Source organism: Macaca thibetana, chromosome 10, assembly GCF_024542745.1.
Source record: "Macaca thibetana thibetana isolate TM-01 chromosome 10, ASM2454274v1, whole genome shotgun sequence".
NCBI classification, from domain to species: domain Eukaryota; kingdom Metazoa; phylum Chordata; class Mammalia; order Primates; family Cercopithecidae; genus Macaca; species Macaca thibetana.
In genome coordinates this window covers 79,505,607-79,577,695 of record NC_065587.1, presented here as the reverse complement: position 1 = coordinate 79,577,695, position 72,089 = coordinate 79,505,607, and the positions used below count along the sequence as shown (strand labels likewise).

General features: G+C 39.3%; 1 long non-coding RNA gene across 1 annotated transcript; it reads right to left on the bottom strand.

The window, feature by feature from the left end:
* Positions 1-16,363: 16,363 nt before the first annotated feature.
* LOC126929053 (uncharacterized) lies at positions 16,364-53,258 on the bottom strand. The gene is made up of 4 exons (XR_007717047.1): positions 53,119-53,258; positions 22,102-22,155; positions 17,809-17,961; positions 16,364-16,596 (listed from the first exon to the last, which is right to left on the bottom strand). It is a non-coding gene; the product is annotated as an uncharacterized LOC126929053 (long non-coding RNA).
* Between the last annotated feature and the right edge of the window lie 18,831 nt (positions 53,259-72,089).

Genomic DNA, 72,089 nt, shown 5'->3' with positions numbered 1-72,089 from the left:
CCTGGGCTTTTTTTTTTTTTTTCTTGGTTTGTAGGCTATTAATTACTGTCTCTATTTCAGAACTTGCTATTGGTCTATTCAGGAATTCATCTTCTTCCTGTTTTAGTCTTGGGAGGGTGTATGTATCCAGGAATTTATTCATTTCTTCTAGGTTTTCTAGTTTATTTGCATACAGGTGTTTATCCTATTCTTTTATGGTAGTTTGTATTTCTGTGGCATCAGTGGTGATATCCCCTTTATCACTTTTTATTGTGTTTATTTTATTCTTCTCTCTTTTCTTCTTTATTAGTCTGGCTAGCAGTCTATCTATTTTGTTAATCTTTTCAAAATACCAACTCCTGGATTTATTGATTTTTGAAGGGTTTTTCGTGTCTCTATCTCCTTCAGTTCTGCTCTGATCTTAGTTATTTCTTGCTTTCTGCTACCTTTTGAATGTGTTTGCTCTTGCTTCTTTAGTTCTTTTAATTGTGATGTTAGGGTGTAATTTTAGATCTTTCCCACTTTCTCGTGTGGGCACTTAGTGCCATAAATTTCCCTCTAAACCCTGCTTTACCTGTGTCCCAGAGATTCTGGTATGTTGTATATTTGTTCTCATGGGTTTCAAAGAACTTATTTATTTCTGCCTTAGTTTCGTTATTTAACCAGTAGTCATTCAGGAGCAGGTTGTTCAGTTTCCATGTAGTTGTGCAGTTTTGAGTGAGTTTCTTAATCTTGAATTCTAATTGGATTGCACTGTGGTCTGAGAGACTTATAATTTCTGCTCCTTTGCATTTGCTGAGGAGTGTTTTACTTCTGATTATGTGGTCAATTTTACAGTAAGTGCAATGTGGTAATGAGAAGAATGTATATTCTGTTGATTTGGGGTGGAGAGTTCTGTAGACGTCTACTAGGTCCACTTGGTCCAGAGTTGAGTTCAAGTCCTGAATATCCTCGCTAATTATCTGTCTTATTGATCTGTCTAATATTGACAGTGTTGTCTTAAAGTGTACCACTCTTATTGTGTGAGAGTCTAAGTCTCTTTGTAGGTCTCTAAGAACTTGCTTTATGAATCTGGGTGCTCCCGTATTGGGTGCATATACATTTAGGATAGTTAGCTCTTCTTGTTGCATTGATCCCTTTACCATTATGTAATGACCTTCTTTGTCTTTTTTTGATCTTTGTTGGTTTAAAGTCTGTATTATCAGAGACTAGGTGGAAAGTCCTAAGATATACAATATTTGACTGTTTTCTCAGAGTTCTACCTCTTACACCCAGAATGTTTCCATGTGAAATATGGGATACCTTCCAGGACATTGCAGAGCCCTGAAAGCCAAAGATGACACTGAGCGTGTAATTAAGTCTCCAAGAAGAAGGAGTGAGAGTAGATACCCCAGAGCTGGAGGCCAACTTCTAGAACCCAGATGGCTCCCATGAAGAGTCCAGTTCATCTATACAAGACAATAACTTTGCTCCTCAAAAGACCATCGGGGAGGTATATAGTCTGCTGTCCCCTAGAATTAGGCCCTCAAGGGCTGGCTCAACTTTCAATACTACTTAGAATTACACAGTACTTTGCATCTTCAAAGAACTATGCAGACTTGAACCAATTATTCTGTTCTTGGCCCAATGCCGGGTTCCACTATCAAGATTTGACAAACTCTTTGTACTCTCTGTAGTTCTGTAGGAGCATAGGTTTGTCTATTTCAATCAAAATTGAAGCCTAGCTGGGACCTTCAGCCCAAGGAAGCCTTGACGATATAATATTTAATACAAACATCCTGTTCTCATAAACCAATGCTCTTTAACAGAAAAAAAAAAGTCATTAGAACACAGCTGAGCAAAAAGCAAAAAGGTTATAAACTTTGAAAAGAACAAAATAGTTAATGTTTGGAGATTTAAAGTGTTTTCAACAGATAGTTGTGCAGATGTGGTAACTTGGGAGGTTGTGGAGTAGATTTCACTTCATCTGCTTTCATCTGCCTATGGGTGCCTATTATTAAAGGTTTACATTTTGTTTATGCTGTCTGTGATATGCAGATATTTTCTTTCCCTTTTGAATTTCCTCTTTCTTTTCCTCTGTGACTTCCTTGCCTTTCAAGCACTGAGCTAATGAAGAGCAAGAGAGAAATTAGTCCTACAAAATAAGGCTGTCTGCTTAAAACAAGATACAGCACCATATAGGAAGCTGCAGCCCAAATCGCCCCACCCTGCCCTTTCCCTAGCCTAATCGCTGACCCAAGGGGACCTTTCTCTCATTCAAGCTTTTCCTTATGGCCTCCTCTGTGAGTCATGCTTCAAACGGAGCCCTTCATGATGGAAATCAAGGCAACTGGCTACAAATGCCAGAATTTCACTGTGGCAAAAATATCTCCACTTTTCTTCAGACTTCTGAGCATTAGACAACTGGAGAAGAATCAAGACCCACCAAATACTGTTTGCCATCTGGTTTTGATTTAAAAGCCACATGGCATTTGCACTTCTCTTTGAGTGACAAGTTCGATCACAACCCAGCCCTGGCTTTCCCATCCCACTTGTCCATAGGACTTTATATAATTTAGTAATTTTGGCATTGAATATGCTCATAAATATCCTACCAGGGAATGGAGCTATATGATCAGCCCTAAAATATAAGGGGTCAACCCTAATAAAATTATGCCACAATCAAAGATAGAAAAAAAATGAAAACAACTTGGGTTTCACATAGCATTAGCAGTCAACAAATCATTATTTCTTGGTGGGCACTTGGTAATTAAAGTTTCCACTAGATACTTCAGCACTGTTAATGGCTGACATTTAGTAAAGCATAAAAAAAACAGAGGTTTGTAGGAATCCTAGAAAAATTCCCTCCCACAGATTCCCATGCCCAGAATTCCATTTAACAATGTATTGAAATCATATTCTCACTTAAAGGCTTGACTCCAGCGACCCCAATGTTTTTAGCGTTTTCTTGTTTCTTAAATCCCTGTATTATCTGTTATATATGGTGTGTATACACATGTATCTGTCTTTCATGTCATACTGTCTCATAATGTTATATTACCATATTATTCATGATTTTATCTGTAAGTATATGTTCTGTCTTTTTTGTCTTAGCTGTGGGAAAGCAGAACCTGAAACAAGATGTGAACTTACTTGGCTTTTTGGGGAAAAGGCCTTGGAACTGGGAGTCAGAGAACAGAGAGAATGAGATAGGGAGGGAGGAAAAGCTAACACAAGAAACATTATCAAGGTTGCTGCTATAGACACCAAGGCTCAGTTCTATGAGGTACACTAAGAAGCAGGCAAATATCTCCCAGAATTGTCGGAGTAAAAGGTAGGCAGCTGGAGCATCTACTCACTGGATCTCATCCCTCACTGGTTGAGCATCACCTCTACGGGTATTGATTCCACAGGTCTTCTGAGTGGCACTTATAAGCCAAACGAGCTCAAGTTCCCATGGTTTGGCAGAAAGCCCTGGGACAGAAAAGAGAAAGCCACATAGCATACCCTTGAAATGAGAAGCTGACATTTGGAGTTGAGCCTTTAGTTCATGGAACTGTCCCCCTCATGTGGGCTGAAATCGGAGGTGAGCTGTGAGTCTGTGATGCCAATACTGAGTCATTTGCCCTGTGTCTTTTCACATCAACTTAGACAGCAAGTTTCTCAGGACAAAGGCTGGTTTCCACAACTCGTGCCAGTCAACAAACCTACCACAGAGCCAGACATTTGGAAAGAGCTGAGATAAATATTTCTTGATAGGAGCAAGTTTAGAATAAATTGATCACATGTCATGTATCCCCAATGCCTCTTTTCTCTTTTTTCTTCTTATTCCGAATTTCACTTGCCATACTTCTCTCTCTCTCTCTCTCTGTGTGTGTGTGTGTGTGTGTGTGTGTGTGTGTGTGTGCGCGCGTAACAATGAAAAAGGAGAGTTGAGCTAGTATGGAAAGAGCATTGGAACGTAAAATGTACAAGTCTGGGTTTGAGTCTTAGATCGACCTTAAACTGCCATTGGGCAGCTGAAAAACCTCTCTGAGATTTGATTTCCAAATCTATAAGACACTTTCCTCATGAGATTGATATAAAAATGGGCATATACCTGTGTGAAACACTTAGAAGCCATGGAAGTGAGTGCATACTTAAGGGACATTTCTTCCCCTCATCCCCATGGACAGCTGCTTTCTAAGTATCTACTCTTCCAGTCAAAAAGTCATGAGCAGTCCTACCTGCTGGGGAGTCACAAAGCACGGGGAAGTAATATAGTCTTGTAAGGATCCTCTGCTTGCAGATAAACCCTGAGTCATTTCACAACTTCTGGTCAAAATTCTTCTTCCCAGAAGAATAGATCTGATCAGTACCTTTTAGTAAGAAAACACCATTATGCAAAGAAGCCCAAATCAGCCACTTCATTCTTGGAATCTTCATTTATTTCCCAAAGTAAACTTTCTTTTATATTACATCCTTGGTGCTTGGTGTCAGTTACCTACTACCAAAAATAATTCTTGCATAACAAATCATCCCCAAATTTAGTAGCTTAAAACAATAATCACCATGAAAAAAGGAAATGGATTGATGGATGAATAGAAGGATGGGTGGTGGATGGATGGATATGTGATTTAAAAAAAAAAAACAGTAAAATATTAGGTATATGGTTGTTCACTCGACAATTCTTTTAATTTTTCTGTATGTTTGAAATTTCTCATTAAGAAATGTTGAAAGAAAAAGCAAGAATTTATTTCGTTCACAAATATATGGGTTTCTCTGTTCTTGGATGGCCTGAACTGATATTCACAGGGCTTGTTCACGTATCTGCCCCATTGCAGGATAGACCTACTGGGGCCTTGGTAGTCTATGAAGGACTTAACTGGGATGGCTATTCTCCATGATTCATCTTCCTGCAGGAAGTTTACATGATGGTCACGGGAGTCCCAGAGAACAAGTGGAAGTGTTCAAGGCTTCTTGTATCCTTGGCTCAGACGTGTCACACTGTCACTTTCACTAGACATCATTGGCCAAAGCACCTCGTAAGGTCAGCTCAGATTCAAGAGATAGGAGAACAAACAGGAAGGGTGAAAAATTTGGACCATTTTTGCAATCTTCCACATTCACTCTGCTGGTTGCTAATCATTGTTTCTATGAAGCCAGTGGGGCCTCTACAGTCAGATTTACCGACTTCCTACATTTTTATCACTCACCAGCAGTCATATGCTTAGGACCCACAGAGTCTAGAAGTACTCAGATGGTGCTTTAAGATCTATATATTGGTCAGGTAGGACTTCAGACCAGATAAAGTTAGTAATTGCCCTCCCAAAACAATAACCAGGAAGTGAAGATACTACTATTCATGCTCAGGTTTGGGGTCCTATTATCCCCAGCCATCTCTATTATTCAATCCTATGGCTTGCCCTGAACCTATATGTCTCCCTCTGCCATCCCTTGAAGAATACACCATCTCCCTATTTCCCTTCATCTACTGCTGTGGGCTACCTTTATAAACTAAGATGAGGTAACTGACTCATGTTTCCCAGGGCATGGGTCTTCTTTCTTCCCCACAGAGGTTTCAGGGTCCATCAAGCCAGCCATCTGCTCTCTCTCCTGGACCTCTTTATGTTCAAGGAAATTAGGCCAACATGAGCAGTGCAGTCTTAGGTTAGAGAATAAACTGTCTTCTTGTATAGAATCCTACACACATGCCTGGGGTGAAGTCTCCAATATCATTAGCATCATACTCATAGACAACTGGCTCTGACAGCTGACAGTGAGTTATAGCAAATACAAGACTGAAAACTGAGAAACTTAGTAAGCATGGCCCTGTTCAAAGCTGAGCCATGTGAAGGTTCTTTCAACAACTTTACAAGTCTCAGTAAAGAAAAGCAGACAGTGAGAGCTACTTCCTAATAAGGACCATTGAGTTCTTAGTAAGCAAGCTGTGGAATCCACCCTTTCTTGTTAGCCAAACTCAAAAGACTGTGAGATTTATGAGTTTTTAATTAGCCTTTTCATTGCATCATTAGTACCTTCTCCACTACTGCAAAGCAGAAAGGTATAATTTTATAGTGTTTACTGATCATGTTATTTGATTGAGGATGACAGCTAGCCTGCCTAGCATTCTTAAGAGCTGAGGAAAGGATCCTGAGAGCTCAGAGTCAAGAGGGGTGAGAAGGGAGACATCAGGGAAAAGCAAACACTTTTAGCTCAACATGCATGAAATCACTGACTCCTAGCCCATTCTGTTTGGAATAAAAGATATTAGCATGGCCTGTCATAGGACTGCCTTAGTTTATTTAAATAAATAAATAAATAAATAAATAAGGGGGTGGAGAAAGAGCAGGGAAGTGAAATATTTGCAACAATGATTAATTTTGTATCAAATCATAGATCAGATGTTGCCAGAGACTCAAGTCACACTCACCATAAATACAAACCAGACACCTCTGTCCACTGGACCGCTATTTAGACTCAAAGAGCAGGCACAGTTGTCAAGTCTTACTGAGCCCGTACACACACCTTGCTTTCTTTAGCTGTGAAATGAGGGGTTAAAACTAGGTCCTTCCTCAGATGTTTTCCATCACTAATCACTAACATTCTGGGATCCCAAAGTCAGTATCCAATACTTGTCTTCTCCATGCCAGTGCTTGTGCCAGGAGCTCTTACCAGTGCCGTGAGTCCCAATAATCCTGGAAGGTTGGTATCATTCTAAACCCTGTTTTATTAAAGAAGAAACTGAGACTTACATGGGTTAGGAGCCTTGCCAGATTCTCTGCTTCTCACAGCCAGTGCAGGATGAGCAGGGTGGGCAGCCTCAGGCCCCACCCACACCCACTGAATCAGAATCTGCATTTAACAAACCCCCCAGGTGATATGTACCCATGTTAATGTCTAAGAAGCGGTGCCCAGGTCACAAAGCCACTGAATGTCAAAAATGTCAAAGTCAGAAGGCACATTCGAATCCTCTGATGCTGCATTTTTACTTTTTCTACCCATACCACTTCCATGATTTCTCCTTCCAGAAGAAACTTACCCATTTAGCTCTTCTTATCAACCCCGGTCAGGATGTCATGCAAATCTCAGGATACCCTCTGTAGTCTTTCTCTTGGTATTATTTAAATCCATCAGGCACTACCAGAATAATTCCCTGAATGGCTTGCATTCTGCTACCACTCCCGCATAATTAAATTAAACTTTTAAAAAAATAGATTTAGGGGGCACAAATGCAATTTTGTTACATGGCTATATTACAGAGTGCTGAAATCTGGGCTTTCAATATAACCCTCACTTAATCATGGAATACTACTCAGCCATAAACTAATCATTAATCAAAAATAATAGCATTGCCAGTGGCCTTGGAAATAATAGACAACCCAAATTTTCAAAGACATCAAGAATAAGGCCTAAAGATACAACCTAAAAGAGAAGCAAAGATTGTTTTATATCTCTTTTGCTGATGATAAAGCAGCAAAGAACCACTATAAGTACCAGGAGGATCTTTAGTGAGACTTGTCTTTGGCTTCTCTCTTGATGTTTTGGCTTAAGAGACATCAGAGGGGACCTCCACTGTTAACAGTGATGGTCTCGAGATCCCCAGGCAGACCAGCCCCCCATTAGTTGGGTTACTCTGGAGTTGTAAACACGGTGCTCTCCCAATCTGTTTTCCAAGATGAACTGTATATAAAGCATGTGTGTGGCAGGAGATGATAGCACACTTGAGGCTTTCAGCAATCGATGTTTACAGACTATAATGGAAACCACAAGTTTCTTCTTTAACTCAAGTCAGTATACATTCCTTCAAGCCGCAGGCAAATTGGAGCAGGGAAGGGGGTTGGGAGGGGTTCACAGTGAGTCATCATTTCATATTTTTTAACAGCTTAATGAACATCTAGAAATGCCGCATTAGCCAGCAAAAATACAGTCCTTTTTTCTCCCACCAAATTCAGCGATGATCCTTGAGCATCTATCTACTTTAAGTGACTTCTCTTACAGAAGGTAAGTGACTAAATGTCTACTCTGCCACACAGTTACAAACAAAAGCATATAAAGAGCCCCAGAACTAAGTTAATAACCTGCCTTCAGGTTAATAACCTGCCCTTGTTTTGCCCCAAGTTTGGGAGCGGGGGAACATTATTTCTCCTAGGTTCCATTAATCCCCTGAAAAACCCAGCCCAGGGTGCTTGGAAAAGAAGACAGAGTTCTCAGATCTGCAGAGCAGCTCTCCCAGCCAAGATTCATGGTGCTAACAGACAGATGGTAAATAAAGCTGGGTTCTAAGGCTACAGCTGTGTGCCTCTGCATCTCTCAGATCTATGTGTGTGATCATTAAAAATTTTTAGATCATCTAAAATAGCAGTCTCTGTGTGATCTTGGCAACTTTGCTATTTCTGACCTTTTTTTATATATTTTACCTACAGAGGTCACATGCATAATATGGGTAAAATAATGAAAAAGTGTGTGTTTGTGCATAGATATTTTAATGCTATATTATATAAGTCATTAGTCTTTTAATATCTGTTTGAATTAAGAGGGTAGAAACTGAGTTTTTTCCAAGTTTTGTCCTGAGGCTCAAATAAATTGTCTTTTGTCTTTTCATGCTTTTTTCTCCATTTCTCCTTAATATTATAGGCCATATGCTAGCACTCGAGCCAACTACAAGACCTGAAGGATTCTACTTGTCCCATGAATCATAATTTGCATTTTTAGATCACCTGTGCGAATTTTGCATGAGCCTAAAAGAAGTTTTGAATCACTCAGTCTCATAAGAACTTTGTAAGATTTTCTTGAATTTATAAAAAATAAACTGCAAGCATACTATTTCTAGAATGATGGTGGGATATATAACCTTGAGATTTCATGGACACTTCCTCATATCCCTACAGAATGTCTTTTCAACTACCTGCTGTTTCAGAGTAGTAAGTCATTAAAAGATTGAATTGTAACTCCTGTAATATTTGTGACAATAGAGGAAAACATTCCTGTTACATAATTTTATATGAATTAAATTGAAGTCCTGCTGAAAAGAATCTGAAATTATTTTGATAGGTGCTGATAGAATTAGAGATTTTAAAAGTAAACACATTTTTAGTCTGCTTTTACTTTGTAAATTACTCTAAATAAAGCTGATTCAACCTTTGTTAATTCACCTAAAAAAAAGGTTGTCGTTGTATATTTATCACTCAGTCTTGTTAGAACACGTTATTAGTTAGCATAGTTTTCCGTGGACACCTTCAAAATAATTTCATAACTTTTAGCTCAGTTTTCACATTTTTTTTCTTTTTTACTTGAACAAGAAGAAAAGAATCAAGTCATAAGTCCTATGAATTATGAGGTCCAAAAGGGAGGTTTTAAATATACGCAAGTGATATGTAATAAAATATTAAATGTCTGTGTAGAAAATTGAAGATATATGGACTTTGTTTGGATTCTGATTGGAAAGCCAACTGTAAAAGACATTTTTGAGACAATCAAGGAAAACTGAACACCAACTGCATATTTGATGATGCTAAAGAGTTAATATTAATTGTGTTACATCATAGCGGTTTTGCGTTGATGCTAAAAAAGAACATATAAATAATGTTCGCCAGCTTCATCCATACTGTTGCAAATGGCAGGATATTCTTTCTTAAGATCTAATAATATTCCATTGCATATACATTCCAAAATTTCTTTGTCATTGAGGAATATAGTTAATAATATTGTATTATACACTGAAAACTTGCTAAGTGGGTAGATTTCATAGTAGATTTTATGTTGTTACTGCAAAAATTAAAAGGTAACTGTGAGGTAATGGATTTGTTAATTCGCTTCACTGATGCTCGAGCATCCTTCCTGCTTCCTGACACCTCTCCTTCCCTCTCCAGCATCCTATGCCTTTTAGGAAACAAACTGGACTCTTGGGTTAATAGTCACGCTGATGTTCTTTCCTGTCCACCCACCTTTCCAAACAGAATGAAATGAAATGAAATGAAACACACCATGACATAGAAAGACAGAAAGAACTGAAAACCAGCTGGCTCATTATTTCCCTCCACAAACTAGGGAAGGGCACAAATAAATAAACACAATATTGCTGATGAGAAGCCAGTGTAGGCTGGGCCTGGTTTTCTCCAAGAGGTGACCTCCTCTAGCAAATTAAATGCCCAGAGCCTCCCAATCTCATCTGGTCCTGATTTTCAATCAACGGTAAACTGATATCTTTTTTTTCACTTTCATTATAGCTTGTTTTCATCTAGTTTATATTTCCAAACGTACTGGTTTTCAAGCCTGAACTGTCATATTAAACACACACACGCGCGCACACACACTCAAGAAAAGTGAAGGCTGGGTGACCCAATGGCACCAGGGAGGGGGTCCAGCCCTTGGCTTGTGGGAACTCCTTGGAAGGAGCTAATCTCTGAGCTAATCTCACTGGGAGCCACCAAGTTGTTGAATAGGATGGAATAGGATGGAAACTGAACATTAAGGAGTCCGAACTCCCTTTCTCACCCCTGTGTGGGGTGGCATGCTGAGAAGAGAGAGAAGAGAATGGAAGAATCCCTAGAGATTTCTGCACACTGCGCACCCAGGCCCATTCTAGCAAGGGCACCAAGGAACTTTGAGGGAGTGGAAGGTTGGACAGAGGGGTGGCCAGTCTGACAGCAGAGATTCGTAAACTTTCCTGATGATGGAGAAAAGGGCTGACTCTCCCAACTAGTGAGAGCGGAGGCTCATGTTTTGTGCACAGAAGGGAACAGCCAAAACCCTTCCCTCTGACTAAGTCTCAAAATAATTAGTCAGCAAATGGAATGAACACAATCGGGAATGAGTTATGAACATTCTCAGCACCCACCCGAGGTGCTTGGACAACACACCCTTCAGCAGGACAAAAGCCCTTGATGGTGACCCTCATGGACCTCTGCCAGGCCTCCAGCTGCACCATTATCAGAGGATCTGAGCTCATTCCCTTGGGCAGGTGCCTCCCTCCTCTGAGCTCTCTGCAACTGGGTCAAGGCAGTCTTTCCTCCCCGCTGCAAGGGGTATGACATTAGACATGGGTTGTGGGGAGTGGTAGGCACAGGGGCCCAGGCAGCCCTCAAGTCTGGAAGAAGATGTGGTGAATTTGGATTCATCATCACGCAGCCTCCATTTGCTTTAGCTCCTATGTACAGTTCCAAGATGGCTTTTTCCTTTGCAGAAATGATTCAGAACATGCTTTTCTTCCAAGTTTAGCTTTTCATGTAGCAGCATAAAAACATAAATCTTTGAAGTGTTGGCCTTCACGGTGTTTCTCTGAATTTTCTTTCCTCCTGGTTGATTCCAAGGCTCATTCTTTCTTCTTCTCTCCATCTCTTTTGCCAAGGTTCTTTCCATCCCTGGATGGCAGCCCTCTCCCTTCTAAGGATGCTTCATATCTTTGCTTCCTGGTCTCTTCTTGAAGCTTCCATTTCCATCTGCTGTCAAGTTCAGAGGTCACAAAATTTTCTCCAGTTGCCATCTTGTAGTAAACACCTTTGGTAATCTGACCATTCTCTCTTGCTCTGTTTTCTGCATTTTCATACATGCACGCGCGCGCACACACACACACACACACACACTCTTCCCTTTACCAATCTCTCTGTCTACATCCTTCCCTCCCCCTTGATGTTCAGAAACACAGGGCAGTACATGCCATGCAGAGTAGACCTAAATATCATGTAAGAGAAATTTGTCTCATCATGAAATAGTGAAAAAAAAATACCAAACATCAAGAATATGAGTTCTTTATAATAAGTAGTAAAACTAAGTTTTCAGCCTCTGTTGGATATTGTGCTTTAGAGGAATTATCTCATCTGTTTCTCAAGTAATTCTGTGGGCAAGAAACCATATCATGTCCATTTGGGGATTCAGAGAGGTTAAGCAATTAGGCTGAAGTCACATGGATAGCAGGTGATGCACTCAGAATTCCAATCCCAGCAGCTAAACTCCAGGGTTCTTACTTTAAAGACACGTTATGTTAACACATGTTATGTTAACTCCTCCTCCCTCCCAAAAGTTTGGGAAAGGAGCTGGTAAACTTTCTTCTGGAACTGAGCATAAGTTGCCTACTACCACAGTTTGGCTTAGTGCTTGTGATCTGAGAAACATTTAGAGTTCTGCTGCACAGAGGTACCCTGTTCTGTCAGGAATCCAGACATCTGTCTCCTAATAGAGAAGCCATTCTTAGCTGCATTTGGGCATGGGGCTCTTGAGAATCCCAATGCCCAGTTCACGCCCCAGTTAGATTACACAAGAATGCCTGGGGTTGGGAGAGGCAGAACCTACGCATCAGTATTTTTAAAATATTCTCTGGTGATTCCAATGTGCTGCCAAGATTGAGAATCACTAACTTAGTAAAACATCAGGCAACATCAAGCAAATTAAGAAGCTTCTTTTTATGAGTGGCAGAGCTATCCCCCAATCTCTAAAGTCATAGTATTAAGTAATCAAATTCATGATCTTCCTCTATAACAAGTAAGCTAGGGAGAAACCTGCCTCACAGTATCCAAAATTGTACATGGCTGTAAAAAATATAATTTTGATCTTGAAATCCAGAAGACATGGGTTTGGGTTCTGTCTTGCTCTGTTTAGGCTACTGCGAGGAAATAACATAAACTGGGTAGCTTATAAACAACAGAGATGGATTTCTCACACTTCTGAAGACTGGGAAGCCCAAGATCAAGGCGCCAGCAGATTTCGAGCCTGATGAGGGCCCACTTTCTGACTCATAGATGGTGCTTTCTTGCTGTGTCCTCACACAGTGGAAGGGACAAAAAGGGCATTAATCCCATTTATGAGGGCTCTGTCCTCATGACCTAACCACTTCCAAAAAGCCCCACCTCCAAATACTATCACATTGGTGATTGGTTTCAACATTTAGTTTTGGAGGGACGCAAACAATCAGACCATAGCAGGTTCCATCACTCTGTCATGTGCTAGCTGTGTGACTTTTTAAAATTACAGCAAAATACACATAACCCAAAATTTACCATCTTAACTATTTTAAATGTACAGTCCAGTGGTATTAATTACATTCACATTTTTGTGCAACCATCACCACCTTCCATCTCTAGAACTCTTTTTATCTACAAAATTGAAACTCTATATCTATTAAACAACCCCCTATTTTCCTCTCTCCAGCCCCTTACAACCATTATTCTACTTTCTGTCTCCAGGAGTTTGACTACTATAGGTTTCTCATATAAGGAGAATCATGCAGTATTTGACCTTTTGTGACTGGCTTATTTCACTTAGCATGATGTCTTCAAGTTTTATCTATGTTGTAGCATATGTCATAATTTTCTTCCTTTTTAAGGCTGCATAATATTCCATTATTTTCATACACTGTATTTTGTTAATCTATTCATCTATTGATGGGCATTTAAGTTGCTTCCACATTTTGACTGTCGTGAATAATGCTGCTATGAACATGAGTGTACAAATACCTCCCTGAGACCCTATTCTTAATTATTTTATATATATATTCAGAAGTAGAATTATTGGGTCATGAGCTGTGTGATTTTAGGCTATTCATTTAAATCTCTCTGAGCATCTATTTCCTCATCTGTAAAATGTATGTTTATTAAACGTGGTTCTAGGTAATAGGAATACCACAATGAACAAGACAGGCAAGTTTCCTGTCTGGAAGAAACAATTTCTACTTCCAGGTACCATAACATGAATGAGATGATTGAGGTTTTCTGACTTTCACTGAAGATTTGACCCAGAAAGGTTTGATCTTCTCACTAGGGGTTAAGGACTTTTGTATCAAGAAACAAAAAGTAGTTCAACTGGGAGTTTAAGAGTAATGAGGCCAGGTGTGGTGGCTCATGCCTGTAATCCCAGCACTTTCAGAGGCTAAGGCAGGTGGATCACCTGAGTTGCCTGAATTCAGGGGTTTGAGACTAGCCTGGCCACCCCGGTCAACACGGTGAAACCCCATCTCTACTAAAAATATAAAAAAGTCCACCAGGCGTGGTGGTGGGCACCTGCAATCCCAGCTACTTAAGAGGCTGAGACAGGAGAATTGCTTGATCCTGGGAGGCAGAGGTTGCAGTGAGCCAAGATTGCACCATTGTACTCTCTAGCCTGTGCAACAAGAGTGAAACTCCATCTAAAAAAAAAAAAAAAAAAAAAAAAAAAAAAAAAAAAAAAAAACAAGTGATGAATGCAAAAGGAAGAAGAAGGGCCACTGTTTCATCTTTGAAGAAGGAAAACCTGGGTCCTGGAGTTGTAGCTGGATGAGGAAACTGCCTATCCCAACCATGTTTTCCCATGGGTTTGGCATTAGCAAGAATTCATTCCAGAACTTAATTAGACATTTCAAAAACTCTTTCTTAAGAAGAAAGAGAAAAAAAAAATATCCCAAGTGTCACACACACACAAATATCCTTCACTCTTAGATGCATTTTGGAAAACCTTCTGAGATAGCTTACAACAATATAAATCTATGAACTCTGCAAGCCAAAAATCACTATATAACCAAAAACGAGTGGGCTCCAAATGATTTTTTTAAGTCGCTCTTTCAAGCAATCTCATACATCCAAATTCAAGATGATTATTTTCTAAAGCAATAAAAAAGGAGGGTGGAATATGAGGGTAAGAGATAAACCTGTCAGTAAACTCCAGGCAGCACCTTTTAAGGGAAAAATTAATTCTTTTAAAAATACAGAAAAATACTAGGATAATACAACAAACATCCATGATCCAATCACTCTCATTGTTGGTTTTTCATTCACCTAATTGCAGTGCAAATTACATACAATAAAATGCACGTTTTAAATTTTTGATAAGTATGCACACCTGTGTAACAGCCTACCTCAATCAAGATACAAAATATTTCTATCATTCCAGAAAGTTATCTCATTTTCCTTTGTGGTCAGCCTACTCCTGGCTCCAGGAAAAAACAGATCTGACTTCAATCACTGTAGATTAATTTTGCATACACTGGAATTTCAATTAAATGGAGTCTACAGCACATACTGTTTTCTGTATGGTTTCCTTCACTCGTATAATGCCTGACTGATCCATCTGTGTTACTGCATGTATCAGAAGTTCCTCTTTTTATTTCTGAGTTGTATTCCCTCATCCAGAGGAAATTGCTATATCCATTAATTTAGTTTGTTTTCAGTGCTTGACTATTACAAATAAAGCCACCATAAATTTAAACAAAATTTTTTCATTTGTATACATTTATGGAGTACACGCGTAATTTTTTTTTTTTTTTTTAGATGGAGTCTCACTCTGTTTCCCAGGCTAGAGAGTGCAGTGGCGCAATCTCAGCTCACTGCAGCCTCTGCCTCCCGGGTTCAAGCAATTCTCCTGCCTCAGCCTCCCGAGTAGCTGGGGCTACAGGCATGCGTCACCATCCCCAACTAAATTTTTTTGTATTTTTAGTAGAGACGGGTTTTCACCATGTTAGCCAGGATGGTCTCCATCTCTTGACCTTGTGATCCACCCGCCTCAGCCTCCCAAAGTGCTGGGATTACAGGTGTAAGCCACCATGCCCAGCCCGGCAATTTTTAACATACACAGATTACATAGTAGTCAAGTCAGGGCATTTAGAGTATTCATCGCCCAGATAACATACATTACACCTACTAAGTAATTTCTCATTTTCCAATCCCCTACCACCTCCTCACCCTTCTAAGTCTCCACTGTCTATCATTCCACTCTCTGTGTCTGCCTTTACACATTGTTTAGCTCCCACTTATGAATGGATGGGATATTTATCTTTGTCTGACTTGTTTCACTTAAGGTAATGGTCTCCAGTTTCATCCATGTTGCTGCAAAAGACATGATTTCATTCGTTTTATGACTGAATAGTATTCCATTGTGGGTATACAAGTCTTTTCTGTGAACATAAGCTTTCATTTATCTTGGGGAATATCCAGGAGAAGAATTGCTAGATCATGGGTTAAATGGATAATTTAAATTTATAATAAACCGTTAAACTGTTTTCCTAAAGAGTTGCACAATTTTACACTCATACCAACAATATATGAGACATCCAGTTGCTCCAGATCCATGTTGAAGCTTGGTATTGTCAATTTTTTTTTTTTTTTTTTTTTTTTTTTTGAGACGGAGTCTCACTCTGTCGCCCAGGCTGGAGTGCAGTGGCCGGATCTCAGCTCACTGGAAGCTCCGCCTCCCGGGTTCACGCCAGCCTCCGGAGTAGCTGGGACTACAGGCGCCCGCCACCTCGCCCGGCTAATTTTTTGTATTTTTTTTTTTTAGTAGAGACGGGGTTTCACCGTGTTAGCCAGGATGGTCTCGATCTCCTGACCTCGTGATCTGCCCGTCTTGGCCTCCCAAAGTGCTGGGATTACAGGCTTGAGCCACCGCGCCCGACCGGTATTGTCAATTTTTTTTAATTTGCTCTTCTGATGTTTATATATTGATATCTCATTATGTTTTTAATTTGCGTTTCCTTCATGACTAAAAACACTGACCATCTTTTCATGGGCTTATTGGCTAAATTAATCAGCTTGGGCAGCCATAAGAGAATACCATAGGCTGGATGGCTCAAACAACAGAATTTTATTTTACGTTTTTACAGTTCTGAAGGCTGAATGTCTGGATCAGGGTACTAGCATGGTTGAGATCTGGTGAAGGTTTCTTCCTCGTGTGCAGTTAGCCACTCTCTTGCTGTGTCTTCACATACGAGAGAGAGAGAGAAAAAAGAGTGCTCTCTAATGCCTCCTGTTATAAGGGTTTGTCCCATCAAACCAAGGCCCTACTCTCATGACCTTGCCTAATCCTAATTACCTCCTAAGAGCTCCATCTCCAAATACAGTCACACTGAGGGTTAGGGCTTCGACATATACATTTTTGAAGGACATAGATATTTAGTCCATTACGTTAACCACTCCTATAACCTCTTTTTTGAAGTGTCTATTTTTGTATTGAGTTGTCTGTCATTTTATTATTGAATTTAAGGGTTATTTATATATTTCGATAGAAGTCCTTCATCAGACATGTTATTGCAAATATTTTCTCTTAAGATGTGTATACGATGCATTTTCTTAATAATATATTTTGAAAAGCAGAGGTTTTAGTTTTGATCACATACATGTAATCATTTTTTTCTTTTAAAATTAGTGCTTTTGAGTTACGTCTAAGAAATCTTTGCCCATCCCAATGTTGTGAAGACTTTCTCCCATAGCTCCTTGCAGAAGTTTTATATTTTTAGCTTATATGTTTAGTTTTACATTTTTAGCTTTTGTGTTTAGGTCTAGAATCCAATTTGAGTTAGTTGTTATATATGTCGTGAGATGAGATTTTTTCTTTGAAGATATTCAGTTGTTCCAGAAGACTTTGTTGTAAGATTTATTCTTTCTCCACTAAATTATGTAATCACTTTGTCAAAAATCAATTGACCGTATATGCATGGGCCCATTTCTAGACTCTCTATTCTGTTCAATTGATTGGCATGCCTGCCTTTGCAACAATACTACAATGTCACTTATTGTAACTTCAGCATAAATTTTGAAATCAATAGGGAAAGTTCTACAATTTTGTTCCTTGTCAAGATTCTTTTGGCTATTCTAGGTCTTTTGCTTTTCCATCCAAATCTTAGTTTTTAAATTTCTAGGAAAGAGCCTGGTGGTATTCTGATTAAAACAGAACAATTTGGGGAATGTATAATAGATATTTTACATTATTGAGTCTTCTAAAACCATAAATGTGGTAATATTACCATTTGTTCAGATCTTTCTTAATTTCTCTCAGCAATGTTTTGTAGATGTTACCTGGAAATACAGTCATCTAAAGATTTGGCTGGGAGCTGGAGAATTTACTTACAGGTAACTTGCTGCATTGTTGGCATGTTAGTGCTGGGCCTGGCAGGAGTCCTTAGATCCTTACCATACGGGCCTTTCCACAGGACTGCTTGAGCATCCTCTTGACATGGCAGCTGGCTTCTACAGCATGAACAAACCAAGAGGCTACAATGCTTCCTCAGAAGCCACATGTTGTTGCCTCTACAGTATTCTATTGATCACTCAGGCCAGCCTTGTACTGTAAGAAAGGATTGTACAATGATTGGAGTATCAGGAGATTAGGACCACTGAAGACCATCTTGGAGACTGGCTACCATATCAGTCATTATACCCACCCAAAAGCTCCTGTATCTAGCTGGAAGATATAGCTTATCCCAATTTGATGGTGGCAATGTAGAGTTTTCATAGTTAAATCTTGGACTTTGAATTGATATGAACCTGGGTTTAAATCCTGACCCTGTCCTTTGGGAAATGTAACCTTCCTGAGCCTGTTTTCTTGTTGGCAAAACCCAGATAAGAATGCCTATATCATAGGGTTGCTGTAAGAATTAATTAAATCAATGCATTTGACATAGGGTAAGCACTCAATAAATGATAAATTCTATAATTATTACTTCTCTTAGAAATTAAGGAAATTAAAGGTTATAGTTACCTAGTTATTCCAAAACACTAGGAAGAGTTACATGAAGGAAAGGAAAAAAATGAAAAAATATTGGCTGCTTATCAAAAATAAGGGCTTTGGCCTTGGCCAGGAGCCTGCCTTAACTGTCAGAGAAGGTGGTTGTATGTGACGTCTCCTGATTCCTACCAAAACTCACATGGCCAAGAGAGCCTGCAAAGAGTTCCTGTTCAGATTGACCATTTCTCTCTGTCTTACTATGTCCAAGGCTGGTCTCAGGCTGTGGGAGGATACTCTATCAACCCAAGTCAGGTTGAAAAGTCTCAGCTAGAAGGTTAACAACTCAGGAGCAGCCCTCTACACAAGAGGGACCAGAGTTGGTGGCTAAATGCCTGAGCTGCTCTATCCCACAATGGATAATTTTCAGTTGTGTTTTACACAGTGGCCCAGAAGGGTCCAGCAGGACTGAGCCCTAAGGAGTCAGTGTGTTTCTTTGCAACCCTTTATTGGCTTTCTCTATTTGCTCTCTCACTTTTCCCACTCCCTCAATATGCTTCCTGGGATCCACGTCTAAATAATCTTCTTACACCAAATTATTATCAGGATCTGTGTTTGTGGCAACCCACACTAAAACACAGGCTGGCCTCAAAAATGCAATGTTTTAGACACATATGAGTGCCCTGAGTGAAAGGTGACTCTCTCCAGAGAAGGAAGTAAAGAAAGGAGAGGGGTGCAATTTATCCCAAACCAAGAACCCAGGTTAGAAATAAAGTTGAGAAATAGTCACTCAAGGATGCCCGACCTCTCCACAGTATCACACCCATAGGGTTCAAAAGTATTTGTTCTGGAAATTTCTCAGCCAATGTTCCAAAGCCCTTGGCAAAAACACCTTGCTCAAGGTAGAAGTCACATGAAATAGCAGAGTAATTGCTTTTTCTATGAGAAGCAAGCCACAAGCCACAGCAGAGAGGCCACCATCCCAAACACAATAATTTGGCAATACAGAGGGCTTTCTTTGAAAGGACTGTACAAATACATTTCTCTCACTGGGAACTTCAATAGAAGATAATTATTCTTTTCTGCCCCATAATATATATTAAAAATGTTCACATGTGGCTTTCCAGGGAATTCTGCCAAATATTTTCAGGCACCACATCCAACTTTACTAATTTTATATGGCCTGCTTAGTCTATTATGGAATACCCTTTCATGCAGTATGAATTTGCTAAAGAGGCTAAAATATATTCCCTTATATTAAACACCTAGTTTTTTAAAAGTTTTCAAGACTGGGAACTTACGTTCCTTGTACTTATCTCACGATGAGATAACCACAGAAAATAAATTAAGGCCCTTCTGAAAAATTGTATGTTTTTCTAGACTTTTACTACCATCAAGAAACAAAATAAAATAAGACTATCACCTTCAGGAAATGCAATGCACGCTGACAAGAAGGTTGTTTTCAGATAAACAGTGTATTTCATTACCACCAGGGCATGCAATATCTCAACCACTACGCTTCACAGCCTTTTTCTGTTTTTATGAGTTCATGCCAACAACAAGCAATGAGCACAAAGGCTGTGCGAAATGCCGCATTTGTTGGAGTGTTTGTGTTGGCTTCCTTCAAATCGGCTGATTTCCAAATCTCCTTCTCCACCCCACCTTAGTTATATTTATACTGTTGTGCAGAACAAACTTGGATCCATATTTAAATATGAAATGCTTTGTGGCCATTCGTGCAAATCTCTTTATCGGGGTCTCGCACATTAACGCCCTTCACAATTGACCCACAGGCCAATTGTTTAACATAACGTTTCCACAGGGCTGCTTCCACGGAGACACAGCCTTGTTTTTACTTTTCTTAGCTTTCCTGGACAATCAAAAGGAAGTGGAACAGAGCCGGCTTGCTGAAAGCTGGAGCTGCCCCAGTGTCTCCTCCTACCTTCTGTCTCGGGTTTTGTTTTTCTGCTTCTTTTTCTTTTTCCCATCATTTTTCATGGTAAAGAAGCCGGAGCCAGACTATGTAGCTAGAGTCTCTCAGTCCTTGTGTCTGCTGCTTTCTCCCTCCCTGCTCAAAGTTAATGTGAAGGCTGACTATCACCAGTCTCAGGAAACTAAATTGTGCCACCTCAATTTTAGCAAAATTGGGTCCTCTGTTGATTCGCAAAGTGTTAAAGTAATACAAAGGGGTGTGTGTATATATGTTGGAGGTGGGAAGTGGGGAGACAGAGCTCTCAATGGGAACTCTCAGCTTAGGAAATGTAAAATTCTTCATTCCTCTTTAACTTAGGGGTTGCTTTAACCTAGAGAAGTCACACTACTTTCCCCCTTTTCCATTTGTTTTCTTTAGAAGAGAAGGGATGCAATGTGTGCAAACTGAAATGGAAAGACTTATGATACCCAAAGCACTTTTTTTAAAAGAACGTTCCCACAGGTGCTATGGTCAGTAATTTAGTCTCTAAATTGCAGCTTTCTCTTCTGTAAGCTGGAGATTGATTTATATTTATGGAGTGCTTACTGTAACTACTAGATACACTAGGCATACATATAACAGTAATGTGCCATCACATATGATGATTGTGAAGACTTTTAATAAGCTATCTCACATACAGCATAGAGCACAGAGCAGTAGTGAGTGAGTATGCAGAAATGTCAATCATCACTCATAATTATCAGCATGAATCATAGTGAGACTTAAGAGATTTAAGGACTGAGACTTCATGTCTCTATTATAGCTAATAAAGTGATTGAGAGCCCAAGTTTTGGAGCCTAGTACACTCTCACTCCAATCTCCATTCCATTTCCACAGATGTAACTTTTAGTAAGTTATTTAAGCTCTTTAAGCCTCAGTGTCCTCATCCGTAAAATGGAGTTAATAAAGCATTCGCCTCAAAGTGGAGTTAATAAAGCATTCACCTCAAAGCATTGCTATGAGGGTTGTGCTTATATATGTGTACTTAGCACAGTGTTTTACATATCAATATATGCTGTACAGATCACTATATGGTATTATTAATTATTAATGTTACTTGCTTATTTAATGTATTTTTATTATAAAGACATAAAATTGGCCCAAAGCATAAATGTATACCTACTCCTTCACATACCTTAAAGATACAAATTATTTTCATAATCAGTTGGTTTGATAATAAACATATTCTTCAGTCCTTGGAAATCTTTCAACCAAAGTGTCACCAAGTTATATAGGAATTGAACATGAAGAGAGCCAATCAAGCAGAGAAACTAAGCCTGGGAGAATATTGCATCGTGCGTTAATCAAGGACAGCAATCCTTGCGGTTTTAACAAACAGCCCCACATCATAGTGGCTTAACACAAAGTAGAGTGACTTACTGCCCATGTTATAGTTCAATGCACGTTTGCAGGAAGGACCTGCCTCCACTCATGCAGGTACCTGAGATCACCTGTCCATTGGCTATACTGCCTTTTAGGGCCTCCAAATCCCAAGCTGAATTATTCCCATCCATCCAGTAGAAAAGGAAAAAAGAATGTGGAAGGATCATGCAGAATGTTTCAGGGGTCAGTCCTGGATGTAAAATATGTGACATTGGCTAGAATGCTGTTACACATTGCCACCTATTTCAAGGGATGCTGAGGTTTGGAGTCTTCTTGGGTCCCCAGAGATCTGAGTATCACCTAGCACTGTTTCTGCTTCAGGTGAGTAGAAGGAGCTCACTTTACATCTATCAACCTGATTTAAATAACTAAACAAACAGCTACAAGCTTCAGTGAAAATGCCTTACCCAGACTGAATATTTCATCCTTGCAAAAGGTGCTCCCATAATATATGGTCCAACCTAGAACAGTTTTAAGAGAGAAACAAGGTGTTAAGAGTGGTAATAAATCTAAATGATATTTTGAAATTTTAAACAATTAATTAATGTATTGATTTTTATTTGTTAGTGGAACTATAAAATATTTCTGGTCAAAACTATTTTTGAAAAATAATATTTTTTAATCAACATAGAATATATCCACCTATATTAAAATTACTTTAAGTACAATGTTCATTATATGAACATTAAAAAAAACATAAGCAAAACAGTTTTTCTTGGTATATATTTATATATATTAATTGGGGTTTTTTTAGCCACATGGGTCTCATACCACATTACTGGTATTTTAATATGTCTTCAATATTATTTTATTATTTTTCTTATTTTTATAAAATACCTGAGATCTTTTCAAAATCACATGATTAAAGTATGTGAATTTCTCTATTTTTTTAAAGAAAAAGTATCCCTTGACGTTGGCTGTGATACCTACCAAGTTCACAGTAAGTTTTGCTAAATGAATATTGTACAAGTCTGCCCAACCTTGTATAACAAAATACCACAGATTGGGTATTGTTTCTTATAATTCTAGAGACAAGATCAAGGTGCTAGTGGATTCAGTTTCTCATGAAGGCTCTCTTTCTGGTTTATAGACAGCCGCTTCTTGCTGTGTCTAAAGGGAGAGAGGAAGTGAAAGCTTCCTTGCTTTGGGTCAGAGCTCCACTCTTTTGACCTCATTTAGCTTTCATTACCTCCGAAAAGTTCTGTCTCTAAATAGAGTGACACTGTGGGGTAGAGCTTCAAAATATAAATCTGGGGAACACACAACTCAATCCATAGCAATGCTATTATTCTTTACTAAAATATAAAAATGTTTCAGCCCCAAAATACTTTTTCATGTTCTGACTTTTTGCCTGTCCGCAGAGTGCTTATATTGGGCAAATATTTTACAAGCAAAACTTATCAAAAAATTATTTATGATACTTTTGAATGTTTCGCTAAACATAAACGTCACAGAATCACAGACCTTCTCAATTTTATTTTATTTCAGTATATGGAAGGCAATTTTATTCAGTTAAAAATAGGAGCTCTATCAACAGTTTCTTACCACAAGTTGAGTTTTTCCATAGCATAATTATAGACTTTCAAATGGAAATTGTGCATGCCATTTGAGTTTTCACTGTTTAATATGTATAGTGTGTAGACATAAATTTGAATATCTTCCTGTCTGAAGCTTTGTTGTCAACAATCGCAGGTCCCTAAAAGTTTCAACTGCTGACTTCTTGACACTTCATCCATTGAATACTTTGATTTAAATATTCCCAACTGATTTTGAGCAAGAAACTCGTTTATAAAAATATAGTTTATCTTTGTCAGAATGAACTTCTAAAACCTTTACTTAACTTCCATGAACTAGGTGAGAAAAAAACCATTCAATCCATTAATGGAGCCACCTTAACTAATCTCTTTGAAGCATGCCTTGCGAGCATCATACAGCCTGCCTCGGGACCACGGCATAACTGGCTGGAAACTGAAGGTCCAATAGGGCCAGAGCCTTGAGTTCCTCTCCCACCCCCATATCCAGAAAAAGTTACCCAACAGTAGCTACTCCTGCCTGACTATACTATGCATGCTGCCCTTGAAAGGGCTATGTTGATTTTGATGCATCTGGAAAGAGTTAGGAAGAGAAAAATGGGTCATCTCTGTTTCTTTTCAGATCTGGCCACTTGTTGAAATGAAAACTCTGTTTATTCCATGTGCATCTCACTCACTTTTAGGCAAGGTCATGAGAGACGTGTAAGCACAATGCAGAGGTCTTCCAAGTCTATCCCAGATTATTTTAACACAAATACTGATAATAATTTTTCACTTAAGGGAAAATATCTTGGACAAATGCTAATCTGGATAGATAACAGGACAAAAGATGTAGACCTGAATGTCCCAGACAAACTAGTACATCCAGTTGATATGTTCACTCTACCTTTGTGCCCCTTCCCAGTTAATGCCTTAGAGGTTTCCCCATGAAAGTCAAGTAGTGTGTGTATCTATCATCCAGGTATTCCAAATGGGGTCTTTTTTGCACACAGCATCTGCTATGTCCTGATGAAAACTCAGTTGCTTCACAAGGGCCTTTGCTAATCATTCTCTGTCCTCTTCCTGTGATCTTTTAGATTCCAAGTGGATAGCAGAGGACATTGCTCAAACTGGACAAACTGGCTAAAATTACCCAGAGCCCTCTACTGTGGAAAAAGGGTGAAAAATTCACTTTTGATACTCAAAAAGCAAGGGGGCACTGGATGCGATGGCAAGAGTGTGGGTGGGGGCCATGGGGGCCCTGAGTGTAGTATCTCAGTTTATGCTGCTTTAATCCCCAACTATATTCCTAGTGCACTTTGGGATTCCACTGGCAAAGCCACCATTGATCTGTACACCAAATCTCAGCTTTAAAGACAAGGAGATACACTCCCTGTATGTAATCCCCAAAGCTCAAAACAGCTAGTTTTAGAACAAATTAATAAAATTCAGCTTTCCACCCCAGATGGCAAACCCCACTATTATTTATTTCAAGAGTTAGTTGAGACTGAAAAGATAAACAGGCTGAAGAAAGAGAAATAAAGCAAACAGGCAGTTTTGTTATAGTTTACATTTGCAATTCTATCCCTGAAATATCTCTTCTAGCAGCTTTCCAAGATAGATTATTGTCTGCACTTAATTAAGACATTTCTTTTTTTAAAAGCTGTCACCAGGAAACTAAGACATTACACCAAATCATTCATTTACCTATTCATTCACTCTCAAATGTTCGTTCGACACACATTTGTCAAACACCTTTGGAGACAAATGCTACCTCAGGTTCCATAAAGCCACAGTATTTCCCAGAAGAAAAAAAAATCTGTTAAGGTTGGGGGGTGTTCCTTAGATACAGCCGTGGGGATATTCACAATATTTAACAATCATTGCAGCATGGGCTCCAGTCAATCAGAATGACAGTCCTGTCACACAACCAATAAGGAAGGATAAAGCTTATGGATACAATGTGGCCACTGAAAAGACCCTGGAGCAAACCTAATTGCTGAGAATGGTAAAGACAGATCTTAGTGACTAATGCTTCTAAATGCTGTGAAAGCAAAAGTAGGTTGAGCCTTAGTGTAAAAGTTATCCTGCCTTATTTTCAGAAAAACTGTCTAGAACAGACCCATCTCCCTTCATTTCCTTGTGTCAATTCGAGGTGAAAACTTGAGAAGTTAGTGGATGCCACTTATATATAAACATGGTATGTGTCCCTTCCTTTTATAATCTCTAATTCTCACGACTTTGTCAGTAAATATTACTTTACCCGCCAAGGAGATGAGAAAGTAGCCCTAAGAGTTTCTGTGTTTTGCTGAGGTCTCACATCTAGATAATGATGGTGGGTTTCAAAACCAGATCTACCTACCTCACTCAGAACATCTCCCCCTTCATTCTAATTTCCTTTTGGGATCTAATTTCTCCCACATTTAGCTCACTCTTAGGAGGAGTATGAAACTGGTCAGCCCGCCCCTACTCAAGGAGTAAACCTATGATCCAAGCAAGGTTTGATGAATTGCAAAAATGGCCACCATTCTTCTCCACCACAACCCCACATCTATTCCACTTTGCAATATGAATCTGGCAGCTCCTCTCATCAAGAGGTGGGGTTCCCACTCTTTAAATCTGGGCTGGCCTTGTATTTTGCTTTTGCCGAAAGAATATAGCAGAAGTAACATTGTGAAGGTTCTGAGCATGGGCCTCATGAGACCTTGCACACTTCTACACCTCTCTTGGATCCCTGCCCACTTGTTGTGTGAACAAGCCCTTGCTCACCTCATGGAAGCTGAGAGACCACATGGAGCAAAAACAAACCATCCAGATGGGCCATTTTAGACGGACCAGCCGTCACTGACCTGGCAGGGGATGGTAGATGCATGAGTGAGCCTGGTTTGGTCTGGCCCAGAACTGTAGAAAACTTCAGCTAAGTCCAGCCCAAATTTTCAACCTACAAAACGATGAGCTATGAAAAGGTAGTGGTATTAAGCCACAAAGTTTTTTTTTACATAGCAATATTTAACCAAAAGTTAAGAATAGAAAATACTTATGATAAATCTCAGAGGCAGCCCATGACAAGATTTTTAAGTACCTCTTCTTTCCTGGATTTCTGGATCTTCCCTAATTCTTGCCCTCTCTGAGCCTGGTTCTCTAACAGCATCTTTCATACCATGAGCCACCTGTGTCCTCACAACAAATTCCTTTGTCTTGAGTTTGTCAGAATTTCTGTCAACCCAAAAAACTCTAACTAATCTTAAAGACTTTGGTGTAAACTCTACATTTTGCTGCTGAAAAACTGACTAGACAACCTCACATAGAGAACAGGATCACCATCATCAAACAAGGCCATCACCCTAGTCATGACATAAACCAATCCAGTATTAATAAAGTAAGACTAGCTGCTATGAAAAGCAATCCCTAAAGCTCAGGGGCTTAACATGATAATGCTTTAATTACCATGCCTGTCACTGGCTAGTAATGGACTTTTCTGGTGGAGTAGGCTTCCATGTGATCATCCAGGGTCTTGGGCACCTTCCGATTGTGAGTCTGTCCTCTCCTAGGTCTTAAGGGCCCTCATGATTCAGCCAGATGGGAAAGGAGATGGCACATGAGAGGGTTTTATAAGCCAGTCCTAGAAGTACCACCCATCACTTTTGCACACCTTGCATTGCACAGACCTCAGGCACATTACCACATCAAGCTATCAGAGAAATATTGTTGTCTAGTAATATAAACCCAAGGATGAAGTAAGAGCAAAAATAGGGTCAGATCTTTCCCACAGAGTCTTAACTGATTTTATTATACAGAATCATATTATTGCGATTAACCTTTTCTCCTCCTTCAAAAATCACTCCATTTTACAAAGTAACCAATAAATGAACACATTTTGTCAACTGTGGGATAAAATAGAATGGAAAATGCTTTCTCTGCATTAGAATACCCAGAAACTGAAATTCTTACATTCACTGCAACTCGCTAAAGGGAAAGCTCTGTTAGAGACAGGAAACCAGGCTCAGAGGACACCATTGTCCTGCCACAATATTCTTTACTATTTTCATTCCTTCCACAAAATAAGCCTGAGATTTGGGGGCAGGGATTCTACAAGTAATCATTTGCTTTCCTTTGTCTGACGAATAGCAACTACAGCAGTTTATTAACCACTAGATTACTCTTAAAATTTTGGCGTATCTTCAGAATCACACAGACACAGTTAGGGAAAAAAATATTTCTTTCCTTCTCCCCTCCCCAGTGGATTTCTTTTCCCCTTCCAATTTCATAAGAAAGTACCCAGGAAAAATATACTTATAACAGTATCAAATTAATGGATGGATTGAGCTTACATTTTTCTTTTCCCATGATGCATTCTAAATACCAAAAAAAGACTAGACAGACAGTGGGACCCATCCATCCACATTCCAAGACATGCTCCAGTTACCCAATCATTACAGAGCACTGCCAGGAGGCAGAGGCTATGATTTGACTAGAATTCAGCTATTTTCAATATATTCTAGTTACTTAGTTGATACTGAAGCCTATGATCAAACATTAAATAGCCAATGAGCTTTTCTAAAGAAACTGCACAGTGGCATCTGATGTGCTGTAAGTTGTACCAATTTGCACCACAGAGCGTGCCTCTGAACAGGTGAGATTACAAAACAAAGCCTTGGAATTCATATGCCTTCATTCACTGTTTTCACATTTCTCTGTTCCAAAATGTTTGGCTAGTGTTTCTTCCTCCCTCCACCCTCAGCTCTTTCTTAAGGACAGAGAAAAAAAAATCTAATTCTCATGAAATGATTGGTTTTTAAAGTATGCTAAGTATTTGGAGATTTATTAGAAACAGTTTTAGTTCCTCATTACTCCAGAGCAAATTATTACTGATTTACAACAGACAGCTCATCTGATATCCTTCAGGCAGTCATAAAAAATAGTCTGAATATTAAAAATGGTTGATGTCTTTCTGGCAAAAGCAGCTAAACTCAGCCAATGACAGCCCCTTCCAACTTAATGAAAAATAGCCCATTCTCACTGTGTGTTCTGTTCCCTTTTGTATAAGTATTCCAAAGAACCTGAATTCATATGCATTTATTTTCATATTAAGCTCATTTATCAGAAAGACCTCTTCTAGATACCCCATTCACACCAGAGTGATTTTCAAAGTCAGAAAGAACATTTACTAGGATCACCATGTACTTAAAGCTGGGCATGTTTATTATAGAGCACTTAGAGTAAGGATTTTATTACCATTAAGCAACCCCACTGACAACAGGTCAAAGTTTTGCTGTGAACATGCTATCTAAGAGTATCAGCTCCTTAAAAAACTGCCAGGTTTATGTCCTGACTCCATCCCTGGACCAACTCTCCTACCTTAGCAAGCCTCAGTCTTCTCCCCTGCAAAATGGAGCTATCAAGAGCATCCATTTCAATGGTCATTGTGAGATTTAGGTGAGGGTTTTAATTTTATCACAGCACTGGACATATAGAAGATTCTCTATTAATATAAGCTACTGGCACACAACCAAGACTACTAATAGATGACTAGTAGCAGATTTGCCCACTACCTGCCCGCTAAGAGGATTATACTTTGCCAGCTTAGTTTCTTCTTCTCCTCTGGTTCCCCCAGAAGGGTCTGGACTAACCAGACTAGACCTTTGGGGCTTATGTATTGCAGAATAAACATAAATAAAGCAGAGGGAAAAACACAAAAAGAAGGGTACAGGCAAAGACAGATTTAGGAACTTTAAATAAGAGGTCCTGAGGAGAAGGGAGCTGGTCTGGAATGTGAGGAAATTTGTTGAAGTTTGTGGAAAGGAAAAAGGAGATTTGAAGTTATGTTCTCCTACTATTTTGTTGTTGTTGTTGTTGTTCTTCATGGAATTCAAGAAATGTTAAGTAAAGAACTGGATTATTTCCAGTTTTTTTGTTTTTTCAGCTTTATTGAGGTCCAACTGACAAATAAAAATTGTATACACGTACAGTGTATGACCTGATGTTTTGATATATGTATGCATTGTGAAATGATCACCACAAGCAAGCTAATTAACACATCCATCACTTCACATAGTTACCTTTGTTTGTGTGTGTGGTGGGAACAGTCAAGGTCTACTCTCTTAGTAAATTTCATGTATACAATATTGTATTGTTAACCATACTCACCATGCTTTACATTAGAGCCACAGAACTCATTCATTCTGCACAATTGAAACTGCACCTTTTAACCAGCAGCTCCTGATTCCCCACCCCCGCATCTTACCCCCACTGGAAACCACCATTCGACTCCGCTTCTATGACTTCAACTGTTTTCTATTAGATATACAGTCAGCCCTCCATACCCATGAGTTCCACATCCATGGATTCAACCAACCAAAAATTGAAAATATTTGGAAAAAAGGATGGCTGTATCAGTACTATGTTCAGACTTTTTTGTCTTGTATTAGTCCCTGAACAATACAGTAAAACAACTACTTACATAACATTTATATTCTATTAATTATTATAAGAAATCTAGTGATTACTTAAGGTATACGAGAGGATGTATAGGTTATGTGCAAATACTATACCATTTTTATATAAAGGACTTGAGCATCCATGGATTTTGGCATTTGCAGGACATTTTGGAATCAATCTTCCATTGATACTGAGGGACAATTATCTAAGTGAGATCACAGAGCATTTGTCTTTCTGTGCCTAATTTATTTACCTTAGCATAATGTCCTCCAGGTTCATCCATGTTGTGACAAATGACAAATCTCCTTTTTTAAAGACTGAGTACTATATATACACACAATGGAATGTTATTATAAATATCACATTTTCTTTATCCATTCATCTGTTGATGGACACTTAGGTGGATTCCATGTCTTGGCTGTTGTAAATAACCAAATTTCTTTTAGACACTGGAGTGTGTATGTTTGTGTGAGTGTGCATGCCCATGTATGCATATGCATGTGTGTGCATGTGCACGTGTGTGTGTGTGTGTGTGAGAGAGACTATCATCCTTATTGGACTGAACCAATTGGATTACGGAATTATGCATTATCACTACACTTCTACTGTTACTACTCTTACTTACAGTTATCAAATGTTCTGGTTTAAACTGGCTGCCCTGCCCTTCATCATGAGCAGCATCTACTTTCATTTTCAAAAATATCCCAATTTGTGCAAATGAATTTTATGGTCACTCTCCTACTGTTGCTCCCGTCACTGCTGCTGTTACTGCTATGTTTTCATCCAAGAGAAATAATCAATGCAAATATTTAAATTTTACATCATTCTATGTACATTTGGAAAAATATTTCCCGTAGATCTTAGTAGCAAATACATTAATTCCTCAGCCAATTAAAGAACTTTTTAGCAACTTGCTCCATAAACACCAGCTTCTGGGTGAAAGTAAGATTTTTACCATCTGACCCTAACTTATTCAATAAACTCATCATAAACCCAAATAATATCTTCAAATCGTCTTTCCACTAAAGTGTGCTCTCCTCTTTAGATTTCCAGCATTAAGGACAAGGTAACAGACAAAGGGCAGGTTCAAGGGCAAGGGCAAGTAAGGCTATATCAGGTTTCTATTGTGTGCACTTTTTTCCTAAGAAGAGAGAAATCTAATTTAATATGACAAAACCATTATCACTTCCAGATCCTCAGATACAGCAAGCATTTTAGGAGCAGGAGCAGATATCTTTTCTAAGTTTAATCATCATCAACCTCATATTATTCACTTTAGTGCCTTATTCCTTAAGTATTCTTCAAAAATTATAATAGGCATATACTGGTCAGACTATTCCACTAAGGAAAAAAGGAAAAATAATATTTTAAGTCAGAAATAGCCCGGGCATGGTGGCTCACCAGCACTTTGTAATCCCAGCACTTTGGGAGGCCAAGGCTGGCAGATCACCTAAGGTCAGGTGTTCGAGATCAGTCTGCCCAACATGGTGAAATCCTGTCTCTACTAAAAATACAAAAATTAGCCAGGTGTGGTGGTGAGCACCTGCAGTCCCAACTATTCGGAACGCTGAGGCAGGGGAATCGCTTGAACCCAGGAGGCAGAGGTTTGCAGTGAACCGAGATCGCCACTGCACTCCAGCCTGTGCAACAAGTGTGAAACTCCGTCAAAAAAAAAAGAGGAAGGAAGGAAGGAAGGAAGGAAGGAAGGAAGGAAGGAAGGAAGGAAGGAAGGAAGGAAGGAAGGAAGGAAAGGATGAGAGAGAAGTTCTTGTGAACTTGATGTCAAAGATGTTAGTTTTTGCTTCCCAAAAAGATAACCTTTGAAAAAATTCAAATGGCTATATTTATCTTTTGTATTGAGCATCTTAAGATGCCAGTTAAAGATTGTTTATTTTCGGGCCCTTGAATTTAATGATTTTACGAAAATATATGTGAAGCACATGAAGATGGCATTACAGAATTTAATTTTAAAGGTGAGAGAGAGGAAGAAAACACTATGAAACTCTGAAAGCAATTATAGTAAAATATTTATTTTTCTATACTTGGGAATTATTACAAGGACTTTCTGCAAAAATATTTCTTACAAAGGAAATGATTTAGGATATAATATGGACATGTTTCCAGCCAAATGGGCATGTTTCTATCTTCAAGGAGAGGGAAATGAAATATGGAAACAAAAAAAATTCTACTTTTGCTAAATAAGTTACTACCAAAGGTCAGGTCCATGGCAATGCATTTTGGCAGTTTTTTCTACTTCTCAGAGTCTCCTTCATTTTCTAGGGATATCTGAACCACATATCTCTCTCCATCTCTCTCTCTCAGCCCCTCTTTATTTAAGTTTCCAGAATGTTTCCTTGGTTAAGTCCTCTAACACCACTCAATAATGTGTTCAGTACCTTGGGAATATCTGTGGTCATGTAATTCCATAATCATATTCCTAGATGATATGTCACAATTTGTTTACATTGGACTTAGAACTCAGCATGAGCTCACAAAGATGTCCATGAGAGGGGTCAATGATGACTTCATTATCTTGGGATGAACTCACCAGTTTTCAATGTCAGCACAGCCTGTCCCATTTCAATGACAAACAGAACCTTAAGGTATAAAGAAATCCTAAGAAATCAGGCACCTCTAAAATGTGAAAATAACTCATTGCATGAATGAGTATGGAGCAGGGAACTGGAAATGCTTCTTTGGCTGGCATTACCATGGAAAAACAAGAATCAAGACACCACTTTCTTCAAGTTACAATGAATTCCAGGGCAACACAACAGAATGAAAGCAATGTGTGCAAAGCTGTGTGAAGGAGACTGATGAAAAGTTTCAACTTCTGATGTACATAATCTATCAAATATGATCAGATCTATTAAATACACAAATCTATCTGTATACATGTGTCCAGTTCTATGACCACTTTTATCATTACCTAAACTATACCTGACTTCTCTCTTCTTACATCATTTCCAGGTAAGTTTTGTTATTTTGTTGTCAGAGGCGATTACTATATTTTTTACTATGTGATTACTTTGTTTTCTGCTATTTTTAATTTTAGACTTGTCATGACAATATTTGGAGGATGATTCTACTTTGCTAAGCTGCATTTTTCATTGCAAAATTTTTCTCTCTGTAATTTGTCTTCCAAAAGCTTTAAAATCATTCTTAGGCTATTGTAATAAAATCACATCATTTGCTTGACATTCTCTGACATTATTGTATTTCCTCCCATTTATCTAAGAAGGACAACTGGGACACCCATGCCAAATCAAGCAAATATTGCAGAATCAAACTCTTAAGAACATCGTTCTGGAAAAGTATCTAGTAGCCTTCAGGCTACCTGTCAAAGGGAAATAACTAAACATTTGGTTCAGTTCTCTTTTGTGCTCCCTAAAAGCTCACCTGGCAAGATAAATATTATGGAAGGAAGATGGGGGAAAAGGGTAGGCAATAGAAAAACATTATCTAAGAGAAAGAGTACTAAGGCCATGTCAGAATATGGCAGCCTCAGATGGGAATTAGCATAAAATTCTAGCCTTGGGTTGGGGAGAGAAAAATAAAGTTTCAATAAGAAAAAAAATTGTTGTCAAAAGAAAAAAATGTGGTACCACAGGGAGTGGGGCATTAGGAAAATTGCTTGAGGGTGTAACCACAAATGGCAGATGGACAAAGTTAGGTGGAGCCCAGAAATAAAGTGAAGCCTTTATTAGCAAACTTGCTGATATATAGATCTCATTGTTATGTAAGACCCAAGGAATTTCTCCCATGCTCCACACCCTTCTTAACAATCAACCTGGTACCTGGTTAAGATGTAGGTCTTTTCAGGTTCTTTGAACTTACTATCGTGCCCATCGTAGACACAGCTGTGTTGGAAGCTTAGCCAATAACTCCTTGCTCCTGACACCCTCCCTACAGTGGAAATTAAAACAGAATAATAAATATTCTTTTCAGTCATTATGTTGATGGGGAAACCCGGCACTGCACGATGAAACTTTGCTGAGACTCCCAAACATGGGTCAGATGTAGAACCAACACCCTGTCCTCAATGAACTTTCTCTAAATGAAGCTTCTTCATTTAGAGAAATGGAAGTGGAACTCTGAAGCTAAATCGGAGGACTCCAGGCAAATGAAGTGACTGAAAGTAAACATGTTCCTACCTCATGGAGCTTTTAGGAAATCAGCAAGTCTTACGGTTTACCATTTGCTACTTTCCGTAATAACCCATGCAGCTGTTCTGTGATTTAAAATGTGTCATTTATGGAAAATCAAAAGGCAACTATTACAAAAATCCAAATTGCTTGTAGAACCAGGAAAATTATTCCATTCAATTATCTCTGTAATATAATAGAAACATATTTGGAAACAAAAAGAAGTAGAATCTGAATATCTTTGGGATCTGCGTAGCTGGCCTCAATTTGAGTTAAAATACCACCACATGCATTGTATTAAGACTGTCTGTTTCTTTGGAGTCTGGGGGTTTATTTTTGTTTTTTGTTTTTTAGTTTAAGGAGAATACTGTGAGGTTAGAGTAGTGCTATGTTCTCCTCCTTGTCTATGTCCCAAGGCTCCAGGAGGGCGGAGTCACATGGATTATAAAAAATACAAATCAAAGGCCTTGACTTTCCCAAGAAAATTCCAAAATGTAGCATTGCAATAGATATTTGTTCAGCAAAGAATAAGCAACAGAATTTCACAGAGGCACTTAGAACTTCAGAGAAAACAGGCAGGCGTGGCCCACAGCAGAGCAGTGAGGTAGTATAGAGCAGATCTTCTTCCTTCTGCTCTTTCTTTCAGCTTCCATTCCTAGAAAAGAATTGGCACTCACTGTTCTCCTTCAAAGATTTTAGGCAAGAATGGCTCATTGCCCTTGAGCTACACAGAAATGTGTAGGTGGGTGTATTGGGTGGGTTCCCTGGAAGCACAACCTCAGCTGGGGATTCTCGTGCAAAAGATACACGGAGGAAGAGCTCGAAGGAGTAACTTGCAATGAAGCAAGGTGAGCAAGCTGGAGCAGGAGAAAAGGTCAGGCAAAGGTATGCTTTCAGAAGTGTAGCCTCGGCCTCATACACAGGGAGTTCCAGAGAGTGAATGGTACCATGCAGTTGGCCCACCTTCTTTGAGGAGGGAGCTGCTGATAGCCTTCAGTAGACAGCACTTGCACTAGCCAAGGGATGAGTGCACCAGCCCAGTGGAGGGGATCTAAGTAGAGCACCTACAGCATCTGCTATAGTGGGTATGTGTACCCATTGTAGAAACATGGAACATCTTCCAAAACAATTAATTTTGCTCAATATTTGAGAAGTCATGGTTTGTTGATTTTTTTTGTATTGGCAAAAACTTGTTCTTTGTATTAGGGCAAAATGATATATTTTTAAAGATAAAACAAGTTTTCCAGTACCAAATCAATCATGTCACATCTTTCATCAAAATTTTCCAAAGTTTCTTCTCCTAGACATATTTCTGATCTCACCAAAGTTTCACAGTGCAGTACCCAATTTCCATATCAAAATTATTACCAAAAGAATATTTATTCTCTTTTAATTTCTACTGCAGGGAGGGTGTCAGGACCTGGGAGTAATTGACTAAGCTTCCAACACAGCTATCCAGTATCTCCTTGGGGAAATGCCCATGGAATTTAAGTGGAGCCCACTTCACCAGTTCCAAGGATGACCATATGACCTGTCAATCAAAGTTGACATTCCTTTGCCTTCAATGATTGGTTCAGATGAAGGAACATGATCCAAGCAGAGCCAATGATAATTCTCCCTGGGATTTTTATGCAGATGTTACAAAAAAATTTACCTTTTTTTTTTAGCCTTAATTCTCCCTGGGATTTTTATGCAGATGTTACAAAAAAAAGTTACTTTTTTTTTTTTTTGGAGGGATTGCCAGATATAAGCCTAGACTTCTAGTTGTGATATTTGTGTAAGAATGCAGCTGATCCAGAAGAATCAGTGTTAAGTTTAGAAACAACTCGATATAGCTATCTTTGAAGTCAGACACAATCCTGGACTTCCTAGGTGCCTATAAATGACTTTGCAATTACTTTCAGCTGAAAGAATACAGATCACTAGAGTTACTCATCAGCTGCAGGATAAAATCTAAACTCCTTTGTTAAAATAATATGGCCCTTTATTGACCCACAAGAATCCTGCACCTATCAATTCTTCCCATCCTAATTCATATCCTAAAAATACTGAAAAGCTCAGCATTCTTCAGTCTCACACGGTATCATTTCATGCCACAAGGCCTTTGAGATAGATCTCCCCGTTGTCCAGAATGTCCATCCCCTATTTTATCCATCCTTCAGACCTCTGCTAGATTACTCCCTCTTCTATGCAATCTTTTCTGAAGGTCTCAGCCTCCTTCAAGGCTCTTTTGCCCCATGCTCCCTCCCCTTGTTGGGTTTTATGGCAATGACTTGTCTGACCCTATTGTCTCCTCATCAGACTCTACATGACTTCTAGGAGGGACATGCTTTTCCTTTTTGTATCCTCTGCCTGAAGCAATATGCCACGTCCTCAGCAGGCGCTCAATAAATGTTTGAGAAACGAAGAAACAAAAGGACAGAGGGAAGGAGAGAAGAAAAGAAACAAGATTACAGACAATTCTAAAATACTCTTGGGCTCCAAGAAATGCATCTTCACAGAAGGAACTTCACATACTTATACTGAGCAATGAGAGAGAGATTTTAAGGTAGGGGTTTCTCTTTTTCCCCTCACACATCACATCCTTTAAATACTGGTTTTTTCTATTTATAAATTAGACTATACCTCCCTACAAAATGCTTTTATATTAATTTTTATTTCTACTACATAAAAAAGCCTATGAGGCCAGAACCTAAAGCTTGATATCACTCTCCCAAAAGCTCAGAATACATTGCATTCCACTGACGTTAACAAAATTGGCCAACATAAAGGAGAGTCATAAAGTACTTAGCTTGGACTCAAGTTCCTCACAGTCTGGCCTGGTACTAAAATTCTCTCATCTTTAGGGTTTTGTCTATGAAATGAAGAATGACATGACTTTCCTGTAATGTTGTTATGAAGGACTCGATGAGATGGTGACACATAGTAAGAACTTAATATTGTCATTATCTTCACTAGCATCTGTATATGTTGTTGGATGTTAGCTGGTGCATCCATCCCTGCATCCCCTACTTGCAGTGTCAATTCCAAGTCCTGCTCTTCTCCTTTCCTATCCTTCTACATAAACCAGTCTTACAACCCACCTCCTTGAGGCACCTTCATGACAATCAGCACAGCTTCAAATAAATCTCTTTTTCAACCATTAGAAATCTGAAAAAATAAGAGGACTTTGAGTTTTCGGTGCTCTGTCAATGGCAAAAAGGTAGGATATTTTAGTCATGCATTGGAAGTTAAAAGATTGCCTCCCATCTACACATGGTTATGTTCTTTTCTCAGGTCCTGCCTGCTAATGTTCCATGTGATTTTCACCACTGATATCTAATGCAATATGTTGGATCCTCTTTTATCCAAAAGCCAGTCCACCAAGAATTCAAAAACTAAATTTTCCCCCATGGCCTCTAATCATTAAAATGATTCCCACAGGTTTATAAAGGCCTTGGGAAAGGTCAGAAAACTTAGTTTTCTAACATCACCTCAGTATATTCTAAGCCTTTAGCCTGGGAAAACCAGATACGGTAACAGGATGAGTCCTGGTTAACTGAATAGTTAACAATTTACCATCATGTCCCCTGTTCCTTAACTATTCTTAAATGGGATTTTCCTGTAAATCCTTACCTTTTCCCCAGGTTTAGTGAGAAAGTTATGGTGCTCAAGTCATTGTGTGACAAATCCCTTCCGTTCACACTGGCAATGTTAATTATCTGCCAGGTTTCTGTAATCCTTCTCCACACTCCTGGGAGAGAGGAATTGCAAAGTGACAAGTGACTATGAGGTGTGTCCCACACTAACCTCAGGAGAAAGGGGCCCCTTTTCACTCACATCGCTTCCTCTCACCCTTGGGGTAACAGGAGTGTCAGGGAGCTGTGGAAGAAATAGTCCAGACCCGAAAAGTTCAAGTCAAGGCCCACTGGGAGGAATTTGCTGAAGTCTTCCAACCCTTCTTGCTGTTGCTGAATTACTTTTCCCTGGAAATTATTGCATACCAAATTGAACATTCATATAGAAATGCCTTGTGCAATCCAAAGACTCTAAGTGAGACTTTGTAATCCTATGGATTGCTTTTGGGAGAGCAAAATGCTTGACTTATAAGTCAATTGGGTGGTCCTTCCAGCTCTGATCTGTGAACTTCTATTGGTTCTAAGACAATATTCACTGAGTTGACTCTCAAATTCCAAATAGCTGCTTTGTCCCCAAATACTACCAAATGGAAAGTAATAAAAAATATTTACAAACTATATTACTTCGGAATGCTTCTATTTGTACTACAAGATGCTGATAATTAAAATCATAATGATCACTTATTTTGCCTATTTATTGAATATTTATTATATGCTAGTCATTTTATGGAGAACTCTATAGGCATTTTCTCCTTTTTTTTCCCTGAAATATTATTTCACATGAAAACCTAAATGACCTTTGAAAAACACAATGCTGATGATGTCAACCCCTTCTAATATCTTTCACAGGCTCCCATTATTATTCATACACTTAAATTTGAAGCCGAGCATCATGGTGCCAGCTACTGGGGAGGCTGAGATGGGAGGATCACCTAAGTCCAGGAGTTTGAGGCTGCAGTGCTTTATAATCACACCTATGAAGAGCCACTGCACTCCAGCCTGGGCAACATAGAGAGACCCCTGTCTCTAAAAATAAATAAGCCAATTTAAAAAATATTAATAATAACAATAATAGAGCTAACACTTGGTGAGTACCTACCTACTATTTCTACCAGACACTATGCTACAAGATTAACATGTGTTAACTCATTTAATCCTTATTAAAATTATATAAGTTAAATACTATAATTATTGAATCCCCATTTTATGATGAAGAAGCCAAGACTGAGAAGTTTAGCAATTTGCCTAAGGATGCATAATGCAAATAATAGTAAACCACTCACTTGACTCCAGAAAATCCGGGTCCAGAGTCATCATTCTTAACCACAAGGCTTTACGGTGAATCTCTGAATATAAATGCCTATGATATGGCCTGTAAGAGTGACTATATAGTTCCTAATCCAAATCAGAACACTTTCTGAGAATAAAAGGGGGTGCTACGAATAATTACAGCAGATCACACAGGTAGACCAGAAATCTCTCAGGCAAAGCAGGACTTATAGTTGCCCTACCTAGAAGGTTCGACTGCTCTGGCTATCTGCCTGCTAGCCCCACCAAATACAGTTCTCCATTTGTTCTCTGGGCACCTCTTTCTGTCTCTTCAATGTGCCATATTGCCTTTGGATTCATTACTATTTCTGCACAAAATGAAATGCTCTCCTCATCTACTCTCTTCCCTCTCCTCCGCCATTTAGAATGTATTCATCCCACAGCCTCCCAGATCATGGTGGTCCCCTGAACTAAGTTAGGAAAACTTTTATATACTCTATGAGACAGCATTGCTGTGATTTTAGTTATTATTCTCTGAACATCCTGGTATGCGCCACATGGACAGTGTCTAGATCTATGTCCCCTCCCCTGATTACCTTTATACCTGGCATAGATTAAGTGCTTAACAAGTACTTGCCAAAAAATAAACAAATAAATAAAAGAGGAAGAGAAAGAGGAAAGAACATAAATGGCAAGACACTGATTTTTGTTCAGATAATATAGATATGAATTTATTCATTAATTTATGCAACAAATATATATCAAGTACCTTTTCTATTCCAGGTACCATTTTAGGCATTAAGAATATAGCTGGAAATAAAATGGGAAAGATTTCCGAGAGTGTCCATTCTGGATAACAATCATTAATCCATTAACAAATGAGCAAGATAGTTACAGATAATTCATAAAGCAACAAAAAGTAAAAGAGAATGATATGGTAGGTATGGCTTAATTGGGAGATATTTTTAAATTTGGTAGCTGCTGTGGTCTGTATGTCCTTCCAAATTCATGTGTTGAAACTTAATCTCCATTGTAGTGGTTCTAAGAGATGGAGCCGGCTGGGCACTGTGGCTCATGCTTATGATCCCAGCACTTTGGGAGGCTGAACCAGGCAGATGACCTGAGGTCAAGAGTTCGAGACCAACCTGGCTAACATGGTGAACCTCCTTCTCTACTAAAAATACAAAAATTAGCCAAGCATGGTGGCTTATACCTGTAATCCCAGTTACTTGGAGGCTGAGGCAGGAGAATCACTTGAACCCAGGAGGCGGAGGTTGCAGTAAGCCGTAATCATGCCACTGCACTCCAGCCTGGGCAACAGAGTGAGATTCAATCTCAAAAAAAAAAAAAAAAAAGATGGAGCCTCTTGGGAAGTGATTAAGTAATAAGAGCTCTACACTCATAGATGAATTAATGCCATACTAAATGGCTGGAGGAAACTCACATAGGCCCCTCCCATTTGCCTTTCTGTCCTTGTGCCATGTGAGCACACAGCATTCCTCCACCGTGGAGGATGCAGCAACAAGGTGCTGTCTTGGAAGCAGACAGCAGCCCTCACCAGACACCAGATATGTCAGTGCCTTGATCTTGGACTTCCCTGCCTTCAGAATTGTGTAGAAATACATTTTTGTTCTTTGTAAATTACCTGGCTTCAGGTATTTTGTTATAACAGCACAAACCAACTAAGATGGTAGCCAAGAAGAATTCTCTAGGTAGGTGACATTTGTAATAAATCTGATGACCAAAAGCCATGAGAAGTCCTGCCAAAGAACACCAAACAAAGAGAAAGCTGGTGCAGGCTGAAATAGATAAAGACCAGCTTGGCTAGAGAACAGATCAGGAAGAATGGTTGAGAGGAGTTGGGAAAATGAGCCACTTCATATGGGACTCTTAAGTGATGGCAAGTTCAGATTTTATTCATGGGCAGTGCAGAGCTTTGGGTTTTAAACAACAGTGTAAATTGATTTCAGTAACTTTTTCTTTCTTTTTTTTTTTTTTTAAAGACCACTCTGGTAACTGAATTGAAAATCGGCTAAAGGAGGACAAGAGCAGGAGGTAGGAAATAATTGCAATAATCCAGGCAAGAGATGGCAGTGAATAAAGAGGTATGTCATGGAGGGGCTTCTCCAAGTTTAATGTGCACAAGAATCACTGGGAAGCTTGCTAAAGAGCAGATTGTAATTCTGCAAGTCAGGGACGGGGCCTGAAATTCTGAATGTCTAACAAATTTTCAGGTGATGCTAATATTGCTGATTTGATGACCACAGTTGAGAAGGAAGGCTTCTTGAACTTGCTGACAGGTTGCATTTGGAAGGCATGAAAAGAAAAGAATCAAGTGTTGTCCCTGGGTTTTTTTTTTTTTTTTAATTTGAAAAACTACATAGATAGTTGCAGCATTTATTGAGATGAAGGTTCATCACATCCCTGCTTTCCAAGTTACCCCACTGCGGCCTGGTGAGGCTAGAAAACTTTTTAGGAAGACTGAATAAACACTGGCTTTGGAAAAATTGGCCAAACTTGGGATGATGACAGTGGAGCACGTTTCTGGCCTTAGTAGAAAAATGACACTCGAGCCAGGAAGATTCCAAGCTCTTAGCAGTAAAATGACCCGTTTTCTGATGAGCGTGCATGCATTGCCAAGTACTTGGCTTAAATGAGTGGTTTATAGATCATTCTTTTCCCAAAGACATCAGGTGCCCTCAAAGCCTGCTAAAAAACAGTTAGGTCATAGCACAGCTGAAATAAATGGGACAAAGAAAATTATTCTTATACTTCTGCACACACTGTCCAGCGATTTTTCACGTGTCCCTAATGAGCCCACAGTCTTCATATTCTTAGTAGAACTTGTTCAACCCTGTCATCAACAATTTTTCATCTTTAGACTTTATTGTGCTTTTTAGAAAATGAAGGCCGGGTGCAGTGGCTCATGCCTGTAATTCCAGCACTTTGGGAGGCTGAAGCGGGTAAATCACCTGAGGTGAGGAATTCGAGACCAGCCCGGACAACATGATGAAATCCCATCTCTACTAAAAATACAAAAATTAGCCAGGCATGGTGGCGGACAGCTGTAATCTCAGCTATTTGGGAGGCTGAGGCAAGAAAATCGCTTGAGCCTGGGAGGCAGAGATTGCAGTGAGCCGAGATCTCACCACTACACTCCAGCCTGGGCGACAGAGCAAAACTCCGTCAAAAAAAAAAAGAGGTTCATGTGACTGTAATTGCAGGCAATTTGCACAGTCCTGCTTTTCTTCAGAATGAATATGAAGTGGAACTAGCTGAAAACGCTCCCCTACATACCCTGGTGATGGAGGTTAAAACTACAGATGAGGGTTCTGGTATTTATGGTCATATTACTTACCATATTGTAAATGACTTTGGCAAAGACAGATTTTACATAAATGAGAGAGGACAGATATTTACTTTGGAAAAACTTGATCGAGAAACCCCAGCAGAGAAAGTGATCTCAGTTGGTTTAATGGCTAAGGATGCTGGAGGAAAAGTTGCTTTCCGCACCGTTAGTGTCATCCTCACAGATGACAATGATAATGCACCACAATTTCAAGTGACCAAATATGAAGGGAATATCAGATCCAGTGATGCTACAGGGACTTTAGTCATTAAAGTTCTTGCAAGTGATGCTGATGAGGGCTCCAATGCCTATGTCACCTATGCCATTGAAGCACATTCTGAAAATGTAAAAGAAAATTTACACCAAAAACAGAAAAGCAGACAGCCAAATCATGAGTGAACTCCTATTCTCAATTGCTAATAAGAGAATAAAATACCTAGGAATATAATTTACAGGGGATGTGAAGGACCTCTTCAAGGAGAGCTACAAACCACTGCTCAAGGAAATAAGAGAGGACACAAACAAATGGAAACACATTCCATGCTTATGGATAAGAAGAATCAATGTTGTGAAAATGGCCATACTGCCCAAAGTAATTTATATATCCAATGCTATCCCCATCAAGCTACCACTAACTTTCTTCACAGAATTGGAAAAAACTACTTTAAACTTCATATGGAACCAAAAAAGAGCCCACATAGTCAAGACAATCCTGGGCAAGAAGAACAAAGCTGGAGGCATCATGCTATCTGACTTCAAACTATACTACAAGTCTCCAGTAACCAAAACAGCATAGTACTGGTACCAAAACAGATATATAGACCAATGGAATAGAATGGAGGCCTCAGAAATAACACCACACATCTACCGCCATCTGATCTTTGACAAACCTGACACACACAAGCAATGGGGAAAAGATTCCCTATTTAATAAATGATGTTGGGAAAACTGGCTAGCCATATGCAGAAAACTGAAACTGAACCCCTTCTTGATACCTTATACAAAAATCAACTCAAGATGGATTAAAGACTTAAACATAATACCTAGGACCATAAAAATCCTAGAAGAAAACCTGGGCAATACCATTCAGGACATAGGCATGGGCAAAGACTTCATGCCTAAAACATCAAAAGCAATGGCAACAAAAGCCCAAAATTGAAAAATGGGATCTAATTAAACTAAAAAGCTTCTGCACAGCAAAATAAACTATCATCAGAGTGAAGAGGCAACCTACAGAACGGGAGAAAATTTTTGCAATCTATCCATCTGACAAAGAACTAATATCCAGAATCTACAAAGAACTTAAACAAATTTACAAGAAAAAAGCAAACAACCCCATCAAAAAATGGGCAAAGGATATAAACAGACATTTCTCAAAAGAAGACATTTATGCAGCCAACAGACATATGAAAAAATCCTTATCATCACTGGTCATTAGAGAAATGCAAATTAAAACCACAATGAGATACCATCTCATACCAGTTAGAATGGCGATCATTACAAAGTCAGGAAACAACAAATGCTGGAGAGGTTGTGGAAAAAATAGGAACGCTTTTACACTGTTGGTGGGAGTGTAAATTAGCTCAACCATTTTGGAAGACAGTGTGTGGTGATTCCTCAAGGATCTAGAACTAGAAATACCATCTGACCCAGCGATCCCATTACTGGGCGTGTGCCCAAAGGATTATAAATCATTCTACTAAAAAGACACATGCAAATGTATGTTTATTGCAGCACTGTTCACAACAGCAAAGACTTGGAACCAACCCAAATGCCCATCAATGATAGACTGGATAAAGAAAATGTGGTATATATATATGCCATGGAATACTATGCAGCTATAAAAAAGAATGAGTTCATGTCCTTTGCAGGGACATGGATGCAGCTGGAAACCATCATTCTCAGCAAACCATCACAAGATCAGAAAACTAAACACCCCATGTTCTCACTCATAAGTGGGAACTGAACAACGAGAACACATGGACACAGGGAGGGGAACATCACACACCAGGGCCTGTAAATGGTGCCGGTCAAGGGAAGGGATAACATTAGCAGAAATACCTAATATAGGTGATGGGTTGATGGGTGCAGCAAACCACCATGACACGTGTATACCTATGTAACAAAACTGCACGTTCTGCACATGTAACCCAGACCTTGAAGTGTAATAAAATAAAAACATAATGAAGACTGGTAACTGAATAGTGCTGAGCAACAGTGAAGTGCACTCACAAATGAAGCGTTATGCTGTTTACAAATCTGAAAGCTGCCTTAGCATTCTCTGACTTGCTCAGAGATGCTGTACAAAGTTGATTGACAATCATTTGGCTTTCAATACACTTCATAAATTGAATCTGACTTTATACGTTGTGGAACTTCCCTGGTTGCTCCTCAGAAATGGAAAAACATGGCAGGTCCAAGAAGCCTTACACTATTCGGGTTCTCTTTGTGTCCCTTTTGCTATGTTTCTCCCACCTTTCAGGGGCTATTTATCTGCTACCTGCTGCACAGCTCACAACTAGGGTGGAACACACATACACAACTGCCTGAGTTTAAGACTGCCTCAAAGCACCATTTTCAATAGGCCAGAGTTTTTTCTGATTTTGAGGATCACTTTAAGCCTGAAAATATGAGTTTCTGTCTCAAAGGAAAATTTTTAAAGGCTTATAAAAATTATCATAAGACTCTTCAGACATCAGCTAGGTCTTCCCAAAGAACGTTGAGTAAATGAATCGGAAATACATGGATTTAAGTTCCCCCTAAATTAAACATGGGTTTCACAGAAGGGCGTGCGGGCAGGGGTCAATATGGGAAAGAATATGACAAAATGATTGTGAATCCTTGATAAATCAAAACTATTTGAAAAAATTCATTTTTAGAAAGAATAAAAATGCTGCTTATATTTCCAGTTCATCCTGGTTTGAGATGTTAAGTTTGCTTCGGTTTAAAGAGCTGTTCTCTGATCTTGATCTTCAATGATGACCTGATAGATCAGACCAAAAACACGGTTTTCCTGGGCCTCTTTTATACAGTTTCAATGGGTTTCATTCGCCAGCTTTGATGGAGGCTGATAGTCTGCAAGTATTATCCTCTTCAGGAATAAAGTCTGGGAAGCACTTTCCCTGATCTCGATCTAGTGCCATTTGCAATCATAGTACCTTCTCCAGTGCACCTGGAGAAGATTAAGGAAAACACATCATTACTTGAGAATGGAGAAACAGATAAGCATTTAAGACTTGTAGTCTCAGTACCCAGAGCAGAATGTTGAACAAAAAAGAGATGGTCTATACTTACTTCTTGACTCATTTTAATAGCAATTACAATACAAACAAAATCCCAATAAAATGACCTTGATAACTCTCCCTGTGTATAACCAAGGTCAAGTCCAACTTACGTTCTTTTCTAAAAATGCTGCTTTGTCACATTGCCAAGGACAAAGGAAGGTTGAGTCCAGCTATATATCTTTTAGAATCTTGGGAATGTTTTGACAAAGAGAAATTTTTCTCATAATTACCATACAAAATGTCTGAAATCAATGCCGGCTATGCTTCTGGAGTTTGAAAACAGTGAGATGTCCTTTAATCCTAAATTTTTCCTTGTTTATTTCATTAATCTGCTTAGCAAACCCTTGTTTTTAATAGACAGTGTTAAGGCAAACCTAAGTCAGGGTCTGACAAATTGCCATCTTCCCCATCTTAATGCAGATCCAAGAACTCATTTCTACAACTGGAATACGAGATGGCCCAACTTCTCACAATATTGGTCTCCTTTGTCCATTATGCCCACCTTTCCACTCTTTTCTTACAACTCTCCCAAGTGCACCACAGGCTTACCAGACCTCATTCTGTTCTTCAGATGCATTAAGCTTTGGCCCATCTTAGGGCTCTGACGATGGCCATTCCCTCTGCCAAAATGTTGCACACTCCCATCCTTGCACAGCTTACTCCTTATCTCTGCTCAAGTGCCCATCCCTGACCATTTAACCAGAAGTGCTTTCATTGGGCCTGCCCCTTGCCCCAGTCATTCCACAACCTATTGAACTGTTTATCTTTTCTCTAAGAAAATTATCAATCTCAAAAGTTACCTTGCTGCTATAGTTACCTACTGGTTTATTTCTGTCTTCTCCTACTAACTGTAAACTTCATGAAAATAAGGCCTTATTCAACTTATTCACCACTCTATCTGAGGAACTTGCACAGACTAGGGATTCAATAAACATTTGTTAAGTGGGTGAATGAATGAATAAAGCCATGTAACAATTACATGCTCTTAGTGCCCTTTCCAGATCTGTTCACCAGTTCCATGCATCCTCAGCTGCTGTGTGGTCCATGCGCTCTGAACTCATGCCTGTGACATTCTCTGGAGGATTACTATTGAGCAACTGGAGCCACCTCACCTGCAAGGAGTTTACAATCCCCCTGAGCCATCCCATAGGCAATGAATGACTGGTGCAGGGAGGACAGCCTCTCAGTTCTCAGGTAGAACAAACTGGTGGTGCCATTCACACACCAGCACTCCTTGCAGGATCAGGCTGAAGCTACCCTTTACCCAAAATCTCATCTTTTTTATGCTTCTTCTCATTTCCTGCCCTGTTCCTCTCCTTCCCTCCCTTTCTCCTGAGAGCACTCCCTCAATAAATAACTTTTTCCCAAATCCCTGTCTCAGGCTTCTAGGGAACCCAACCTAAGACAAGCCATAAATAACAGTTCATAAAGTCAGCATTCATCCCACTGATAATTTTAGGCAGTGCCCAGTTAACATTCAATCTGTGTTATAAACAATTGCTACTGTGTATTCTTAGTACCACTGGGGACAAAAGGTGCAGCTTTTACAACAGTGATCCAGGAGTCCTTGGAGAGTCCTTGGATTAACTGACAAGGACTCATGGATTGATTTGCACACAAAGCTTTGTCTGTAAACATATATTAATAATATGTTTCAAACAAATATATGCCCATAACAACAAATGCATATGGGCGTCATGCTACTAAAATACACTTTATTATAAAACATTCAATTCAGAGTAAGGCTTGATCATTTGATATTTATCAATTTTAATACTCTTGGGTATGAAAGATTGTTTTAATGTTAAAGAGAGATTCTCATACTCTGAAAAGGGAAGGGGGTGTATTATTGATTTAGAAAATACATTTCCAAAGTAAAATAAAGAAAACACTGTGTTTAGAGAATCAACCCAAGGTCTCAGGGTCACATTCCAAGAAAAAGTTGCTTTATCTGCCTCACAATCTTTTTGTATACTCTTTCCTAAACATTTTCACTCATTTTCTTATCAACTATAATCCCATAAGTTGAAAATTTAGTCAAGCTTATGTGAAGATTAGGGGGCCAGTAACCATTCCCACTTTGATAAGAAATTGCCAAGCCATTGATTCAATAAACATGTTTTGAGAATCCACTCTGTGAAAGGTATTAAGAAAGGACAGGTTCTCCTCTTAATAAACAAGTTTTTTTCTTATCATCTGGCTAAAGTAAACTAAGATAGAACAGTAAAAGAATAAAAGGTTGGGATTGAAGAAATTATATGAGGCTGGAAACAAGCAAGTTGGAGGCACGAAACACTTTGGGTTTGGGGAAGTGAGAACCCTGTACAAGTATGAGCCAGTGGTTGGGGGTCGGGGGGAAAAGGGTACCAGGAAATGAGGGTGATGACAAAACAAAATTTGCTCTGGTCAGAAATGTTACCTATGTCATACAACAAGGAACTTTCCTGACCTAAAATGGTGCTCCAACCACTCACAACAGTGACCTTTCTGGATAGCAAAGCTGTTTTTCAGACCTACTTATTAATATATAATATACATATATATCTGGACATATCTTTCAACCTATAGAGTACTAGGTCTTTGTTCACAGGTTTGTGATGATACTATTCATTGAAAATGAGCTATGATTTGGGAAATAGGCCAGCATTTTTCCATATGAAGTAACCTCTGTATTGGCTAATAAAAACTCCCCTGTTCAACACAGCAAGGCTTTGTTACACTATACCTCATTGGTTTTAGATCCTATCTGGAGGTTGGAGGAGAAAGTTAGACATTCATTCAGGAAGGCATGTATTGATCACCTATCAGGCACCAAGATCAATGCTGTATACTGGGAACCTGAAGACATATTAATGAAACATCTCACTCTGAGAAAAATCTCAATTTGGGATCCTACAGAAGCAACAATTAATTCTGCCTAGTGGAGTAGGGAAGGCTTTGGAAGGAGCTGATTTTCTGACTGGTCCTTAAAAAATAAGGAGGTGGAAAAGGAGGTAAAGTCACCCCAGGTAGCTTCAAAAATCTGTGCAAAAATAGGAAAGTATGGCTTAATTGGGAGTAGTGAAGAGACTAGTAAAGCTGAAAAATATTGCCTGCACAACTTTTCATGCATTTAAGGATCATTGGCGTTCGGATGGGCTATTTTGTAAAGTACCTATTCAAGTCTCTGACTATTTCACTATTGAGCCATTTGCACTTTTCTTATTGATTAACAGAGCTCTCTCTATATTCAAGAAATGAATCCTTTCTCCAGATAATATATACTGCAATTATCTTCTATGTGTTGGCTTTTCTCTCTCAACGATGTCTTTTGAAAGGGGAAGGATTTTAATTTAACATAGCCAATTTATCAACATTTTCCTTTGTACTTAGCACTTTTGGGGCCTTGTTTAGGAAAATTTTTCATAACCACACTATTTATCATTCCTAAAAGCTGGATGCAACCCAAATGTCCATCAAGAGTAGAATGGGGCCAGATGCAGTGGCTCATGGCTCATGCCTGTAATCCTAACTCTTTGGGAAGCCAAGGCAGGAGGATCATTTGAGCCCTGGAGTTTGAGACCAGCCTTGGAAACATAGTAAGACACCATATCTACAAAATATTTAAAAATTAGCTGGATAGGGTGTTGCATGCCTGTATTCCCAGCTACTCAGGGGGCTGAGGTGAGTGGAATGCTTAAACCTGGGAGGTTGAGGCTGCAGTGAGCCCTGATCATGCCACTATACTCCAACCTGAGCAACAGAGCAAGGCCCTGTGTAAAAAGAAAAAAACAACAACAACAGTAAAATGGGTAAATAAATATCCCTTCAATGGAACATTATACAGCAATGAGCATGAATCAGCTCCAAGTACAGGCACGATATGGATGAAACAAACATCATGCTGACTGACACAGTAGAATACCTACTGCATGGTTCCATCTATTTAAAGTTCCAAAAGGATAAAACTCATCCATGGGGTTAGAGGTCAAGACAAGGATTACCCCTGGGGGGATACTGACTAGGAGGGACGTCAAGGGGCTTTTGGGGTGCTGGTTGTATTCTGTTTCATGATCTGGCTGCTGGTTTCATGCACATGCAAATTGTATAAGAATTCATCAACACACACATTTTTTTACACTTACGTTATACTTGTATAAAATATTTACATTTAAAAACGTAAGAAAAGACCACCTAAGGAAGAATGGTAGCCAAGTTTTGTTTCTTAACAAAAATTTCAGAATGTGAAGATCCCTATTAATAAGTTAGAGGTGTATTAGAAAGTTTTCACATTCTGGGCTTTGGAAAGACTAACTTGCTGTGAGGAGGGGCTGTGTGGATATGATGGGAGGTAAGGAGACCCATTTGGAAATGCTACAACTGTCCAAATGAGAGATGAGGAGGCCTGGTTAGGAGCAGAGCCCATGGCAACGTATAGAGATGACCTTGAGCTTTTTTTACTGAATGTTTCTTTAAAATACATGCATTGGTGTCATAAGACCAGAAGCACCTGCACAAAGTGTGGGGGGCAAAGGCCTACAAGTCTTCAACAGATGTTGAGTTTTCAAACAATGCTAGACCTTGATAAACAAACCTCTCTCCTAGATTTATTAAGTCCAAGCATTTTTGTCTGGCTCTTGTGTTAGACTGTAAGACATGAACGCTGGTACAAATCCACATATGGATTAGTGGAAAGTTATAGAACTGACATAATATTGTTTTGATACATTTTTCCTTTCCTCCTTTTCACCACCCTCCCCTGCACACTATTCAAGTACTCTTGCTGGGTGGTTTTCACTTGTCTCCTTAATTCCCTCCTCTGTCTGCACACTGGTTAGGAGAGTGATTCCTTTTCTGGGAAATGAGGAGAACTGGAAGGCAACAACTGCATAGGGAACTCAGGTAGGCAGAATGATGTAAGATGGATCATGGCCAGGCCTCCAGGCTCACACAGTGCCACAAAGTCTCCCATAGGCCCAGTGTCAGGACCACATTGGTGCCACCTCCAAGAGACAGTAGGGATGGTACAAACTCCTTGCTGTCATCAGTGTTGCTCCATTATGTTCATTGGCAAGTATTTATTGGGTATTTCTGACTGAGCCACCCACTCAATTGCATGCTTCGTGGGAAAGGGCAGGAAGGAAACATGAAATCTATCCCCACTGCTTGAAGTGAAATCATGATCAAAAGAACCAGTGTGCACCCCACTCCATTCTGCCTCAGGCCCTGCAAGAGTAGGCTCTGCCTGCCCAAGGTTTTATTTTAAAAAGGAAAAAAAAAAAAAAGTACATAAAAACTTAAACACAGTATCTCCAAGAGCAGAGCCATGAGCTGAGAAGACACAATGAATTGCATATCAAGCGGTGGGTCCTGGTTTCCTAATCTTTCCAAGGTCTCTCCTTGGACCTGATATTCTCATACCATCTTCTAGATTTTACCATGAGATGGTCTCTCATTTCCAAACTCTCTTCTATGCATTGTACCTTGCCACCTTATGAAAAGGCTGCTCATAATATGGTTCAAAACCAACTCCAAACTACCTTCCTGAGTTTGCTGCATGGCCCTCTCCTGGGAAGCTGAGATGTCAGAATAAAAGTCGCTCTGCCCAGAAAAAAGCAGGACTTCTCTACCTGCCTTTTCTGAAGGAGCACCATCTCTGCAACCCACTGTTCAGCCCCGATGGCTGCCACTTCTGCTGGACAAAAGTGCCATGGTTTTCTGACATGAGAAGATACAGTCTCACTCACCGAGTTGCGATAATTCCTGAGTCCGAATCGTGTTTACACACTGACAGTTGTAGAGTGGCTGCAACATTAATAGTCATTTAGAATCATGAGAAGGAAGGTTTCTCTCAGGCCATCTTAAGCCTGAAAAGTCCCCGGGACTAAACAGCCTCCAATTTACTCATGAAACAACATAACTCTCTTATTTCCTGGACAACGAATCTTAAAGGCCACCATTTATTTCCTGGGCATCCACTCAATCACTTCTTAGAAGCAAGCTTTGAGTGGCCATGTACCAGATCTGTCCCCACATGAGATGTAGCAAATCTATGTCTCCCTGAAGTGACTTCTTCACTGTTCCAAAGAATATGGTGAGCTATATTTTAGCCGATTACGCAGTAGTCACCTAAACTTGGAATACTATTGGCATTTTCAGTCTCAGAATGAAAATGGCACTAGAAGTTTTCCCATGTTTTCTTCCCTCCTGTTGTACATTTATTTTGAAGCCTTGCCTATGTTATCTTCTGAACTGGTGGACATCATACGTAGAAGTGTTTCTCAGACACTTCCACCAAAATTCTCCTTTTAGCATAAGAGAACATTATACTAAACCAGAGATTTGAGGGGTGAACTCAACAGTCCATCATCATTGCAATTTTTTCTCTGAAATCTCGTGTTTATCTTTAAAGTTCATGTACTATTTATTTACTCCTCTACATTATTGTGCCCTTTTAAATATAAAACTAGTATTACAAATTACATAACATCATTTTTAGTTGATGCTCAAGAAAACTGCACCCAGTTCTATTCTATAGATAATCTTGCATGGTTTTGAGAAGCAAAGGACAAATTTCATAAGATCTGTTAACAGATAGAAATAACTCATTTTAGTAAGTGTTAATTAGTATGTTAAATTGAGCATACTATTTAACTCATTTTAGTAAGTGTTAATTAGTATGTTAAATTGAGCATACTATTTAATGCTTATAAGATGTCACATATAGATTGAAGTAAAAGAAAAGAGAGAGTGGGAGAGAATGAAAGAAGGATGAGAGCTGATCCCTTGCTCCCTGGCCCCCTTTTTAGTAGAAAGAATACTCTGGGAAGATTCTGTATTGCACTCCTCCATGGAAACATCAGGATGGAATGGGACTTTGAATTTAAGTGGGTGGCTGGTTCTTCTGTACTTACAAGCCCAAACCTACACCTCCACGTAATTTTTCTTTAATTTTTTAAATGTTTATAAATTAAGGGAGTGAAAGTGCAGTGGTGTTACTTGGATATATTGCACAGCGGTGAAATCTGGACTTTTCATGTACCCATCACCTGAATAGTGTGCATTGTACCCAATAGGTGGTATTTCATGCCTCACGCTCTCACCCTCCTGCCTTTTGGAGTCTCCAGTGTCTATTATTCCACTCTGCACAGCAATGTGTACCCATTTCTTAGCTTCCACTTATAAGTGAGAACATGTGGTTTTCCAATTTCTGTTTCTGAATCATTTCACTTCAGATAATGGCCTCCAGCTCCATCCACGTTACTGAGAAACATGATTTTATTCTTTTTATGGCACTATCAGATAATTTTATCTTCATCTCTTCCTGGAACAAAATTACAGGAATCCTGCCATGGATGACCTGCTCCATGCTCCAGCCTGGCCAGTGCTTTGTAAGCATAAAATTTCGTAGCTATCATCCTAATTCATCCCCAAAGTCCTGGGGACAGTCTTTGATGAATGTGGAAGGAAGGCAGTTGTGATAACACAAAGGTGGATTTCCACATAGTCAAAAGATTTGACTATGGAATGGAATTTAGTATGGAGAGTGTCTTGGGTGTCTCGGGTGCTGGAAGACTCTAAGTCTAGTGGGTACTAAGTTTTGTAATGATCACATAGCTCATCAAAACCTACATGTGGGATTTGTATTTTACCACACGCTCAAACTAAGATAACACATGCCTATTTGACGCACAGACCTCAGTAGCACAGAGCTCACTATGGCTGACTCATATACAACATTGTCTAAGGCCTTGTTGTCATCTCAACTCCTATTGAACCCCTCCAGCCTTTTCCCCAAACAAAAACTTGAATGGAATCAAAACTATACCTACCGGTGACGTTTACCCTGACAGAAAGTCCAATTGCCATGTCTCAAAATCTCTGGAATTGTTCATTGTTCATTTCTCCTTCTTTCTTTCTTCAGTCAGGGTCTAGAAGCAGAGCCCAAAGTGAGGATTCACTTGGAAGTAATTTACTGATAAACGAGAAAGGAAAAAAAAAGAGAAGCAAACTAAGGGTGTGGTCTCAGCTGGAGCCTAATCTCAATCTGATCCCACAGGGAGCACTGGAGCATGGATTGCACCACAGAGTTGCCTCCCCTTCTTTGAGGCAAAGGGTCCTTTCGTGCCCCTGCGTCTGTCAGTCATTGGCTGCTGGCCACTCCCAGGGGCAGAGGAGTTGCATAACTTCCCAGGCAATTCCAGGCTAGGCAACTCCCATCTGGCCAAGAGCAATTCTCCAAAGAAAGGGGCAGCTGTAAACCATTAAGAGCCAATGCTAACAGCACGTGGATATGGAAACACCAGTCTGGTCAAGGGGATCTGAGTGGGTAAACAATCGCATTCCCATGCTTACTATCTTACTTCATCTCAAAAGATATTCCTTTGGGCAGCATTTGGGTGCCTAACACTTCCTTTAAACAATTCCAGTGGAGCAGAATATAATAATATACCAATCCATAGTGTTTTATTAAGAATCTACTGTGTACCAGTCACTTTTCTAAATGTATCGTGTTTACACAATAATCTATAAGGCAGCCTTGATTATTACCCATATATTACATATGAGAAAATGGAGGAACAGAGTAACTAAAAAATTAATCAAGTTAGTAAGTGGCAGAGCCATAGTTAGGACCCATTTTCTTAATACTGCATTAAACTTCCTCTTGCTTGTAGCCAAAGAGTAGCAGCAAAAGAGGGAAAAAAATAATCGCAGAGCTAAAGTGGTAAATTTCAACTCTATGAGATAACCACACCCAACTAAGTGAGGAAAAAAGCCCTTTAGAATTATGGATATAAGAGCTTGAGGACGGTTAATACTCTTGTGTGTGTATGTGAATTTCAAAAACATCTTGCAGTTTTATCCACTTGGTTGATGTTCACCATTTGAACTTTCAACATTTAAATCCCATGAAAGTGCTGTTGCATAAGATGTGACTCTATGCCAAAGGAAATAATAGCTAACACTTGTTAAGCAGTTTCTGTGTGCCAGGCACTGTTCTAAGCCATTTACATGGATTATATCATGTAATCCTCAGAACCTTGCCATGAGGCAGCCTCATTTTTAGATAAGGAAACTGAGGCACAGAGGGCATAACTAATTTGTCTAAGGGTATATAGATAGAAAGCATCAGGGCCACATTTCCAAGTGAGCAGTTGGACTTTGGAGCTTATGTTTCTACTTTCACTACACTGCTGTCAGAAGAGTCATAAATGGTTGGAGCTAGGAATCATATTGGAGAGTCCAACTTTCCCAATTGAGAGATGGGAAACTGAGGCCCAGAAAGAGTTGGTGGTTTTCACAAGGTAACACAGACCCAAGATGCTTAATTTTCCTAACAGTACTATCTATATTTTGACAAGTTTTGTTAAACAAAAAATATATAAACCAGAGACAGTGTCATTTAGTTGACTAGAATTCAGGAGTGACTTTTTAAATGTCTGAAGTCTCTTTTTTTCTTCTCTCCCAGGAAGGAATAACACCAAGATTTGCTGTTTAGGAAGGCAAGGAAGAAACATCAGCGTCCTGTCTAGCCTCAGAAAAAAACAACTTCCTGTTTTTACTAATGTTATGAATCCCTCACTCAAGTACACCTTTGTGATGTGACTTCCAAGTTGCTATTCTATTTTCTGGCTGGAATCTGCAAATTCCAATCTGGAAGTATAGCTCTTTAGGGAAAGGGAAGGAAGACCAGAACCAGTGTTTGTTAAATACCTACTAAATGTCAAATTTACTATGCATAGCTCTATATATGCTATATGAATTACCCATGAAAAAAATCACTGGCATCACAATGTGTATCAGCTAGCATTTGCTGCAGAACAAACCAACCCAAAATGTAGTGGCTTGAAACAACCATGTATTATTGCTGATGAGTGTCTGGATCAGCTAAGTGGTTCTGCTGAGCCATGCCAGGCTTAATTGATTCCAGCTGGATTCACTCATGTGCGTGAAGGTAACTACTGGATTAGCTAGGGACTGGCTGGTATAGGATGCCCTCAGCTGGGGTGGTTCATTTCTGTTCCATATTCTACAAAATGATATTCCATGCATGTTCACATGGCAGTGGTAGAAGAGAGTAAGCAGAAGCCATGAGGCCTCTGAGGCCTAGGCTCAGATTGAACACACCATCCCTTCCACTCCATTCTATTGGCCAAATAGAGTCACAAGGCCAGCCTACATTGAAGGGGCAGGGGGAGGGGAAAGCCGATTCCATCTCCTGATGGAATAAGCTACAAGGTCACATGGTCAATGGCATGAATACAGAGAGTGATAGAAAATTTGAGACTTTTCTGCAATGAACCAACCACAAATATCTTGGAATATTCCAGATCACCTAAGTTGTATGGTTTCCTCCAAAAACATGTTTCTCTTGCATATCTAGACTACCTTTGAAGATTTTTGAATTCCCTTTAGTTTCACTTACGGAAAAATTCAGGAAACATGCTGTAGGGTTTTAAGATGGCATATAGAATTTTCAATTTACCCAAGTAAGACAAATGACCATCTAAATCCAGTAAAAACCTATGTGCTTTTATTCCAAGTAACAACAGTACAGAGGAATTCTACTTCTCCTCTTTTCATCTACTACGTCACTCACTGCTTGAAAGAAGAATCAACTAGACAGGAAGCTTTCTACTCCTGCCAGTTGGGTTTGGTAAGAGACCAGCCCAACAGCTGAGGCTCTGCCTTAAGGGAAGCCCTGTGGCCTCTACCAAAATGGAAGCACACATTGCCCTGGTGTTTTGTTTTGCAAATAAAAAATAAAAACATGTTATTAAAAGGCAACCCTCTAAATCAGAGATCACGGATAGTTTTTATCCTATATGCCAACTCCAATTGGTTAACAGAAGCTTCCAGGGATGTTATGTTCGAAACATTAGACTTCAGGCAATTCTAACAAAATTAGTATAGCACAAGAATTTTCCAGCAGTAAAATATGGTCACACAGTGATTCCCACCATTAGATTAAATTTACAGGGTAAACTGATTCTCTTCTCCTGGGTCTCTTTCCCATTGTTTCTTGCCCTCTACTTCTACCTGGGCTGTTTTTGAGAAAGGCAAGTAGAGCAGGGTTTTAATCTGCTGTTGGGTTTTATCATAGGCTCTGGAAGATAGACACAACGTGACGTTTTTGGCCGTTTCAAGTGTGTAGATGGTAAAGATCATGGAAGAACAAAGGCAGATCTACGATAAGGACAATTTATTCCAAAGGTCAATATATTGGTTCAGACTAAATCTAACCTCAGGAGGAATTATCTAAAACCCAGAAATAATTCAAGAGTATCACAACAGAGCGCACACCCTTTGTGCTCACTCTAAGCCTACCTTGACATGTGTCTCAAGATAACATCATCTATCTACTGAGTTGAGAGGAGCCTGAAGCTAGATCCGGATGGTCAGGCTCTGCTTTAACTTAAGGAGAAACATCTCAGACCCAGAACAAGGCTTATCTACGATGCCGCAATGCACAAGGTATAGTGAAAATAACACAAAACACAAGGGTTCAGATTCTGCCTTTGCAAGTTTTAACATTTCTCCCAGAGTCTCAGAAGAGATGTGATACAACCATCTCAGAGTTTATGGTGAGAATAAAATGGGCAAATATGTAAAGCACCCAGACTAATAACTGGATCATATAGTTATATAGATCATATAGCTCATATAGATCATATAGCTCCCTAACTATAGCTATTATTATTAATTGCAAGGCAATAATAATAATTTATATATAATAATTATATACATTATATATAATAAATACGTGTAATATATAATAATATAAATAATAATATAGCCATAGCAATAGCAAAAGCAAAGCAAATCAATTAAGTTTCTATTATGTGCTAGGAACTGGGTTCCACGCTCTATTAGAGAAAACCAAAATATAAAGACTGTTGTTTATCTTTGGGAAATAGAGTCTGTTTGGAGACCAGGTGAGTATATATAAAATGAGTAAGAGCTGGAGAACAATATATGAAATACTCAACTAGACTCTGAGGACACTGAGACTCTAGGATCATTGCTTCTACCTCTTGTCAAAACAACAAATTAGTTTCTCAAACTCATTGACATTTCTGTTTTCTTAGGACAGTTATTTGAAGTGACTCAATGATCCAAACCTGTTTCATCTGATCTTTCAATATTTTTATTTGTACTTTGAGGGTCGCCAAATCATTGTGTCCTGACAGATAAAACAAATGGGCCATCCTCAGCTAAAGAGAATGAGGCCACCACTCATCACCCTGTACCCCATCTTGTACTTTACACATCATCATCACCCTGCAGCTAGTGTATCATGGGCCCTCAATGAGGTAGAATGAAAATGACAACAGGCCAAGGCCTGATGCTTTCAAAATTTTCCGCTAGATGCCAATGCTTTTGAAATATCATCCTTTCTTTCCATTACTCAGATGTCATTATGCAGGCAAAGCATGTTCTTAGTTGCCCATAGTAGGCTAGAGGCAGGATACATTGTTCAACAGTAATTCATGTCCTATTAAATGTGAAAATTGGACTCACGTGATTCAGTCACTGCCTCACCCAGTTGCAAGGTGGAAAATGTATCTAAGCTAGCACCTTTGTGAACCATGGCAGGGAGGTGATCCCTGAGCCCCATCAAAAATCAGGAAACAATGACTGAAACATGAAGATGAAGGCCTTTGTCAGCTCATAAAGCAGAAGTGATTGCAATTAATTGCTGATAAAATATGAAGGAGTCTCTTGTTGCTAGAGATCAGGTGCCAAGACATAGTACAGCTCTTTCCTGAGAGCTTGGGAAAGACATGTCTCTGAACTGTGCTTGTGAGAAGGCCGATGAGTTGATCTGTGTTGTGGGTGTTTGAGGAGGAACAATACCAAGAGCCATAGAGGATGGAGAGAAATCCCAAAAGGTAGGCTCCCTCCCCAGGTTGACATGAACCACCCTGGCTAACATGGCTCTTCTAGCAGAAGGCTGCCTTTGAATGATTTCCCCATCCAAATCACGACAGGAACGTTGACGGTGAAAGAGCAAATCCCACAGGTGAGGTTGTCACAAGGCGGGGGAATAGGAGTAAACATTCACAACAAGCCTTTGGAATATAAGTTTTTGGAATATATTTTAGATGTTACTCATTCTAAGACAATATTTGATTAATCCAAATATACACAAAAAGGTAAAAAACAGGTAGTAGTAAATGCATTTCTAGAAAAGGTGTTCAAAGGGTCTTTGAAGTCTAAAATATATGATCCCTAACAGTTCAGCCTCAGGTTCAGGATGTGTATGTTTGTATATTCAGGGTGGGAGGGTCACTTACAGACATGATTTTTCTTCAGTACATCGAACTTCACAGTGGTTTAGAAAGTGATAAGAAATATACAAAGAATCAATATATACTAAGAAAATAACAATTTAAAATAAAGTTTAGAAATCAGATCACCTCACGCCTGTAATCCCAGCACTTTGAGAGGCCGAGGCGGGCAGATCACGAGGTCAGGAGATCGAGAACATCCTGGCGAACACGGTGAAACCCTGTCTCTACTAAAAATACAAAAAAATTAGCCAGGTGTAGTGGCAGGCGCCTGTAGTCCCAGCCACTGGGGAGGCTGAGGCAGGAGAATGGCGTGAACCTGGGAGGCGGAGCTTGCAGTGAACCGAGATTGCGCCACTGCACTCTAGCCTGAGCGACAGAGCAAGACTCCGTCTCAGAAAAAAAAAAAAAGGGGAAATCATATCATATCAGATCTAATTTCATATTTCCTAAATGACTCAGGCAGTGGTTTCCTAAAATAGGTCATGGACTGAATACATTGAAATTATCAGGGTGTCATCAAAATACTAATTCCCAGGCCTCCATCTACATTAACTAAGTGGGAGCTCTAGGAAAGAGGTTCAGAAGCTTACGGTTAGTTGCAGGGGCAGTGGCTCACTCCTGTAATGCCAGCACTTTGGGAGGCCAAGGCAGGAGGATTGCTTGAAGCCAGGAGTTCAAGACCAGCCTAGGCAACATAGCAAGACCCAGTCTCTACAAAAATGAAATGAAATAAAATAAAATAAAATAAACTAGCTGAGCATGGTGGTACATGCTTATAGCCCCTAGCTTCTAGGGAGGCTGAGGTGGGAGGATTGCTTGAGTTCAGGAGTTCGAGGCTACAGTGAGTTGTAATCATAACACTGCACCCTAGGCGACAAAGTGACACCCTGTCTCCTAAAAAAAACAAAACAAAACAAAACAAAAAAAAAAAAAAAACCCCAAAGTGATTCTGACACAAAGCTTCATGTGTAAGTGACAGTTTTCAGTCTTACAGCAATTAAATTCATAATTATGCCTTCAGTAGGAAAGAGCACAGGATGTGAGTCAGGGGAACTGGGCCCAGTTCAGCCTCTGCCTCTGAGACGCACTTATCCTACACTCCTGGTCTTTTAAGTGCAGTCTATGGACCAGCAGCATCAGCATCTCCAGGGAGCTTGTTAGAAATGCAGATTCTCACCCCTGCCCCTCACCTACTAAATCAGGGTCTCCAACTTAACAAGCTCTCCCTGTGGTTCCTGGGCACACTGAAGTCTGAGAAGAACTGTCTAGACCAAGTCTTTCAACCTCTCAGAGTTTCATTTACAAACAGATGGACTTGAAGCATATCTAAATCCTCCTCCCAGACCTACTGGTGCATGCTGACATCAGAGTGAGGACACAGAGGGAACACAATAGAAAGTTCTGGATAGGATGCCAGAAAAAAGAGTGTGAGATTAGGTACACACACACACAGTTTTATAGAAACCATTTGTCTAGGAAAAATCCAAGTCCCAAGACATACACACCCTCTTATGAGATCCTGAGATTCTGCTCAAGCAGGAGCAGTCCCTTGCTGGGGATGGGAAACTGAGGAAGTGAGAAAGGTTGTGGACAACCCGACGCCCCAGGGCAAGTCCAAGGGAGAGGACAAACTGCAATCCAGGTGTCTGCGCGCCCAGCCCTGGACCACCCTGTCTTGTTATCTCAGCTGCATCAGGAAAAATTAAGAAAATAAGAACAGGACATCATAACAAAGAAAGCAGGTGTTTATAGGGGGCGATATATGGACATCGCTCCTCAGTCCCATCCTAGAGCCTTATCAGTCTTTGGATTATTATTTCAACCTTATTAAAATTAGCATCATTAAAATTGAGCATTAGGGCCCCCATAGTCTGACAACCATTCTAGCCCTCCCTCCATCTCTTGGCCTGTATAGTTTCACTTTGGAGGAACCAGTGTCAAATAAATACATCCTGCTAGTTTCCAAGAGTCAGATTTCATGAGTCCTGACTGTCACCTTTGCTTTCAAGATTCTAGAGCTCAGTTTCCCATTGTTTACCGTTCTGTGGGCTCTGTAGGTAAGTTAATGTGTGTCCTTATTATGAAATTCACATGACAGGAACTCAGACATTTACACATGGGGTGATATACCAATGCGGGTTCACTTACCCTTTCTAATTGCATAAGAAATTTATGAACATTAATAACATTCAACCCCATAGAAATATACAACATAAGAGATGACATTCCCTTTCCACACAGGTCCCCATTATGCTGTTACCACTAACAGCGCAGCACCAATGTGCCACTCTTTTTAAATTTTTTGTGCAAGACTTTTTTAAAAATGAGCATACCACACATAATATTGTGCAAATTCTTTTCGTTACTGTGTATCTCATGGCCATCTTTTTAAGTCAAGTTATAATGCTCTCTCTTCTTCCTCGTGTCTACATGGCATTTCAACATTTCCCCAAACATGAACCTATCCATGGACCCTTGGATTATTTCCAATTTTTCTCTATTACAAACTACGCTGCACATTTGAACATGTAACACCAGGAGTGCCCACAGGAAGTGGCAAGCTCTTTGGTATATTATGTTTGCAGATTGCTGATTTGTCTCCTGGTGCACCTTTCGGTCTTCAGCTGGAATAATGGTGGTGATGGAAGTTCGGATTTATTGGAGATATGAAGGATTTGAAATTATGACCCTTATTGTCTGAAAACCTTGCATGCACTCTGCAGGAGTCCATCTTTGCTACAGAGATCCCTTGCCCATACCACACACCCCTATCCCACACAGCCTCACCACTCATCCCATGGAGCCAGTTCCTTTATCCAACAAGTCTTCAGGTACCAGCAAGACAGACCTAGTCACTGCTCTGAAGGAGTCTATAGTCTAGAAAGGATGTTAGAGAAATAAACAGAAGAATAAGAATTTCAGATGGAGATACATGGTACGGAGAAAATATTACCAGGTCCTGAGATGAACGATGACTAGAAAGGGTAAGGGAGGTAAATTTTCAAAATCTTTTTTCACAGATAAAAATCACTTGGTTAAAAATTCTAAAAGTGTTAACAATAAGTATAAAACCTTATGAAAGTCAATATCCTGCCCTTGGGCCCTAAGAATCTAGTTACCCTACCCTCTGAAAACCCTGACAACCAATGTTTCTTACGTAATCTTTGGAGATAATTTATATGCATGTGTGTGAGAGAGAAAATGTGTGGGCAAATGTATAAATATATGTATACATATCTTTTCCTATATTTTTACACAAATGGTAGTTTCCATCTTACCTACTACTCTATCTTGCTTTTTCCACTTAATATATTTCAAATATTATTTCATTTCAATGTAATAAATGAATCATTTTATATTCTTTTTTATAATTACATGGTATTTCACTGTGAAGATATCCTACAATTATATAGCCAGTCCTTTATTGAGAGACATTTACTGCATCATTCTTTTGCCAATCAATAGAACAATAAATATCTTGAATATATGTCAAATCATGTTTATGTAAGTGTATCTGTAGAAAAAGAAAACATGGATTCAGCAGGTCAAAAAGGATCTGTAATTTTGATAGATATTGCCAACTTGTATGGCAACAGGTAAGGACATTTTTTCTATAGAGGGCATGAAAGTAAATATTTTCAACTTTGCAGGATATAGAGTCTCTATCACAACTACTCAAACCTGCCATTGGAGCACAAAAGCAGCCATAGACACAAATAAAGGAATGAACATGATTTTGTTCCAATAAAACTTAAGTCATGAAATTTGAATTTTACATAATTTTCATGTGTCACAAAATGTTTTATTTTATTGATATATACTTACAGTATACAACATGATTGTTTTGATACACATATGTATAGTGAAATGATTAACATGTTCAAACAAATTAACCTATGCATCGCCTTCCATACCTACCTTGTGTGTGTGTGTGTGTGTGTGTGTGTGTGTGTGTGTGTAATCAGAGCATCTAAAATCTACTCTTACCAAATGTTCAATATACAATACAATACAATATTATCTTGATTTTTTTCAACTACTTAAAAATGGTTCTTAGGTCTTGGGCAGTACAAAAGCAAGCAGCAGGCTGGATTGAGCTCACAAGTCATCGTTTGCTAACTTCTGCCATTTACCTCCCCACCATTTGTATTTGAAAGCCTGTTTGTGCCAATACTGTGGCCAACACCAGGCATTATCAAACTTTTGAATCTTTGCCAATTTGACAGGTGAAATTGTATCTCAGTTATGCTTTACTTTGCATTTCTCTTTGTAAAGCAATGTAAATGATCTTTCTTTGTGAACTTCCTTTTGTATAAACATGACTATTCTATTCTTTTTCTGCTATTTGTTTGATACTAGTCTTTTTCTTATCAGTTTGTGTGCCTCCTTAAAGAGTAGAGAAATTCGCACTTTGACAGAATTGCAAATATTTTTCCTGGCTTGTCATTTATCTTTGAACTTTGATGTTGGTGTTTTTGCCAGGTGCAAATACTTTATTTTTAATCAATCTTTCATTTTATGACTTATGGCCTTTCCCTCCTCTACAATTATAAAATAATTTTTGCATGTTTTTGTATTTTCAGTATTTCCTTTTTTACATTAAATATTTTCTTCATTTGGAACTTATACTGTAGGGTGTGATGTATTACTTAGTTGTCCTCATTCCCCGAATAATCTTTCTTTACTGATTTTAGATGTAAACTTTGCCTTATATTAAACTATTATATGTATTTAGGTCTATTTCTAAACTTTCAATTCTGTTCCAATGATGTCTTTTTATTCTTATGCCTGTACCATGCTGTCTTAATGAATTTTTATAAGATTTAATAATAGACAGGATAGTTACTCCTTGCTACCCTTCTTTTTCAGAATGTTACTAATTATTCTTGATTATATACCTCTCTACATAAACTTAGAATCAGTCTGATTTTTTCAAGTTATCTTTTATGTCTTCATGTCTTCCCCCCAAATTGTTCATCCATGTCAAAATATTTTTACAAAACAATAGTTTATGACCTTACATGTAGTAAAAGTGTCAGATTACAAAGGGAAAGTGGAAATTACCCAAGGAAAAATGCTAGTCTGAAACACCTAGACATGAACCCTCATCAAGGAAAGATGATATAAATAATCTAATCCACACTAATTCTTAAAATACAAATTGTTCTTCTCCATTTACTGAAAAAGAGAAATTGGCACTTATAGCACTTAACATAAAAGAATTTCCTAATAGTAAGAGGATAGGTGGCTGGGTGAATGGCCAGATGAGTGGGTGAGTGAGTGGGTGGATAGATGGATGGATGGATGGATGGATGGATGGATGGATGGATGGATGGATGAATAAATACCAGATTACTTAGGGAGCTTGAATCTCTGCATGTCTTTTGTCCATTCCTCACATAGAATCAATCATTAATTCAATTCATCAACTTCAGGATTCCACTAAGGCATATGGAAAAACAAAATATCAGTTGGTTTTCCTTCTTAATTTATTTTCTTTATTAACAGAACAAAACCCAAAGCAAATCTTTAAAACTAAGATTTATTAAGGAAGAATGAATGCTATTCTCCAGCGCTTTCTCTACTGTGGTTTCGCCTTAATTGATCTTTCTCCCACTGGACCATAATCCAACTGGCATAAAGTGTTGCTGCGGATGGAGAGAAAAAGTAAAAAACTTTATTTAAACCACTGATTAATTTTATATTTCCTAGCTGGCCTGTGCCATGTGTCATGGAGGGCAATGGAAGGGGTGTGTGTGGTGGGGATGGAAGTGGGTGGATATTTTGTTTGCTGAATTTTAACAAGACCATTTTGGTTTCCCCATGAAAACTGAAACATGAGCCCAGTTCACTGACATATAGTCTCCACTGGAAACCCAGAGCCCAACACAGAATCATTGCTCCAGCTTCTTCAAATTCGAGCCATTATCATATTTGTTAATCTCCCTTGCAGCTGTGTTGGAAACTCCTCGGACTAAAAGTAAATCAGCTCAGGTGGAGTTCTATTATAACCAGAACTCTCCCTGATGCTTCCATTTGCAACCCAAACTCTATAGTCATCCTTCCAGAGTTTGCTCTGCCTCAGAGCAGACCATAGTAATGAATGGTAAGAAATAGAAGAGGTGAACTTGGCCAAGAAAACCATTTTTCATTGTTCCAGATGACTTGTCCTTCATTAGAGGGTCTGAAGCACATACTCTAACTTCCACCCTAAAGATGTGGACATATTAAGACCAGGATTCTTTACTAAAAACACTTGCAACTTCTCCCTTAGGACATTTTTTCTGGAACAAAAGTGTTAGGAAGTTAATGCCCTCAAAAGCAGCCCCCACCCAATGAGTGATGGCAATTGGTGGATAAATACCCCAACTTCCTCACCTCCCAGATGAGTTCACTCTGAGGCACATTTTATACACTGATTGCTAGAGTTCACCACTGGGATTTTGCTCCATTTGTCCACGTTGATATCTGAATAGCACTTCCCTGACTGCCTTCCTTTACCTCCCTGTCTCACTTTCCTGCCCCTCTGCTAAAGTTTCCTAGAATGATCTCCCTAGCAAACTACTTGCTCTGGACTCTTTCCATCTGTGTCTGCTTCTGGGGAAAACTCAACTAAGACAGGCTCTGTAATCCAGTACAGGGCTCTGAATACAGATTACTCTTTTTAAATTACAATACTCAAATAGTCCACACAGAAAAATTGGGTGTGGGTTTGTAATGGAGTTGAGAAGTGAATGCATGATATGAGGGCAGATAACTCTTGTCTGCCCCTTCTGACCCTGTTCTCTCCCATTTTATTGCTCACTCATCATTTGCCCAAAGCCTCCAATCCAATCAGGCTGCTCTGTTTTTGAAGTCTCAGACACGTATATGTATTCTCACCTCCGTGCTTTTGTGCATGCCGTTCTCCACATCTGAAAGCCCTGCTACTCCTCTTCAACCTGTCCAGATAGTACCAATCCTTGAAGATCTGTCTCAAGCTTTGCCTCCTCCAAGATGTCTCTTGTGTCATCACTAAGAGAATCACAGCATAGGTAGCCTGTTATTCACAACTCACCACTTAATCATAGGCTTTTGTATAGCTTCTAACTACTGCATATGTGATTGTTCTTGTCTCCCTAATTAAAATGGACTTTCCTTGGGAATAATGATGACATTTTGTACCTCTCTACTCCTCTCAGGGCCTAAAATAGTCTGATAAGCACAATTACTTGTCAATGTATGATTTATGCTTTTAAGTAATAAAACAACATGTATGTGTATGCCCAATAGTAACGAATCATTTTTAATGATCTTCAGAAAGGCCTCTTTCCTCTTATGCAAACTGCCTGGCAGACAGTTATCAGAGCATCCTTCTTGGTGATCCTTTCCAGAAGTTCACAAAAGACAACAGGCCACAGCAACACCTCGGTTTATACACACAACTTCCCTGCACTGCTTTAAAGGCATAATAAAAGATAATGCTTCTCGCTCATAAATAAAAAGTGCTTAAATGTAATTTTGACAAAATGTGTCCCAGGGGTGATTGAAGTCTTTTCCTCTCTGTTGTGATTGTAACTGTTATAAATAGACAACCATAAAAGATTCAAAAGGGGAAACCTTTTAAAGGCTTACTCCAGGGCTTGATACCCTCCCCACTTTATTTTTCTTAGCCCTAATGCTGAAGGAAAACAAACACTTATCAACGTAGTAATGGTGTTTATTTCCCATCTGCCTTGGAAGGGTGGCAATGTGCCAAGCCCTAAGACCGTTCACCACAGCGCCAAGTGAGCTGAAGGCAGCCCCTCCATTCACTGTACCCACGGCTTCCACTTTGGGGGCCATGGAAAGGTTCAGGATCTTGAATTTATTTTTCCCACCTGTTTCACACTCTGTACCTTTGCCACACCTAAGCCGATTTTCCCAGGCCTGGTGTAGATCACATCACTTCCATTCTGCTTACAAAGTCACAGCCACCTTCATGCCCCTCTAGAAACAGCCCCATTGAAGTCAGTCGAGGAAACTCGGAAAGGCTCTTTGTTCTTGCTTTGCCTAGAGTCTGATTCCCAACTGCTCATGCCAGAGGTGCCCTAGCAGGGAACAGGAAAGCTGTCAGCCATGAGATGGAGTCACACCCACCTCCTCACCTGTACCACAACATCTCCCCCATGCTGCACCAGCAATGCCTTGGGAGCTGGGAAGAGCACCACTAGTGTTCCACCGCAAAGCTTTTCATCTTCCGGCAAGTCATCCCTCACCAAAGCAAAGTTCAATCGTCCTATTCAGGTGGGAGGTCCCTGAAAGATCCCAAGAGAAGAAGTGAGCATTTCCTGCTGTTTTTCTGTCTCTTTTCCAAGCAGCAAAGCATACAGAGGAAGTAGCTCGACTTTCTCCTCTCCTTTCTCCTAGTCTTAGCATTTTTGGCACTGACATGGGAGCCTACACCCAAAGCAATCATGTCTACAGCAAGATTATACTTCTGTAGTGATATAATTCTTAATGGCACCTCAGTGTATCAGCTGTTCCAGTGCGTCTTATAATCCACTGCATCTGAAACCTCCCAAGTTCTTGACAATGGTCTTCCTCATGATGACTCTAAAAGACAAGCAGTAATTAGGTAACAGAATCTAATATCCTTTTAGACAAAGTTCAACTCATTTGTAAGGGGCTTTCAGTGATTGGGCTGAACATGCAGCCCATCTCTGTTTTTGCTAAAAATCCTCTCAACACACGAGAGTCATAAAAGGATATGGCTGAGAAAGTTTTAGTTGCAATCGTTCATTTCATTTGTTTAGAGCTGCTTTTTTTTTTTCCAAATCCATTATTTTAGTTGATTTTCAGATGAACAGGCAAGATGACTTAGCAGTTAGGAATGCTGGTTCCAGATGCCCGAGCTTGAATCCTGGCTCAAAGCCTTACTGGCTTTATGACATTGATCAAGTCACCTACCTCCCACTCCATGTGTCTACTTTCTTATCTATAAAATGTGAATAGCTCATAGAGTTGAATTTTTTAAAGCATATATGTATGTATACATTATATATATATAAAGAGAGAGAGAGAACACATACATTTGGAACTATGCCTGGAACACAGCAAGTGCTAAATAATTATTCTAGTTAAGAGCCAAGAAAATAAAAGGTTAGCAGATTCCATGCCTGGCCTAAGCAATTCCTTCAGTGAGGAGGTCAGATATTGCCTTAGCTTGGGCTGCCTCAAAAGCAGACTCTGAGAGCAGCATTTGGGTACAAGTAACTTATATGGGAGCTGAAACTCCAGTAGAGGTAGGGAAGGAAAGGAGGCCATTAAGCTGTGTTTATGAGCAGTTTACTTCTGCAGGAAACTGGGCACAATCTTACCTGGCACCCCTTGAAGTGACTGTGCAGAACATACCATGTACCACAGAACTTTCCCTATGAGGCTGAAGGGAGCTGGGGAATGTATCACCAACTCTATCCCCCATTGTTGAGAGGTATCTCTGGGACTGGAACTTTGCTACAGTGTCTTCCAGACTGCTCCATGCATAGGTGAAGCATCCTCAGGGTATCATATGCATTCAGGCTTAAGGACGCAGAAAGCCATCAGCACATACTTGGTCTATCTGCAAGTGACTTCCTGGTATGGCCAAAGGAATACAAGCAGGACAATGACAACAGTGAATACAGGAGTGCAATGCAAGTCTTAAAGTTCCTTGACCATCTTGTGCATTCAGACAGAACCAAAGCCAAAGGAACCCACCCAGGGAGGACCTATCCTAAATTAATTTCTGGAAAAGGATACTGTACCATCTTTCCTGGTAACTCATTCCAAGCTTATCAGACTTTATGACATCTCTATATACCTCAAAATCCCTTGAGATCTTTTCTTCTACATTAATTTCCAACAGAGAGAAAGAGTAAATCTGACAATATATTTTCATTAATAAAATAAAAAGTTTAAAAAAGGACATGACATGGCTTTAGACCCTGCTAGGTATACAGAAAAGAATGTTCTCTGAGCTTAAATGTTAAACTCTAAAAATGTAAAAACCTATTTGAAAATGCCTACCTTCAAATATGTTGACCCCTCTGTACAGGAGTCACTCTAGACATATGCTTCCAGAGTTGTAGTTTTGGAAAAACTAAAGTTTGCACAACTATCTTCAAGTTGACAAGTTTACACTTCAAAGACAGAATGCGCACCTGAGCCCTTGAAGGCAAAAACCAAACAAAAGTCCTTAACTTTTATTAAATACCTTCTCTCTGCTCTTTCCCATTCCTCCAGAGACAGCTTTCATTTTACCTTATCATCTTTCTATCCAAAGGCAAAAAAAAATTCCAAAATCAATTCATAAAGGCAAGAACTTGTATCCACCATCCATTTCTAAATAAAGAAGGAAGGAATACCAAAGCAAAACAACCACACCTATTATAACTGCTTTCTTTGACTTCTAGCCAAATCTTCTTAATATGGACAAGATACAGTAAGTGACAAGGAGATCGTAGAGTCTGGCTTTTATTTAGAATGTTGGTTAAGCCCATTTGCAAGTAAGCATCTTTACATCTTTTCATGTGGAGGGCTTATTTTCTCTATATTTGGGCAGAGCCCACTGAAGTAACCAAAAACCACTACCTCTGATGAGGAGCTGTAATGTAGAACAGAGAAAGTCTTAGTTGAGGTAACCGAGGCCAGAGATCCACAATGAAACTGTACTGTATTATTTCATTTTTCAAACTTACACATTCTCCTACACCCCTTTCTTTGGGTATGATTTATGTTCAGTTGATTTTGTTACAGGTCTGGAATGTTTACACAAAGGCTTAATAGACATTTACTTTGGAAGTTACATTGTGAGATAGAATCAAGGAATTGGCCCATTGCCGGAGTCAGAATGAGAGGCCACCTGGAAGTTAATGATCACTTTGCAAAGACCAGAGGCCTGTAACAGAAGGTTCTAGAAAAGTAGAGACTTCATGTAATAACACATTATGCTCACACATCCATCTTCAGAATGACTGAAGAGAAACTCATGTTTCATAGAGACATCCACCGATAGAGACATCCAGGACACAATTATTCAATACCTTCATACTTTAATGTCATATTTTGTGCTCTAATTTATAGTTTATATATGCTTTTATATAACATTTAAAATAATGCTATCCAAAATGATTCCTGTAACCCCATTTATCAGATAATCTGCTTTACATGTTTCATTCATGCTGAATTTACCCTTGAGGCAAATATAAAAGAATTACAACTTTCACTTTACAGATGAGGAAACTGAGACTTAGAAAGGATCAGCAACCTACTTGCTCAAGATTACATCATGCATAAGTGGCAAAAACCACAGTCCCTTCAGTAATTTCGCCACTATTCTACAGTTGTTTTGTTTAAGCTATTCGCTTTTTCTATGATTCAACGGAACCCACAAATACTTATCAAGAAGCATTAACATCACTGGGCTGAGCATAGTGGAGGATAAAAATAAATGTAATCTCCTTCAGATTATAACCTAATTTGGGAGAAAGGCCTATTTCTTGAAGTGGCTTGTTTTTATATTCAGAGATTTCTTTCTAAGAAATTATCTGTAATACACAGGGCATTGACAACTAAACAAGTCAATATATGTTACATCCTTCCATATGGCATAGTATGAAAAAGAACGCTTTAAACAAAGTGCTCAAAGGAATTCTTTTTTTAATTTTAGTTTTTTCTTTAAGTTCTGTTGCAGGATGTGCAGGTTTGTTACATGGGTAAACATGTGCCATGGTGGTTTGTTGCACTTATCAACCCATCACTTAGGTATTAAGCCCAGCATGCACTCGCTGTTTTTCCTAATGCTCTCCCTCCCCCCACCCCACCTCTCAACAGGCCCCAGTGTATGTTGTTCCCCTCCCTGTGTCCATGTGTTCTCATTGTTCAGCTCCCACTTATAAGTGAGAACATGCAGTGTTTGATTTTCTGTTCCTGCGTTAGTTTACTGAGACTAATGACTTCCAAATCCATCCATGTCCCTGCAAAGGACATGATCTTGTTTCAAAGGAATCCTTCATAATAAAATGATATTTGACAGACATCTGAAGAAGGTAAAAGAGCAGGCTATGCACATATCTGGAGAAACACCAGTTCAGAAAGAGCAAACAGAAAGAATAAATTTCCCGAGGTAGAAATATGTTTGACTTCTTCGCAAACAGCAAGGAGACCAATTTGGCTACAGCAAGACTAGGAAGAGATGGCATAGAGGAGAGATGAAGGAGGCCTGGTCATGTTGGACCTTATGTGCCATAGGAAGGGATTTGACTTTGACTCTAAGTAAGATGAGATGCCCTTGGAGGATTCTGAGTAGATAAGTGACATGGTCTGGCTTTTGTTTTAAAAGGAATCATTCTGGCTTCTTTGTGAAAGAGTATAGAGGGACAAAGGCTGAAACAGAAATACCAGGCTTGAGAGATGGTGATGGACATGGTGAGACATGGTTGGATTCAAGATGCATTTTGAAGATAGTTTTCATGGGATTTTGTGGTGAATGGAATGTTAGGTGGGAGAGACAGAGAGGAGTCAATGATTGCTCCAGGTTTTTTCAGCTTGAGCACCTAGAAGGATGGAGTTGCCACAACTGAGATGGACAAGACAAGGGGTGGAACAGATTATAAAGTTTTAATCAGAAGGTCACTTTCTGTCTCATGAAGTTTGAGATACCCATTACACGCCTAAGTAGGGGTATTGAAAAGACATTTAAATGTATAAATATGGAGTTTAAATGAGAGATCTGAGATGGAGATATAAATTTAGGCAACATAAGATATTTAAAGCCATGAGACTGAATGAGATCATCCAAAACATGAGTGAGAGTGAAGAGGGTCAAGATCTGAACTGAGGGTGGGACAGCTCAACTTTTAAAGGTTGAGGAGGTCAGGAGAAACCAACAGAGAACAACAAGAAAGGAAAGTCAGTGAAATAGGAAGAGAGTAAAGAGAAAAAAGAGGATATGTCCACAATAAAAGATTTATGCAAGAAAGCTTACAGTGGCTTAATTCATAATACCCCCAGGATGAGAGCAACACAAATATCCATCAGCAGGAAAATAAATAAACAAGTCATGGGATACAAGTCATACAAGGGAATAATACTCAGCAATGCAAAAGAATAAACAAATTGCTACCCACAACAACACGGATGACTCTCCAGATATAATAAACAAGATACAAAAGAGGACTCACTCTATGATTCCATTGATGTGAAGTTCAAAGAAAGGCAAAACTACTCCATAGGAATAGAGGTGAGAACAGTGGTTTCCTCTGTAGTGGGAGGGGTAGGTATTGACTAGAACTGGTATTCTAGTGAACTTTCTAGAGGAATAGAAATGTTCAATATCTTGATCCAGGTGGTGGTTGGACAGGTAGATCATACACAGAAATACATCAAGTCATAGCCTCAAAATGTATGCATTTTGCTGTAGCTAAATTATCCCTCAATAATAAACACAAGGGAGGAAAGAAGGAGGGCATGAAAATGGTGTCCTATGCTATAGAATAGCATAAGACTCC